Source organism: Protomyctophum bolini, assembly GCF_963924005.1.
Source record: "Protomyctophum bolini genome assembly, chromosome: 11".
In the NCBI taxonomy this organism is placed as follows: Eukaryota; Metazoa; Chordata; class Actinopteri; order Myctophiformes; family Myctophidae; genus Protomyctophum; species Protomyctophum bolini.
The window spans coordinates 16,009,819-16,081,907 of record NC_137872.1 but is presented as its reverse complement, the minus strand read 5'-3'; the positions used below and the strand labels follow the sequence as shown (position 1 = coordinate 16,081,907).

Below are 72,089 nucleotides of genomic sequence, written 5' to 3'. Positions count from 1 at the left end.
ATATCTAGATTATTGTTATAAAACATAGGCTACATAGCAATAAGCCACTAGAGGTCGCAGTTTACCGTGCATTTTATTATGGCTGAGGGGTGTAGGTAGACAGAGCTGAAGCGGAGTGTCTCCCGATAATAACCTTGAGGTCGCGTGCACGCATCCGCCTGGGTGATGGCAGACTGCTGGGCGAGTGCTGGCGCTTTGGCATGGGGGATCAGATCAACATATGGAATGTCAGAACAGGTCAGCTCCATATATGGAGATCTAAGGGTGGCAGCGGGGGCAGTGTCTTGAGTGTACGGGTTTGATGAGGTCTGGCCATATATGGATCGTGTCTTGAGTGTACAGGGTTTGATGAGGTCAGATCAACATAAGGAATGTCAGAACAGGAAGGACAGGTGGGTAGTATCAACATATGGAATGTCAGAACAGGTCAGCTCCATATATGGAGATCTAATGGTTTGAGGTCAGATGTAGAGTTGCTGGCCGGCTCCATATATGCAGATCTGTGATGATCTAGTCTTTCCCATGTATGGTTATCCAGTGTCGGGATCTTCATATATGGAGATGGTGTCATGATGCGTGACCATATGTGGAGGCGTGATGTCATGAGGCGTGACCATATATGGAGGGAGATGCAGGTTTTCATAGTAAATGCTACCTACGGTCAATAATAATAATAATAATTGTGGTATTGCTGCCTAATTAATGTTAGTACTTCTTCCACCCAGCGTCCTCTGCTGGATATACAGGTCATATGTTAATGTGATGCTTGTCACCAATTATCTTCCCCAATATGGCACTGAAATAATGTGCATGACGCTGGAGTTATTCCCTCTGGGACATAGCCTACCAGTAATAGCATATAGTTGGAGCAATGTGCAATGGCATGCATGTACCACACACACTCACACCAGCACACGTGCGCGCGCACGTGCTCACACACTCAGGAACAGTGTAGCCAACTCTCCAAAGTGCCATGTGTTGTTTAGTTACTATATATATATTGCATTACTACACTGCCACCCAGTGGATAAGATGAGCTAATGCTTGATGACGCCAAGATCGAGTCAAAATAATTTCAGTGAACTTGTCTCTATCACTAATTTGGAATCAGTTACACAATTTCCCTACTATTTACATATGCAAATTATAGTTAAATAAAACATGACAAAAGCTACAAAATGAACAGCTCAGTATAGGCTTGACCTATAATTACTATTATGTCTTTGTAGAGAAAGAATACATCATGAATACATGCAGACCTACCCCAAGAAATGGCAGACCACATTCACCGTGAGTCTGGTTTAATTTGCCACACATTTTCTCATCTTTCAAAGCGTATAGCCTAATACCTGAATCACTGTGCAGCTGTCACTACAACCGTAACAACCCGGATGGATCCATCCATCCTCTGGGTCCAGTTCAAAACTATTATTTCCTGCAGGTCCGAATGGATCAGATTTGGATTTCGGTTGTTAAAGATAATATTTGATTAATTAATCTCATATACCTGAAGGTGCACAACAAATTGTGTTGCAAACTTGTAATCCAGCCAGTAGCCTATAGTCTTAAAGATATCTTGGTTTGGGATCAAAGTGGTGGACGGACCTAGCTTTGGGCTGGGATGGGGGGGACCCTGTCTGCCCGCTGTGATGAGGGTTAATGTGCACACCATGATTGACCCTAAGGACCCACGGGTTCCTGCTCAGGACCCCATCGGTTCTGAGACTCCTGACTGGGCTTTAGCTAAAACGTTGAAGAATAACAGATGAGCCAGATGAGCACGCCCATGTGTTTATACTACCCCCTGCTGTTTGCATGCAGCAACAGCCAAGATGAACCACCTGCATGTAAAGTAGGTCATGTCTCTCCCTTTAGGATGTGCTCTCTCTCTCTCTCTCTCTCTCTGTTTAAATATATTTTGAAAATAGCAGAGCTACAAGCTCACAGCGCATCACATTGCCGCACATTGTGAGCTTGTACAGTAGATCGTCTATTTTCAAATGGCTGAATAGGCCTGAAATGGGTAATGCATGTTTTGTTTATAATAATCAAAATGTACAAAGTAAACTAAAGTTTTCAAATGCATGTAGTGGAGTAAAATACCGGTTATTGGAAAATACTCAAGTAAAGTACATTGTTCTTAAGTACAGTACTTAAGTAAATGTACTTTACTTTCTGGAAAAGTCTCTCTCTCTCTCTCTCTCTCTCTCTCTCTCTCTCTCTCTCTCTCTCTCTCTCTCTCTCTCTCTTAATCACTGTGTGTGTGTGTGTGTGTGTGTGTGTGTGTGTGTGTGTGTGTGTGTGTGTGTGTGTGTGTGTGTGTGTGTGTGTGTGTGTGTGTGCGTGTGCGTGTGTCCCCGAGTATGACCTATTGACCCGTGCAGCTGTTTTGTGGGTCGCATTGGAGGGTCAATGGGACGCACGCACGCACGCACACACGCACGCACACACACACACACACACACACACACACACACACACACACACACACTCCAATGCACCGCTCACTTCACATTGCAGGTGAAATTTGATAGTCATTTGAACAGCCAGTATCAGGGTGAATACTAACCACTAAGACCTCTGAGCAGGCCAATGAGCTGTACTGTCCTCTACAGAACATCATTTCTCTGAGGTGTCTGTGAACTAAAGCAGCCTGCCTGGCTATCAGGCAGCTACAGTATAGCAGCAGTGGTAGAAAAAGTACTCGCATGTTTTACTTAAGCAAAAGTATCAATACTGAAATGTAGTACTATATACTCCAAATTCCACATTTACTTGAATAATAGTACAACAGTATTGGTATCAAAAAGTTTAAACATATGAAAATATCAGATCTACAAGAAATGTTAAATGTATACTTGTAGTGTCTCGAATCATATTAATAGTTCATTTTTGCTAAATATAATATAAGTGAACATAATGCATGTTTTGTTTATAATAATAAATAATACAAAAGTTTTCAAACGCATGTAGTGGAGTAAAGTTAAAAGCACCGTACCATACTCAAGTAAAGTACATTGTACTTAAGTACAGTATTTAAGTAAATGTACTTAGTTACTTTCCACCACTGGTAAGATAGGCAGCTAATCAGACAGATTACAGGTTCACCTGCTGCTCAGCTATGCCACTGCTGGCTCCCTGCCTACTACACCTGCAGTCAACCTTTTTATAGCTCTGGAGTCTGGAGTCTGGAACAGCATATTTTTGATCAATTAAACCTCAATGACCACCCCACTCCACCTCCTCACAACGCTATATTTAGTACAGAAGGCACAACACAGTAAGACATGTTTTATTCTTTTGACCCTCCAACTTCTGGCTTTTGCGTCATATGGCAGCTAACAAGTCTAATGTTTGTTTAGAGCACTCTTTAACAAACAGAGTGGCAGCCAAGTCTATGGAATTTTAATGTTTGTTTAGAGCACTTAACAAACATTTAAACAAACATTGACGTCATGTGGCACATTGTGGCAGCCAAGTCATGTGGCATTGTGGCACCCCTCACTCACGAGTGTGATTTATTTTACGAGCTCACACGTGAACTTGTATAATTGCTACAGGATGTGTCATGTTGTGAACTTGTAAGTTGCTATTTTCAGTGTTCAAAATGATTACATTTGATGGACGTTAAAATATAAATGTGTACATCTAACAAAGTATTTAAAGTATCTAATCTTGAAAAATCATCAAGTTCAAGTTAAACAACTTAATGATCAGAAAACCATTAATCTTAATACATAATTTTGTGACACAGCAGTACTTGCTTGTGAGCTTTCTCCTCCTGCCCCATTGCTGCAGGTTCTTCTGGGATATTTGCCTGTCCAAAGGTTCACACAACCTCATCACCACCTAATGCATCCTTGCTAAAGCGGGTGGATCAAATTCACACTTTTGAATGGGACAATACTTGGCAACTGATAATGTATCAAAAGCTCATGAGACAGTACAGACAAGAACAGGTATTGAGAAATGGCCACTGGCTGATGGAAGTTACACCATTGGTCATCTGGCCGAGTGTTTCAAAGTTCCCTATTATGTTATTTGCAATCTGGGAACCCATTTTGTTAAATAATAATAATAATAAAATAAAATACCATTTCCCCCTGGGGGCAGGGGCACCACCTCCATTTTGTGTTCATGTATATAGAAACAGGTATTTGGTGGATATTTTTGTCAAAATTTAAAAAAAATCCACAGACATTCTAAATGAGTAGAGTAATATTACCGCAAACACAAAGAGCTAGCCCTGACTGACCAGGTAACTCTGAGAGTGTAAAATAAACGATGTACACTATCGGAGTTAAGGGGGTCCTTGCAAATAAAACATTCGAGAACCTAATATGCCCTAGTGTCCTAATATGCCCTAGTGTTGTAAATATGTGTCATACATATTCTGAAAATCTGGAGACTTGACATTTAGTAATTGGGTCTTATGTTCAAATTAAGACCACTATAATGCTGTGCAAAAAGGAAAACCAAAGATTTGCCACGGACAAGAACAAATCTTTGCCACTGACTCATTTGTCCATATTGATTGTGACATTGATGACCACAACAACACTAGTTTAGGGCAATGGTGCAGACAGATGAAGTTATTTGGCTTTATATATTTGTCTAACTGCTGCTGTCACAGTGTCACTTCCCCTCTTTTCCTTGCTGGATATTCATTATGTAAATTATGGATATTGTTCATATGCAAGAGAGAAGTGTTGTTGGCGAAGGCCATGTTTCTCAAAGTGTGATCCAATTGGACCCTCAGATCTACTTCAGGTGGATCCAGGGGGTCCCTAGCAAATTAGTGAACAGAGCATCAACATTTGTTTGCTATTTTGAAAAGATCTTGAGAGATTAATTTGTTTCAGAATATTTCTGAAACATTTTAAAAACACACTCTTGTAAATGGGGTTCCTGGCACAAAATACTTTCAGATGGGGGTCCGCGGGCAAATATGTAAATGTAAGGGTCCTTGACATGAAACAGTTTGAGAACCACTGTGCTAAGGGCCAGAAATCAGCAGATTCTTCAAATCTAAAAAGTTATATAACCCTCCCTGTCCGGACCAGCCAGTACGTCACAAATCTGCCTAGCAAAACCCTCTGCAGAGACGGTAGAAATTAAATGCACTGTGGCGGGGTGACTGAGGCCATTGCGCCCCACCTTCCTACCTGTTGCTGTGTCTGGCTTATTAACATGGCTGTCTGGGTCCGAGTGAACTTGATCTTGACATTTGCAGCTGCATGGCTGTCAGCCGCAAGCGAGCAAGGGCGGCATGTGGAGCTTGTCTGGAGCTGGGCCACTTACATACTCAACACTTCATGTCAACAACCCCTTTAATGAAGGTGGCCTTTCCCCCCCGTGGCCCCCTTTTTCATTTGGCGAGATCAAGGGGGTTCACCACCTAGCACTGTCTGTCTGTTGGCCCGAGGAGGCAGAAAGGCTGAGAAAGGAGCAGAAATGGACTTTGGAGTTGAGAGTTAACGTGTAACCCTGTTATAAGTTATATCCCAAATATATAATATATATATATCCCAAAGATAGGCAATCTACAAGCTCACAATGTGTGGCATCATAGCACGTGAGTGAGCTTGCAGATTGGCTATTTTCGGCAAGCGAAGCTGTCGTACGATGAAGTATAAACTAAAGCTTGAGAGGTAAACAAGGTCAGACCTGGCTACAACCTCTCTAAGTAGTTTATCCTATACTGTGTCTATGTATAGTCATTTGGTTCAGCATGTACAGAATAGTGAGTGGTGTTACATCATTATCTGTCACTAAATGTCTCTTCTGTTCAGCCAGCCAGTGAGACTCCACAGGGATCTGTCCTCTGCCAAAAGAAAACACATCTCACCCATTTCTTTACACCCGTAAACCTGCAATGTGACGATAAAGTTAGGATAAAGTCTGATTCTGATTTCATGACTGCATGAAAATATAACCTTTTGTATCCCCAAATCCTGAGGAAAAACTCAATCACTGAATAGCTGTCTTCCTTTTTTTGAATGGGACTACTACAGTACACTCCTTAACCCCATCTTCAGCCCTATGTTGTCAGGCCTACACCCCCCTCCCCTCGGCCCTTACTCCCATGCACGGCACCTCCAACACCAACGGTTCAAAGGAGAGCCGGCTCACTTATCTGCCAAGGGTCAGAGTTTGGCTGGAGAGAGAAAGTATACTGGCATTAGGAGACACTGCCCTGCCAGATGATGTGCGTGCGTGCATGCTTGTCTCTTCCACAAACGTCTGTTAGTCCCTCATTTCCTCCTCGTACCTTCCATGCTTCTCCGTTCTTATTTTCCTCACACTATGCCCCTTTGACGCAGAAATGGCAGAGAGAGAGAGAGAGAGAGAGAGAGAGAGAGAGAGAGTCAGCCAACATGTCTTTCTTGGTCCTCTTTCCCTTCACGCTGGCCTCTTTCTTGCACATGAAAGGATCTGATGGAGGGTGGGTGGAGTGTGTGACTGTGTGCTATGCGAGGGCCCCAGTCAGACCCAGACACAACACAACACATAGACTCTGCAGGCCTCCACAGCTGGGCTGGAATGTGACCTGCTCCACATTTTAATGCCAAACTGCTCTCGCTGCGTGAGGAAGAAGCCTAGAACAGTGGTTCCCAAACTTTTGAGCCTGTGACTCAAAAGAGAAATTTGATGTCTCCCCGCCGGGGACCCGAACTAGTGAAAATAGCATATCTTTAATACAAGCGTTGTGAGCTTGTAGATTGGCTATTGTCACTACTTCTTAAACATTTCTAATTTATGGAATTTCTTCATGAAATTACTGAGAAAATCATTACATTTAATTTTTAATTCAAGATAATTTCTGCTATTTGAAATAATGTATATTTTTAAATGTAGAAAAACAAAGGTCAGTTAAAAATGTGTCCGCAACCCACAAATGGGTCCAGAGTCCGACCCAGTGTTGGGGAACTAGTGGCCTACAAAACCGTATGCTAACATGCTGGCCTGTACACACACTTAAGCCACACGCTGGACAAGACCTACGCTGTAGAGTGTATCGGCGGAAGTAGCGGGATTTTAGCGGAATTACCATTCAAGGAAATGATGTTGGTGCTTTACAAATCTGCTTACGTTCTAATCTAAGTGTTGCGATTGGTCAAAACATATCGTATCCGGGGGAAATACATCTGACGAATGTTCCGGCCCGACACTTCTGCTGATACACTCTCTGCCTTAGGTTGTGGCCAGGCTTTTCTCTTTGCAGATGAGTAAGAGTAAGACTGGGACCGAGGCTACTTAAGCCATATACATATTTTGTTGCACAGCAAATAGTGAAAATAATAGACGATCTACAAGCTCACAGTCACAACACGCCATGAAGCGACACTATTTTTGAACATTGACAATTTGTCTTAACAATTTTGATGAAAGCAATAAGGTACACTCGCACACACTGTGTATTTGCTCGGTACATGTGTATTGTCTTATTTAATGACAATACTTTTCGGTCCCTCCCTATTTTCGGTCCCTCCCTCCGGACCTTCCTGAGGCATGTGCACGTTGCTTCATTAAATAAGACAATATTTTACCGAGCAAATACACAGTGTGCGGGTGTACCTTATTGCTTTCATTGATGTCCACTGGCCTACGCACCTGTGCATATGCCTAATGTCTAGGTGTGCGAAGGTTTTCTCCTACAGTCTTAACAATTTTGAAAATGTGTGAATATTTTTTACCTATAACGATCTTCCCAAATGATGGATGCCATGTTGAAAGTGGTTACATTAGACTGCTTTGATTTCATGTGAAGGTGCATAGGGTATATAAAGCAACACAACATCATGGAGCATTGACAATTGCAAACACAAGAGAGTTTCTTTATACGTCATCTTTATTTACCATCATGTTTCATTAAGTTAGAATGAACACTAATAAGTTATATATGAGATAAGAGTATCTGTACTCTGCTCCTAAGTAAATTAACAGATATATTGACTATATTTGGTCACCACCGTAAAAGTTCAAAAGATCAAAACAATAAATATGAAGTTAAGTAGATAAATCCAGTGGAACCAAATAGCTTATTTGATTCTGGTAGATAAAACGAGGTTTTACATTGCATTATTGTGAGCTCAAGTGCTCAGAACATATATTACAAAATAGTTTGAGAATATACCCACACAGCGTAATGCAAAAGTAGCAATCATATTAAGGCATTCAGCTACATGAATGCCATTAGATTAATTAAAACGTAATGCATAAGGCAATTTCTTGTTTAATTTAAAGCTACAATCCATATGTTTTATGTCCGTTCTCTCCCTCTACAAAGGGGGTGAGGTCGTTGTAACAATGTCCAAACTACAATAAAGATGGCAGTGCATCTAGTGTCCAATCTGGTGTGCCGTCTGCTTCAAATAACTTTGTTGACATTGTCAACCAGTAGGTGGCTGACCCAGGGTCAAACATGTCTCAATGGAAGAGCAGGCAGATGTGCTAGCTAGCCTATATTAAACATACTCTACAATACACATTTGTTAAAAAAAATACAGTTTCCTGGATTATAGCTTTAAAACTGTTACAAAGATTAAATATTCTGTACAGTACAGGTTAAGTGCTTTTCACTATAACTAGGCTATTTCTTCAGTGAATACACCTTGATTGTGATCTATAGTTTGCACTAAATTAAACACATCTCGAGTTAGCCACTGCCACTGTCCACAAATAATGTGCAAAGTAGACTGTAGAATACAACATTAAAAAAGTTAAATGCATTATGAAGGTCACAAATGTATTCCTTGGTACAGTATCTACACAGCAATAAGGAATGAAGGAAAACAGAAACAAATAGGCACCAACAACCTCCAGATAACAGACTAATAGCTTAACAGACTAATAGCTTTATGGTTACTGACAGTCAGTCAGACTGGTGAGGTCAATGGAACTTCAAACCCAGAATTACTTTTGAAAAGAGTCCACCTGTCCTGGTTAGGAAACATTGAAGCCCGTCACTGGATGGTGGAGAAGTCTTTGAGAAAGTCACAAGTCTTCTTGTGGACTACCTCGCGGAGTTTCCTCACCCTCCGTGCGCTGGAGGAGCCTACGAAGCTGTCCGGCTGCAGGACGGCCATGCCATTCTGCACGTCTCCCATGATGATGAGCTGCCCGTCTGGGGCCATGGTGATGTTGGGGCAGGGGCAGGTCCAGTCCATGTTCAGGAGTGTCACCTCCAACGGCTCCTGGCCGAAGAACTTGAGACCCATCTTCTCGTCCTTCAAGATCTCCTCCACCGTCACCAGGGCGTGGCCCGACTCTTGCTCCTCCGTCAGCTCTGTGACGCGCCCCAAGATCACAAAGTCACTCTTGCAGAAGCTGGCCACCATCTTCCCCCGTGGCTTGCACATCTTGCAGTTGTGGTTCTTTGGAAATGGGCACATCTCCTCGCAGGCTTCCTTGGATTCAAAGTTGTTCTCGTTGCCTCCGCAGCCTCCGTAGACAAAAGATTGACACTGTTTGAGGCTGCTGCTGTATGCCCAGCGAGGCTCATAGGCCTTACAGGGGCCCTGAAGGCTGGGTAGGCTGCAGGGGGCCGCTAGTTCTGCACCACATGACAGCATACAGCCTTGGTAGGTGTCAAAGTGGTTGCGGTTTTTATTGCACTGGCTGTATGTGAAGGTGAAGCAATTGTTCCTCTTTGACTCATAGTACCAACTCATGCTCTCCTCGCCACAGTCTCCTGTGTCGGGTGTTTTCAGGCACTCCTCAGCTGGAAATGGCAAGTTAGTACCATTGCCCTCAGCACTCTTACCCCTCGTTTCCCTCCTGATGACAACCAAGGGGAAGTGCGTTGAGATGGTGCCGCCGACATTTTTGGCCGTGCACGTATAAATGCCAGAATCCTGAGGTTGGGTATTGTATATGACCAGCTGGCCGATGTTGGTGACCACGACATTCCCTCGGACGTGATTGGGCCTCATTATGACGTTCTCCCTGCCCTCCAGCTGTTTCTCCCAGGTGATTTCGGGACGTGGCTTCCCGGACACCTCACACAGGAAGCTGGCCGTCTCGCCAGCAAATACCGCTTGTTGTGTGGGGCCACTGAGCATGGTTGGGGGGTGGATGTCGGCAGGTAGGGTGGTCTGGAGTGCAGTGGTGGGTCGTAGCGTGGTCTCCACAGGGATGGGGCTGGTGTTTGGCCACATCAAGTGGAACCTGTGGGTAAGTCAAGTAAGTAGAGACTCAATGTCCTGCTTGATTGAAATACCCATCAAAGAAGCTAGGGGTTATGAGTGTAGTAAAAGACTAGTTACAAGATTAACTGTCACCATAAAATAATTTCTGTAACGTGGTTGTAATTAAACAGAGGAATATATTTTGGAGACAAAACAAACTTTGCTTTGCTTCCTGTTCCCCAACATCCATGATAATATAAAAATGTGAAGGTCAGCAACCCATGTACCAGGAAGGCTGAGACAATTGCCTGATCACATTGCATTCGGTGTAAGGAAACGGCTCATAATAGTCTTTGAACAAAGCCAGATTGAACCATTTGATCAGCCCTTGTATTTGTCGGCTACAGTGAAACCAGATCAATACGTACGACATTCAAACATGCACTGCAAGGGTCACATTAGTTTACTTTCAGATGAGTCCCAGTAGTCCCAGGATGTTTACAGTTTACTCATTCATAGCATGAAATGACTTTACCTCGGCATAGCGGCGAACGGATGATAAAAGATACTTAAAAAGTACTTAACATTTTTACCTGCAGGTGACCACAGAGATGGAGATACCCTTAGAGCACGCCTCTGCATCCATGTAGCACTTGTTATAGTAAGTCATGCCGTCGGAAGCACAGGTGAAGTGGGGCTCTCTCTCGCAGCGGTCGCGGCACTTACACACGGGCTGGCCATCCCAGATGTCACACTCGGAGCCCTGCTGGCTGCACATGAACTTGTCACAGGTGGCGCCCTTCGGCATTCCAATGGGGCCCCTGTTGCCCTTGATGTCCATGTAGCGTGCTGCCACACAGCTCTTGTTGCCACACACGTTGTTGCAGCACTTCTCAAATGTCTCGCAGTCCTGCATGTCGGGAGATTGAAAACATAAAACACCTGTACATTTGATAGCTCAAATAGAGCAATTACATATTCAACATCGACATCAAAATATAATATTTATTTAAGATAATGGGGATCTAATAAATAAAACAATTTTAGTGCAGTCTGATGCATCCATGATCCAGAGACATTATAAGGAAAAGGCTTAAAAGTTCATGTTTCTATGGCAGACAGCTTGTCAAATACTACTGGATTCTAGCACATTTCAGTGCTAGAATTTGACTATTTGCTAAATAAAAAATATTAGAAACATTATTGGCAGCTGTCAGTTGAAGCCCTTGAATATTAAAAGGTAATGGGGAATTCAAACACAGAAATCACAGTATTCTTGTATAGGCCTACCACACAGCCTACCATAATGGATTTGTCAATAGGTGCATGTGTGGTTTACCTGTGATTTGATGTAAATGTATCTGCCTTTGGATCAGTATATTTATAGTAAGTGGGGGAGTCCCTTTGTGCCTTATTGCGTTTGGCTTAACATTTTATAACGTCAATCCTCCCCTGCACATAAGTAGCCTTCCCTATACTATATCCTAATACCTGCACAAAAGTCAAATGAATAGCAAATCACAAAATACTGCAGTGAATGATATAGTAACCATTAAGCAGCTGTGCCTAAAGGTGTAAAATATGACAGGTGATTTAAATTATTAGGCTACATCACAACAGTAGCCTAATATAGGCTACATAATGGTAGGTACAAACATCAATCTGTTTGCACTTTCATAATAGCCTATGTACAGTAAACCAATATTATGGTTACTAGAATATTGTAGCCTACAACATCTTGCTAAATCTTCAACAGGAGTGACCTATATAATTCTTATATGTTGCAATATTCGCAATTATTAGGCTAATGCACCTTTATTATTATAGCCGTCCTCTAATGCCTTATTGCCTTTGCGGCATTGTAGAGATAAGGACCAGAGCTACTTTTTTATAAAATCATATATAGGCTATCCTACAACAATTTGAGAAACAAAACAGCACGTGAGTGCACTGCTCTCCAAATGTCAACGTGGTCCACTCACTGGACTTTATTTCCACTGAGTGTGCGCAGAGATATCGCTGGTTCATATAAAACTCACCTGGTCAGATTCACACTCGCGCATGCAGGTACTCATGGCGTCCACCCACAGGTTGGGGTTCATCTCGTTCGGGCACATGCCCGCGTGGGAGTACACCACCTTTGCCACGGACGACATTGGCATCGGCATGGCCCGCACACGGCAGCTGTTGTCTATGTACAGGAGCAAAATATAACACTGTCCAAGCAGGAACCAAATCCATCGGGGAAACAGCATCCACCACATGTCCTGCGCGTAACGGGACGATGATGATAACCACCGTGGAAGCAAACGATTTGTGTTGTGGTGCGGAAAAGGTCCCTTCAAAAATACCGGTGAACTTATTATAAAACTAAGATCAAACCACAGGACATCAACCAAATATAGCCGAGAGACGCATAGCGTCTGCCATGGAGTGGAGAGCTCCCCAAGTCCGTTGCTCCGCGTTTAATAGTCCTAAGAGATTAGGCTTGCGGTATGCAAACCTTATTACTTAAGATACATGAATTACAGTGGCGCGTCTATCCCACAGCAAATCCCAGCTGAGTTACAGTTATGATGAATTTAATTAAAGAAAAAAAGGAAAGGGTTCTCCAATGGACTGCAAGCTGCGTTATTCGCTCATGGGACTGGCGAGACACCTGTGCGTAAGGACTCAGCCATTTTAACCCTTAGCTTGCAAAGTCGGAGTGAGTGAGAGCAAGCTGTCATTACAAAAATGTGTATGGATAAACATGAAGCCAAAACACAATTATTATAATGTCATAAATGGTTAGTTTTATAATGTTTTGACAATATGTGAATATTCTCCAGGAGAAAAACTTAGCCCAGTCTTTATTGACAATACATACAACTGTAAATAGGCCTAGCCTATATGCCATTTCAACTTGCGACATGGAATACGCACGCTATGTCGAGTTCTTATTAGAACTAATAATTAGCTAGCATAGTAGGCTATTTTCTTTTAGGGACTAGGTCTACTTGTGCCCTGCTGTCAGATGAAACTTCAATTCAGTACGAATATTGTCTCCAGGCCGAAGGCATGGGGAGAGAGAGAGTATATGTTTTGCACTCCGTCCGTGTGTCCGTCCATCCGTCCGTCTGTGAACAGCTAATCTCCGGCACCGATAACTCAGTCAATGCCAAATTTTACACACACAATCCCAACGATGAACCTCTGCCCCAAATTTTCCAGAACGGCTTGTTATAGTGCCACCAGGAGGCAGAATTTTGAAAACATTGGCTTTCAAAGTTTGCAGGATTGGCTCTTTTGAAACAAAAAGCCTCAAACCATGAACGCAGTGTGCAATTTACGTGAAATCTTTCACAGACTTTCCTACTAGGCCGAGGAATATATCCCACCCTTTTTACATTGGCCTGTTATAGCGCCACCAACAGGTGGATGTTTGCAAAACACATTTTTGGAACAAAATGCTTCAAATCATCCAATTGCCATCAATGGTGTAAGAACAAATGGCACCCTTTTCACATTGGCCTATTATAGCGCCACCAGGAGGCCACAATCCGACCTGGCCTGGTCGAGACCTGTGCGAGGGGAACTTTTTCTAGTTTTAGACTGCATTTCTTGCAACTGAAGTGTCATTCTCCAGAAGATGGCACCATACTCAGTGTGTTGATGTTGTATTTTGTATTCTTCATGATAAGGCTGCAATGAATTCTCCCCTGTGATAATAAAGATATCCTTGAACCTTATAAGCACAGCCTGTCACTGTAGCCTTAGCCTCGGAAACCCAGACGTTTTTATTTCCAGGGAGGAAAAAAAAGTCTGGGACCGAGTCCACTTCAATTCGGCTGCATAGATAGCGCAAACGTCGATCACTCTCTGCTGATTTCTGATCCTCTGCACCAATTTGTTAAATTAACGCACACACGTACACACACACACTCCTCGCTCTCTCTGTCGCTCTAATGAATTAGTCTCATGTCGCACAGCTGCGTCTAGATTCTCCCGGCGGATCCTGCCCCTCAAAAAGATAAAAGTTCATCAATCATACATATCATAGCCTATAGTAATTCATTTTCTCATTTGGTTTTATGTAGAAGTAGGTCGATCGGCTTATCTGTCTATCCCTGTTACAATGCGCTATACTCCTGGGAGATGGATTGCTGAGGTGGAGTGCCACACCTACCATCGGCTCCCAGTAGTACTTCCCAAGCTATGCTACTCATCAAGTAGCTCATCATCTGGTGTTATGTAATGTAATGTAATGTTAGTCTTTTCTACTAAAATAGTCCCTGTGTTCCTTGCCTGCCAAAGACAACATATACAGAGCTATAGCTACACTGTGCCACAAGGGGGCATTACACACCTGGACAAAGTACTCAACTCCAGTACTTGAGTCAAATAGGTATTGGTCAAATATTACTCAACTACAAATGAAGGTTGCTCCTTGAAATTTGTACTTGAGTTAAAGTATAGGCTTAGGCTGGTAAACCATCCCATCCCAGTCGCGTGAATTCACATTAGGCATGTGTCTGCAGAAGACGCAAGATATTGTGAATTCACGTGACCAGGATTGTTTCCCAGTCTAGGCTACTGGAGTGTATGCTTTGAAAAGTATTCAAACTAGGGAACACATAAGTACATTTTTTTTCTTTCTTTTTTTCTCATTAGGCTGAAATGGAGAGAGAGAGATGGCGAGTGACACACTGCAATTAAAGGATCGGGACTCGAGCCCACAACGCTACGTCAGGCTACATTGTAGCTTAGGCAGGCAAGTACTGTTTTTAATATCAATGCTCTGCTGTATTGAAATTTAGAAAATTTCCTAAACAACTTTCCAGAAATGATCAAAGAATAATAGATAATAGTGACAAAATACATATAGCCTACTGAAGTAAAGTGCAGATGCTGAAAAAATGTACTTTGATACAGTAGTGTCCACCACTGGTCCAGGATATATAGGACTTGAGTGGTTAAACTTAAAAATGAAGACTTGAACATTAGCAAGACGCCCAACCATCATTAATTGCAGCAACACCAGTGATGCCAATTTCAAACACTGAAATACATGAGACATCAGTGTGTGGTGTGGACTAGAGGTGCACAAAAGTATTGATGGTTGATCATTTAATACAATAATCAATTAATAGGCCTAATCAATCCCTATATTCGGCATGTCATTTTCAAAAACACACTTTTATAGTAAAATAGCACTGTTGTGTGACAAAGTATGAAATAATGAATATATTTCATATAGCATAGAATATATATTTTATATATATTTAAAAATAACGCTTATCGATAAGTGATCAATAGAATAGAAGAATACCTACACAAAATAAATCTATAGTTGCGGCCCTAGTGTGGACATTTTGAACGTTACTCAAAATATGTCCTGACAAAGTGTCAGGCTGTCCGGATACTATAAAGACAAAATGCTGTCACAACTCTCACATGCAAGAGGCCAAGTGTGGTCCGAACAGCTTGATGTCTTGTTGTGAGAAGCTGCTCTAATTCCACAATAAGCCAATTCCAGGAAGTGTGGAAAGGACTCAAAACAGAATAAATGCCATGTGGTTCAATGACACTTTCAATAAAGCAAGTCTTTGCAAAACAAAACACCAGTCAGCAGCACCAGTCTTGTAATGATACAATACACAATACATTACACAACTAATGAAACAATAATGTATAAGAACCTGCTGATTTAGTTTAGCGAACATGAAGTATAAATTACAAGTTGGGTTTTGGATTCTACCTTACAACTGTAAACAGCCAGGGTAAGGTCAAATACTTATATTACTAATAAATGACAGATATACTATAAAGTGTATGTCAAAGAGAAGTCTTATGAAGGCAGAGCGATAGTAGTTGATTGATTGATTGAAAATTGTAGTAACAGTTTGTAGGTACATTTCAAAGATAGTACAGGTCAATACAAAATCTGCTATGAGGATAAAACCAGAAAAAGCACTAAGATTTATTTACATCAGGGTCCTCCATTTTCAATTCATCAACACCCATAATCCTATAATCCATAACCCATCATTCATCACATAACCATAAACTTAAGTAGTCACATAAACAATGAGAAACAAGTTCAACACTTTACATTAACCTCTCAATCCAAAGGGAATTTCCTAGTGCTTTCCATGAGTGCCAACATATCCGTTTGTCTTAATGCTTGTATATACAGTATCTACCACGCTGGCATTGGACCCGGCTGAACGCCTCCGTACTGGGGTTGGTCGCTTCAAATGGCCCATAAAGTAGTGGGGCCTGGCCTGATAATATAACATCCTACTATAAATGCACCACGTCTCAGTACACGTGTACGTCTGTAATCCACGTAACTCGAGAACCGTTTGCTTGCCCCCACCGACTTCAACTTCAACACATGCGTGCCACACCACCACAGGGAGTGCAGTGCCCGGCCTTGAGTCGGTCGGATACGCGGTTGTGCAGAACTACCAGAAAAGGCTCTGGTCAGGCTCTGCCAGTGGACCTAATGAGCCTAAATCCCCTCACCTGTCCAATTTGCAGACTTTGCCTGAGCCAATTGATTGCCATGGCAACCCCAGCCTTATTCCCCACACCTGCCATTTGATTTACTTAGTCAGTCCACTTTTCACACGTAGAGAGAGTGGTGTGGTGTGGTGTGGTGGGGTGTGGGAGAGGAAAGACAAGAGGAATAATAACCAAAATCATTGTGTGTATCCCTGCACTGTTTACAACAAAAATAGCTTACATAGAAATACTATATGAACAGAGCAACTATCTTTAATTACATTTGAATAAATTGCTGCTATTTGTCGCACATGTTTTATACCAAGTGAATGAAAAACATTGGAATACAAATTTCTAAAGTTTATACCAAGTTAACCTCCTACAGTATATGGATGGATGTAACTATTTCTGACAGAAAATGCACAATACTTTTTTTATATAGTTTTATGAGTTTTCCCTCAAAGTTGCAATGTAAATGTAAAGGCTCTGTTTAAACTTGTATTTTATTCCCATTTATATCCAATATTTATTTGTACATACATTGTTGTTTTGATTGTTTTGTTCCATGGCAATGTAAACGTATGTTTTTTCATGGCAACAAAGCCCCTGAATTGAAAATTGAATTGAGAGAGAGAGAGAGAGAGAGAGAGTTTTAAATGTGTTCTTCCACAATCTGTGCTTCCCAAGCTGCTCCCCTGCTGTGCCCAAAGAGGCCCAATACACTCCAGCCCTACCCCCTGCTGCTGCTGTGATGCGCACACGCACATACACACTTGCACGCAAGCACGCACGCACACACGCACACCTACAGCAGAGAAGTGTACATTTCATATATGCACATGCACAGCATACATACTAACTTGACATTCAGTTTGTTTCCTATACAGACTCGAACAGACAAACTGTAGTGTACTACACATTAAAAATAGAAAAAAAGAAGCACTGATGGATACCTGCTAGGTCGAAACCCGTTGGTCATATTTCTTGTTGCCTTAAGCCTTGCTGATGTCTGAGGTGGGTGGGTCTTTCACTACCTTCATGATGCTCAGTGACATCATAGAAGGTATATACGTTTGTTTCCCTGCCCACATCCCTGTTTTTTTCTACAGGCAGGTGTTCCAATGAATTTCACCCGTGTTTAGTGATAGTGAAGATAGAGAAAAATCCCATGCAACCACAATGACTTTTATTTTATTACATTTTTTCTTCACTGGACCATTCTCACTTGTCCCAGGAATGGGTGGACCAAGCTAAATTCCAAGCTCCATTATTGTCATTTTTTTTTAGATTTTTGTCTCCACCAGGCCAAAGGCATGGGGAGAGAGTATGTTTTGCACTCCGTCTGTGTGTGTGTGTGTGTGTGTGTGTGTGTGTGTGTGTGTCCCCTTCCGTCCGTCCGTTATCAGCTAATCTCCGGCACTGTTGGCCCGATCCATGCCAAACTTTGCACGCACACTCCCTGGATGCCCAACTACGAACCTCTGCCCCAAATATTCCTCAACGGCCTGTTATAGTGCCACCATGAGGCCGATTTAGGCAAAGCACATTTCTGTAGATAACTCGTACACATTTTATCCATACATCACACAATTTGGTATACACTATCTCCATAGTCATGTGATCAACACATCAACAAATCACAAACACAGTGTCCAATTTCCATGAAATTATACACGCACATTTCCACTAGGCCGAGGACGACATGCCACTATTTCTTTCCCAAATCAGCCTCACGGTGGTGCTATAACAGGCCATTTTCTGTTTTTACCTATAACTGCATCGATCTGTATACAACTTATGTATGGGCACTCCCTAGAGGCAATGGAAAAACATTTTCCCTGCATTCCTCCACATCTGCCGGTTATAGCGTCACCATGAGGCCGATTTCTGCAAAACACATTATTTATGTTAGTCGCACAGATTTCATCCAAGACGAGCCTGTTGGATTTCTCAGATTCTACACTGATTAGCTAAGATTGCCTTCCAAAGTTTTCAGGAGTAGCCCGTTTTGTACAAAATGCTGCACATGTCCTGCTCATCCAGAATTCTATCCTCAGAGATGTTATGAGTGGTCTGGCTCTTCATTTCCTCAAGAAAAGAAACAAACAAACAAAAAAACATAATATTTTTCCTTTTTTTTTGTGAGAAGTCATAATGCAATATTATCTCAAGTTGCCTGATATATACGACGGCGGTGTCCAAGTGCCAAACATATCTGATCTACAAGCTCACAGTGAGCTAGTAGATGGGCACAGGACACCATCATACGAAGGAATATTATTTGGGCAATAGGCGGCCATCCTGCCTTCCATGCAGACACTGACGCCCGCCAGTGCATGTGAGCTCATGAATGCACGCAAATCAACAAGCGCACTCGTGCTGCAATCTCGACAGTGAGAAGACATTATCTTTTCTTTTTGACTTAAGTTAAAGTACTAATACCACAGTTTATAAATACATACTCTACACTTCAATGTACTGTAGGTACTAATATGTCCTGTATTCAAAATGTCTGTTTTGTATTAAGAATCAGTATCCAGGAAGTAAGTTGCAACTAAGGTTTTTCAAATAATATGGTACAAAGTAATATTTAAGCACCTCTTTAAAGTATTGAAAAACGGATGTACTCAAGTAAAGTAAAAGCACCTCAACAGTACTTGAGTAAATGTACTTTGTTACTTTCCACCAGTGAATCTGGATGTGTCCTGGCCCGCTGCCTCCCTGAAGCCCCCTAACCTTAAAGACCTTGCATTCCCAGCATAGCCGACAGACACTGGAGGGGCTGCAGGGCATGCCACATATTGAATAAAGCCACAAGGACGACCCCCTGCGGTGCCCTTGCATGGCCTATCTGCCTTTAACACATGTATTGTGTCTGCAGACCGACCTTGACTTTGACCTTGCATGGTGCGCCCCTTGGCATCTTTCTGAGTCTGGTCTCAAAACAAGCATGATGTCTCACATATTGTTGTTTGGTTTCCCTTGCGGCGCAGTGTGGTGGTATGCTGCAAAAAAAATTCAATAACACAGTTCAATGTCTCCCAGTATTATTTATTTTGGAACAGGACCGGGCATTCTTACTGTCTACAGTTTGGATCATGAGAAGCACAATAAACAGTTGATTAACAAGTGCAGAACTCTGTCCTATCTTAGACCTCTGTGTCAATTCCAAATGGTTGAAGATGGATAGATGGATGCATGGAGTCTATGACAAATTCCCAAATCAGTGGATGGACAGGCCATCTAGATCAGAGGTTCCCAACCACCAACGTTGGTACTTGAGCCCCCCTCTGGTGGTACATGCAGTGCCCAAAAGAGAAAAAAGTGGAATGAAATATTTATATTACTACAGGTAGTTCTTCTGACCAAGCAATTGGTTGAAATTGGCTATCCATCCGTGCTGAAATGAGCATGACAGCACCCCTAGCCGTTAATAGGAAGATTTGAGAACGGATTAATCACATTAGAAATTTCATCAGTTGTGCTGATTAGTGATTAGACACTTTGTTTTGTCAGAGAAGCAGCATTATTGGTTTAGGAATGGAACAAAAAGGGCAGGTATACGCTCCTGTATTTTAACATCAGTTATTATGGTGGTACTTGGAAAGCCAAATATTTTCGGGTGGTACTTTAGTATAAAAAGGTTGGGAACCAATTATCTAGATTCTAGAATAGTCTGTCTGTCCTTCTGTTTGTCCATGAGTCTATGCTGTCCACAGCTAATCTCAGAAACCACAAGAAATCCCAAAATGTCATCTTGACATTGACACCCACAGCCACAACGACTATGATTTGGTACCACCCAAATTTAGAACAATATAAGACAATATATAAGGAATATAATTAATATGATTGAAGGAACTCTTTGGATAAAGATGAAAAATGTATAGACTTGTCCAGGGGTAGTAGGTTTAGTTGGCTTAGATTTCTTGGGCCTTCCTCTGGCTGGCGACCCCAGAAGAAATGCTTCATGGACTTAGAGAGAGGGCTGGATAGCGCTGACACGAAGGGGCCACAACCTAATCTGTCTCACTGGTCCTAATCAATGTCACAAGGTTTATTTAATGTGCTACACCCAAAACGAACCGTGTTACTTTGCTCATGAACCTAACACCTCCAGAAAGTCTGCCAAGGTGAGCATAGCTCTGCTGCATGGTCATCTCATTCTGTAAGTGGGGTTTCACTTCATATACTGTAGTATCAGAAACAGGCATCACTGATGTTTTCTGGTGATGCCCCATGCAAGGACTCGATGTGACGGTGTTAACGTGCTTCAATTGTGAGAAACAACCATTTATGTGAAGGTAAAAATAGGACTGCTATGTAGGACTAAGTGTTTCCACCATTCCATCATCCTCACAAGGTTTCACAAAGCCAGAGAATCTTGGAATGACATCTTCTCTGACGTCCCTAAAGCTGACAGTCGATTTAGCAAACGCACACGCTGGCAACACCGTAGTCCTGTAGGCAGCTTTTAAAAGAAAACACTCCCCAACGGAGACGTGGATACTTAATGACTTGAGCTAGTGGCTTAAGCTTTATATTATATGTGGTCAGAAAATACCTCAGTCCAAGTACCCCGCAAAAAGATCATCTTCACATGGGCATATCAACAGCAGGGTTTACAGTGACGTACAGTGAGCTGAGTTATAATGGCTTTGTGCGTGATCCCTCAGAGACGTGCACGAATCGTACCGAAGGCCACGGTCTAAGCACATTTGACAGCAGTGCATAGCTGTGAGTAATGTCGCCCTGTGCCTCCATTTCTAAAATGCTCTTAGGCGTCCTTCACCGTGCAGGTTCCGCAGTCTCGCTCACCTCATGTTCCGAGGCTCGAGGGAGCCGGTTCACACAACAATGAAGGTGTTATGACTGTTCATACTAAGCTTATTATGGGCGTCTGACACCATAACAAAGGGGAGAGACGCGTCCAGCCACAGTAGGGCACTAAGCTGATTCCTAGACCCTGGCCAGAAAGAGAGAGGGGCTAGACACATGGCGAGACATGCACCTTTGCATGCACTCACGCACACACACACACACACACACACACACACACACACACACACACTCACAAACACACGTAATACTATACCTGGACATTAACATTTTAGGATGATCATTTTAGAAATTACTTCTTGTTTTGCCATTTTCAACCCTACCCCTAATGCTTGAGTTAAATTGTGTCGCGACTCGCAATGCAACGCACTGTGAGTTTGTAGATCGATGTTTTGGTTGTGTGAAAGTGGCATACAAGTAAGTATAAATGAACTCGATACAAGTCAATTGTTTTAAAGGAGAAAAAGAAAAGAAAATACATTCTGGCCCCCATCTACTCTATTTCTCAAATGATTAATATTACATTGTTTATTTAAATTGGCCCTCAAAAGAATAGTAATACAAACACACACACACACACACACATATAATCACTCCCCTTGGCTGGTATCGTGTAATATTGTTACCTCTTGTGACGTAGCAGAGCTCTTTCAGAACATCTGCTCACCACACACACACTATTGTCTTCACATCACAGAAGAGGCAAAGTGTCGCACACATATGCGTGTCACCACAACTTAACGCTTTGTTTATGTTCTTTAGATCGGAAAGGGAACAAAACTCCTTGTGCGCTCTTGACTTACACATGCCTCAGTGATACATTTCAAAACAGTGCGTACGGGAAACTGGCATGGATGGGGCTGGAGTCACAACAAGCACAGCGGGATGGATCGCTAGTATAAAGCAGTGTTTCTCAACCTTTTTTGGGCCAGTGCCCTCTATCCAATATCCAGGTTCCTTACCGCCCCCACACGCAATTAAAATAAGTAATTATTTATTTTGTTTTGATTGTGTATTGCATTGCTTTACATCATTTAGAAAACATCGATTTCCAAATATCAGACTTTTCATTAAACTGGACAGTATGGGATTATTGTCAGCCTACTTCCCAGTCATTTGATTGTATCAAAGATACTTTGGTTATGGTATACAATAGTAATTAGCATCATTGGGTGCCCCAGCAAAGCGGGGGCCATGGGGCTGTGAACAAGCAAGCATGGTCCTATCTATACATTCATATTTATACACATATAGACCATATGATTATCAGCTAATTCAGTTTAAAAACATTACTGCATAAAATTATGCAGCATTTTATTATTGTTTTAACATTTAACTTACAGTAGCCTACTTCTCATTATTTGGTGCATGCAATTTGCATTTCCATTATAATGTTGCTGTAGTGTAGTATATAAGATTCCACAACCCAATAGTATATTCTGGGACCAGAGTTTGGATCCCGCCCTGCAGTCATAAAATGAGGATATTACAAGTGCCCCCCCCCCCCCCCCCAACTAATTGGGAACACACTAGTTTAATGTTAATATAACATCAATATAAATATATATATATATATATGTCAATGTATTTGACCCCTCTTCAAATACATTCCAATTTGGATAGGTTTTAAAATTCATATCCGGCTACTCTTTTCACATCATACACTTTGTTCTCCAGAATGAGTTCTGACACCCAACTGTTCTTGGCAGTCCGTCATGTTTGTCTGCACTATCACGGGCCTCATATGAACTTGACTAAATCGACATGAAAACAGACATATTCCTCTGACTTTGATATATATAAATTGTATACTGCCAATGGGTGTTAGTAGACTTCTCCCTTGTAACTATCAAGTGAACTAATCCAGTAGTTCTAAACTGTGTTCATTTCCCATACTGTAAAACTCAGTTAGAAACATGTAAGGGTCCATTTGGAACTCCCTCAAGGAACCTCGAGGGTCCCTGGACCCTGATTTGAGAACCACTGAACCGCATCTCTGGCTCAATCTGTCAACATTTGTTTTTCTACTCCCTCTAGTGGCCAGTCTGGCCAAAGCTGAATTCCAATGTACACAGATTTTTGCTCTCCTTAGATGGGTTACACTTACACCTACAGTATATACCAGTTCCTGCAACTCCAGTCTGATATCTGCTGTATGACCCTTCGTAAGACACAAGGCTAATGTTAGGAAGAAACAGGGGATTGATCAAGTTATTCACCATGCTTTATCAAAGAGCAAATACAGGTGTGCAGAACCAAAACCACAGGTTTAACAGTGCCTAAGGCACACAGGACATATAAAAATATCAGACTCTGAATGCATAGGTTAAGTCAAACTGTATTCTTCTCCTGCTAAAACAATTAACAACCCAACAAATGCAGTTAGTCATCTCCTTTCCACACATTCTATAAAACCCCAAATCAAACCGTGGCGTTTCCCAGTAGGCAAGGGCACACAATGACCAGATGCAACATTGTCATTCGTCATCCATACGTCTCTTCCACCTGTGGCACCCCTTCACGCGATAAAGCATTGAATAAGTTTGTGAACAGTGAACATAAACATTCTTGATCGTTCCACTCAGACATGTTTCAAGTTGCTCTCATCACAGCACACTTTCCGTTGACACATTATTTTTCCCCACCAATATTCACAAGCGTCCTTTAACCCTCAAGCCGGATTTATACTTAGTTGACCGCTGGTGTTGCCCACCGAAAATAGCTGCGCTCCCAAGCATTGTGAGCTTGTAGATCTGCCATTTTCTGTGTGCCCACATTACGAATACAACAAAGTATACTCAAGCCCTTCACTGGTATGGTAGGGTTTTTTGTTTTGACACAAACTCAACAGGCCTAGCTTGTTAAAAAAATACAAATGAATAAAAAATATATCAGAAAACATACTAATACAGTAATAGCTTAAGGTATACATCTGAATAGTAAACAATTACCCCTTGGTTAGTAACTATTGATTGTAAGACGTGTAGTGGACACTTACTGAACCACTCAACCCAAACGAGGCAGTGCTGCGAATTAAAAGAACATAATTAAAAAGGTCCTCCTCGTCGGTCAACCGCGTTGACACTTAAGCAGCATAAAAAGCTCTCTGTTCCTTAACACCAGGTACAGTTGTAGTTGTGACCTTAACACCAGGTACAGTTGTAGTTGTGACCTTAACACCAGGTACAGTTGTAGTTGTGACCTTAACACCAGGTACAGTTGTGACCTTAACACCAGGTACAGTTGTAGGTGTGAATCCTTAAGGTTTCATTCTCCGTTTCCAACGTCTGTCACTATTAATGATTCCAGTAAAGCTCCTGCCCCAATTAGCGAATAGAATAAACAGTGAATAAACACTAAGCAAATTAACAAATTACAAGTTGTCCTCAAATAACCATCGCTACTACCGGTAGATTAGAGTTCACAACCAAAATTAAGGATTATATAATATATTAATTTTCTGTTGCTTTGAAGGGAAAATAAAATCTATATAAAGTATTCTCGTCACAATGTAGACTAAATTTAGACAGACATGACATACACCACAGAGCCAACATTTCTGGAACATCCCAAAAATGTAGTTTAGTCCTTTATCCTTTGCTACAGGTTTCAATTCAGATGAAAACAAAGTCTATAACTTCAGAACAAAGTGTAGGCAGCCCCTGGCAGACCCCCCCCCCCCCCCCCTCGAAACCACTGATAGTCTATTCTGAACAATCTATTCTTTGATGACTAGATTAGTATTTGGTTTGAATTCTAATCACAGTTAAATGATAACAGACAATTTTCATATGGAAGGCTAAACTTAAAAAACGCCGGCTTTGTGTGCCAATATGTGCTGAGAATCGAGCCTAGTCACCCCCCAAAGTGCACTGAAGGGTCTTACTGTTAATTAGTACTAAATGTGTAACATTTTCACATAAGAAAAAAAACTATATTCACAGTTGAGAGTCATATCATTGTTATGCAGAAAGATCGCTTGTGCGTGCGGGCTAAGCAGGAACAGTGACACGCTGTATAAAACGTGAGGATTGATCATTGCACATTTTATCTGCACTAGAAAAAGAAATTCTCTTCCACTTTGCCAATTAAACCTTGGCCAAAAAAAAGCGCAAAGAACTATGCCCACAGAGCCATCTTAAATCAATTGTATCAGTAGACACCAAAATATCTATATGAAAGTTGTCCATCTTAACGTGGATACGTATATATACGTGTATGTATATATATATATATATATATATATATAGAAGCGTAAATGTGTTCTCTGCAAACAGGACAAACATCGGTCCCCAGAGTCTTCTTCCTAAACCCCTTTTGTCCTATTGGTTATAATGGACGGATAATGAAGAACCTTTGCAGGAAAGACTTATGCCTACAGCATGTATGCGTATGGGAGACAAAACACCTGATAACGTCCTCAGTCCAAGTCCACTGTGCTGCACTATTGCTCCGGACTCATAATAATGATCTTATCAGGCAGCAGGATAATGCAAAGTCCTCCTGTCGTCACTGTCCATGACCATAGTCCAGGGGTTAGTCCACACAGGGCTACTGCCGAGGCCCATTCAGGTCCACAACTCAAGGAAGACAAGCATCTGCTGTTCCGCTGCAGCCTCGGCACAAAGTGCATCGATAGGAGAGAGAGCGCATGGAGGGAGTGAGAGAGACAGGCCCAAATATTTCCGCACCTAACTGAGGTCACCATGCATGAGTAAGCACTTAGCGCTGGCTGGGTACACAGGAGCAGCGTGATGGCCAGAGAAGGACAATAGCTACACAACCTGGAAAAGCAAGTTCAGATGAACAAATGAACATGAACCAAAACAGAACGCAAAGTGAATTGTGATAACGTTTGACGACAAAGGGGAAGCACTGGTAATGGTGCGAGCTAAGGACTCTGTTTTCATGAGGGAAACTGGTGCTCCATGGTGGCCCTACTAGTAGGTGAGGCGGGAGGCCTTCATGTTGAAGCACGGTCTGTCGGTGAGGCTGCCACCAGCAGAGAAGAGGGACAGGCCTTCGGCCTTCTCCAGCACCACCTCCAGCTCCTGGAAGTCTTGCAGTCGTGCCACGTCCTTGTCCTAGCAAAGGACAAATTCAAATCAACAATGCTCGTATATGCTTTGACATAAAAATGGCATAGGGCAATATTAAAGCTGCAAGACATCATTTCTGCAGGTTCTAATTACAGCAAAGATGGCGGAGCATCTAGTGTTACTCTGTAGCTGGCATCCAGTTATCCAGCACGGTGAAAAGTGTGAAAACAAACCAAGTAACATTAACACAGACACAGATAATGGATTTAGATTTGTGCTTGAGCTGCACCTATACTGTATGGATGTACCACAATTTGCCTATTTACCTTTCTTAGCATGGTATTGGGCAACTTGCGGATCTTTTCCACATGCTCAGCACTAATGTCCAACTCGCGGCAGCAGACCCTGAGCAGGGAGCGGTAAGTCAGCTCCTGGCGTTCCAGTTCTACCTCGATGAAGTCATTCTCCCGCCCATGGGGATTCTGGATGCGCACCTTCAGTACCAGCTCTGGAACACGAGAGAGAGAGAGAGAGAGAGAGAGAGAGCTTTTAATGGTGGCATGAAGGAAATAGACAACAGTGAACAGTCACATATCTACTCTTCATCAGTGAACCTCAGGCATTATCATCTTGTTTCTAAGTAGTAGTTAGTACTGTATGTGCTCTCTAGAGAACATGATTTTGCTAGATATCATCAGGGATTTGGGTTATAATTCTGTTGTATGTGAGGTTAAATTAAAGGTCAACTGATTCTGATTAAAAGTTGTCTTTTCCTGTTCATAAAGTCTGCATTACAGTAAAGTGATTATAAGAAATGTTCTTAAGTTATTAGACTGTTCTAGACGAGTGAAATAAACAATTATCACATTTATCGATATTGAAATATTATACAGTGATATGTGATTTTGCTCGCCCAGCCCTAGCTTGAACCCTTACCTTGCACGTTGACAGGGAAAGTGTTGGTGGTAAAGAAGAAAGGCTGGAAAGCTGGCATGGGACCTCCGGCCTGACAGCTCAGTGGCTGAGGGATAGACTGCTGTCTGCTCATAGCAGCATTAGCACTGGCTTGGGCCTGGCTCCCAGTGCTGCTAGCTGTGCTGGGGCTGGGGGAGGCCAGCGGAGGAGAGCACACGGCTCCGTTGTGGGCCACGGTATGAGGGTAGTCGACATGGTTCACCAGATGGGGCTCTACGGACAGGTCCATGGGAAAGGTGCCGTTGAGGGCAGAGTGGTGGAGGTTGGAGGCTGGACTGGGTGCTACGCCATTCTGCTCAGCCACGGGGATGAAAGTGCCCGCCTGGGTGACAAGGTTAGTGTTAGTGCCTGGGATGGGGTTGTCGGGGACCAGACTCTGGGGCTCGTGAGTCGGGGAGAGGGACGCTGGGTCGCTGTGCTGGTCGTCGGTGTGATCCCCGGAGGAGCCGTTCTGGGTGAGATGCTGCTGCTGGGCCAATAGGATATCTACCTTGTTGTCCATCTTGCTGTACAGGAAGGGTGGGTTGGACAGGTAGTTGGGGATGATTGGCAACTCTGGCTCCTTGACCTCAGGCGTGTCTTCCACCTCAACTGTGACAAATACATAACATAATACGTACATAAAATACATAATATAAAATGCAGTATTTATTTGTAGGGGATTGTTTTTTACCACAACGAAACTGTTAAGTTCTCTTTCCCAGTCAAAATAACATTTCATTCTAGAAATAAGAGTTAATTATAGAAATAACCATGCCTACGCTAGAATTTCTATTTTACAGAGAATTATTATATTATTATTCATCACACTTAACAGTACATGCATCCAATGTGCCATGAATATATATTAGGCCTACATCAACAAGGCATGTACACTGAAGTCTTAATACAAATATTTAAAGAAATATTCATATAGAATATAAATATAGAAATATTCAGTGTACCTCCTAACAGTCGCTTGATCTCTGGTTTAGAGGTGAGCTGTGCAGCCAGCTCATCTTTAGCTGTGAGGATCTCTTTGTCAGCTCCAGAGTTGAGCAGGTACGACACTATGTGCTTATGGTTCCTCTTGCATGCCCAGTGCAAGCATGTCCTACAGTGGTGGGGTTTAGAACAACGAGAAGATTTCAATACAATACTTGTAGTGAATGTTATTTAATGACTCACTTTGGAGAAAATGCAGATTGACTACGATAGGTTGTCACTTTGCTGCATGTCACGCACCAAAACTAGCAAAACAAGCTCACAACATGTCATCCGTGACACCCACACGCAACTAAATATATCTCAGGCCTCTCAGACTGATACAACAGCAACAGTTACTGTGTGTAATTTTCCAGCCATTTCATAACCACACTCACTAGAGCCATTCCACTTTGCTGGGGTATCACCACTGTTGTATTCAGTTAAATTCAAGTCTAAGTTGTGTCTCCAGTGTCCATGTCCAAATCACCTTAAAGGAGAATTTCTTACCTTTCTTTGTAGTCATTACGTCCCAACCAAAGAGGACCAGGTGTTTTTTTGTGCAAAAACTCCTTATTGGCTATTTCCCCTAACATAAGCCCTCAATGAATTGCATTGAATGGGAATTGAATGAGGCTATGGGGTGTTGTGCTAATTCGCTTATTTCCATAGAAATAAGTAGTAAAGTGTGCCGCTTGGGATATTATTTACATTATGAAGAGAGGATATATACAAAAAAATAATACTTTTTGAGCGATGGAAATAAGCGAATTAGAATAACACCCCATAGCCCCATTCAATTCAATGCAATTATTCATTCACATACCCAATACATTGTGGGCCATTCCAAACTCCAAATAAATTCAAATAGCAGTAGATCTACAGTGTAAATCGTGGTAATTGTACTATATAAATAATATACATGTTTGTTTGATTACTGTATTACCAGTTTGTAGAATAAGAACAGGAAATACAAGGTCTGCTAAAAGGATTGAAAGACTCAAAAAGTACTATGGCTTGTTTACATTGGTGTCCTCACTTTCTCTCTGGTTATGTACTTTTATCATTTTATTAAAACGTGCTTTGGCTGTTAGAATGTCCAAGTTGAAAACAAACTCAGTCAAGTCTAAAGTCATAGACTGTGTCCAGTGTCCTGGACAGTGTCCTGTGTCCAATCCACTCAACGGTCCCAAAATCCTCCATAATGAAGGGATGTATGCATTTCTTACAGTGAAGACACAAAAGTCTCTTGTTGTGGCACAGAGCAGACACAAAAGTGGCCGGGTCAAGCTGCTAAACACGTTTGTTGTCGAGTAAAAGGATAGAATAACTGCTTTAAAACCCTGTAGAAACAGTTTGACACGCACATCAAGGACACTTAGCACAGTGACTTCTAGCCCTGGTCGCGCTGGACCAGGTCTAAGTGACTTCAAATCTCAGTAAACGTCACTGGAAAGCTGCAGATTAATCACACGGTTCAGCCATGTGTAATGAATACAATGGTCAGAGTCAGACTGTAGTACTTTACTACTTACCACCCATTGATTTCGTTCTGTGAATTGAGATTTACTCCACTCTCCACCAATGTCCGAACTTCATCGATATCCCCGATGGCAGATGCTTCTCTCAGCCGCTCCTGCAGCTCCTTGTCCAACGATTCCAACGAAGTGGTTGACATTTTAAGTGCAGATAGTTAATTTACACAGAGCATAGGAAATGCCAACGTGTTTCACCTTCAGTGGTTAATCCTAGCTATAGTTCACTGGCGTTTTGTGCCCTGGCGCTGGCACTATATTGCAGTATGCAAAAAAACTAAAACTACTGTTAGCAAGCTGGCTAGTACTGATGCTGTTGACGTGTTGGGTTCGGTTGTTAGCTTGTGTAAGGCAAGCTAATAAGACGCTTCTTCTTCGGCCAGTGCAACTTGTGGATGGTCGGAGGCTTCGGCGTAATGTTGGGAGCCAGTTATTTATTTCTCCATGGCAGTTCCAACATATTGTTAAGTCTAACGTCATGAAATAATCACAACGACAATCATCCACCTACGCAAAGTGGATTAAAACGGAATCAATCGATGGTGTCAGTGCCCTGTCGGTAGACGACCTAAAACACCAGCACCACACATCGGGGGACATCTTTGACTGTAACACAACGTGGGTCACTGCTGGTTGGTTCCCGTCTGAGGTCTGAAAGAATAGAATAACCGATTGGCCTTAATAATACATCATGTGCAAATTATTACTCATTGACCAAGTAACTGTAATTCAAATTCATAACACTTAGTTATCTGTCGCTCGCCATTCAACGCAGAGGTTTGGCAATTTCATCTGAAGTTATGTATCTGTTCAAAGTAAACACAAGGAATCACACCACGCTGTTGTTTAAAATAAATCACACCCGTGTGAAGTGAGGGCGCTCTTATCATCATATGAATGAATTCCCTTGTTTGAGCTGAATCTGGGTTGCACGTGGTTTGTTGAACTCCCTCTGGTGTTGTGATAGATAGATAGATAGATAGATAGATAGATAGATAGATAGATAGATAGATAGATAGATAGGTGATAGATAGATAGATAGATAGATAGATAGATAGATAGATAGATAGATAGATAGATAGATAGATGATATAATGTTATTTATGTATAACATTCAACGAATTAGACCCTTCCTCACCCAGACATTTTGAAATGATATTCAAGTGATATCAAAACTTCACTATTGTAACTCCCTCCTTACTGGACTACCGGCATGCGCACTTAAGCCGTATTTAGACTCCAAATTATCCAAATTTGGCTTGGTCTTCAACCAGCCAAAATTCTCACGTCTGTGGAACGCCCTACCAACAGTCATTAAGACATGCGAATCCCTTGACTCCTTCAAAACTGCTCTCAAAGGGCACCTACGGACGGCTGCAATAGTGCAATTTGAAACTGGCCCCCGTAAAATCAGAATCCCCCACCCCCTCACTGTATATGTTAGAATTATTTTCCCTTTTTACCTCCTATGATGATTTCCTTTTGACTATATAGTAAGTTGTGTATATTCGTACGTCTCTAAATGTTTTGATGAATTGAAAATGGTGGGCCCTATTGTAAACAAGTGTAATGCTTTATGGTGTCGTCCACTCACTGTTAACAGTTTTTGTATTGAGTTGTACTTGAAATGTACTGTAATTCTGCAAACTGTTAATCAATCAATCAATCAATCAATCAATCAAAAAGGTCTCCCCCCTTCTCCGCTCCCTCCATTGGCTTCCGGTTGTGGCAGCACAGAATACAAAACTCTGATGCTGGCCTTCAAAGCAACCTGTTGTGGCAGTCTGACACACACACACACACACACACACACACACACACACACGCACACACACACACACACACACACACACACACACACACACACACACAGGGTACCGCGTCCAAAAATCTGGAAGTACCTTCAGTAAAACTAAAAACCCTGGGACAACGCTCCACACGTCCCAAACTTTTCTCCCTTCTGGCTCCAAAACTATGAAATGCACTTCCCATTGCAATTAGAACTGCAGACTCTCTCCCAATCTTCCGCCGTCGTCTGAAAACCCACCTATTCAAACTCAATTTTAGCCCTAGCCTCAGCAACCGTTCAGGCCTATGCAAAGGCTAAACTTAAGTAACTTAGATACTTGTATCTAGACATAGCACTCTATAGTGTATACGCATAGTTTCATTAGAAGATATTCCACTGTTAGGTTATTAGATTACATATGATTCATGATGAGTGATGACTATTTTGATGTAGCCTATTACCAATTACCATGTTTTTGTTCTTGCTTACTGTAAATCGCTCTGGATTAAGAGCCTCTGCCATATGCCTAAATTGTAAATTGTATAGATAAGAACACCATGACTATAACAAAAAGACTGGTAGAAGAACATCTCTGTAACATGATAACATCACACACCAAACGACCTCAGCCTTCTCAGGAAGAACAGCCTGCATAGAGTGTACCACAGTTGTTAGACCAGTCCAACAGCCAGAAACGTGTAGTTTTCTATAATCTCCACAACCTCCTCATTGATGGTGTTGTCTGACAACATCTGTACGTGTCTTGGAGTTGAAGTGGAAGTCAGATGTACAGTGTAAGTAAGGTGAACAGGAAAGGTACACAGCACTGTGGCATGGGGAGCGCATGCATGTGATGAGTCGGACACCAGCACAGGCGGAGAGAAGAGGAAGAATAATCTAAAATGACAATTTGTGTCAATTCTAGGGGATTTGGGTTGCAGGGAGGATTGAGGAAGAATAATGATTTGAACAATAAATTGTGGGGTGCAGCACTGGCAACAGTCTGGCCAGTGCCACGATACTGTAATACCCATTCTAACCAGTGAGAGGCAGCAATGCGCCATTGTAGTCTTGCCTGCCGGAACTCCAATAGCTGCAGAAGAAGATGCTGTTTTGTGTGAGACCGTCGGAAGGAAGCTGCCATTTTGTCCAGTTACTGTTGCGCGCAATAAATGGTGCGAGTCAAATGAGATAAAAGAGGGCATTTGAATCGTCCGCTCCGTCTGAATTAAACGGGAAAATGCTTTCCGCTGCCCAGTTGCTGGATGAGTTGATGGGCCGAGACAGAAACTTGGCCCCCGACGAGAAACGATGCAACGTCAGATGGGACCACGAGACGGTAAGTTAGCATCCGCTAATTTTAGCTAAGCTAATGGTCTGGCCTGCTTCTGAATCTGTTAATTCCTTCCCAGAACAAAAAAATAAACAAGGTTTCCTTGAGATTCCAACGATAATAACGCAGACATTGACCCAGTCATTGAAATCAGTTCACAAACCCATGTGTTTCTATGACAGTGTGAAAATGGCAATGACTGTGACGTTGGATTGTTAGCAATATGACTAGCTAATGCTGTCTGTGTTAGTGACGATACATGGACGGTAAGGCCAGCGATGCGTTGTGCTGCTGATGTTTTGTCTGCAACAAGTTGGCTCGTTATTCTCGCCACACAACTGCTTTAAATTATGTAGATTATGTCTAACTCACGTAACGTAACCAAAGCCGAACACGGTTCATTTGCTTGCATTTTCACGGTCCATGTTGTTTCAGTACACTCTTCTTGTGTTACAAATGCATGAATTAACGCGGTTTAATTAACAGTACGATCAGAGCCAACCAAATCAGGGTGATTTTCACGTACACTTGGATCCTAAAGTTAACAATGTCAGATAATCCCCTAAATACAGTCACACTATTTAGACTTCACACGTTAATTTAAGCCAACCAGATGGTGCCACTTGCCAAAGTTGGATGGCACTTCCTTTCCAACATGGCATTAGTGCGTGAGTGGTAGGTGGGAGTTCCAGGCCTGCTGTGAAGAACTACCCTTTGACATTGTTGCTTTACAACGCTTAGAAATAGGTAAAAAAATGATCGGTTTTCTGGATGGCAATGCTATGTTAAAGTGAAGGTCACAGATGGAGCTAGTGTGCAAGCATGGTGGCACACAAACGGGATTGATTGAAATATTTAACAGTTTGCAGAATCACAGTACATTTCAAGCACAAACTCACAAAGACTGTTAACTGAGTCGAATTGCCGCCCTTTGAGAGCAGTTTTGAAGGAGGCAAGGGATTCACATGTCTTAATGACTGTTGGTAGGGCGTTCAACATTTTGGTGGCATAGGAGCGAAAATAATTTAGTCCCTTGTTTGTGCCGAATCTGGGTTGTACATGGTTTGTTGCACTCCCTCTGGTACATGGGTATCTTGGTGGTGTATCGAATCTTGTGGACCAGACCCATTGCAAGATGCTGTACTCTGTCGTCGACCCTAAGCCATTCCAGCCTGTCAAATTGGGCAGGGGTGAGGCCAAGTAGGAGCCTGACCAGTTTGTTTTGGGATGTCTGGAGCCTTGAGATGGTTGTGCTGAATGCTCCAGAGTAATGTATTCAAAATCTGACATCTGTAGTGGGTACTCAAAACACATAAAAACACAATGAGATCCTGAGCATTCTGCAGTCATAGACATAATATCCAAGGCTGATTTGTATGAGTTGTGCTAATTATGCATGACCCAGGGCTCAAGATTAATGGCGTCCCGACGTTCCGGGACTGTAAAATATCTATTTGGGACGTAAATGTATCTCATCCGGGACGGTTTCGGGACGAGAGGAGTTTTTACACTGAAAATGCGCATTTCGTGTGCAGCGATGAGCAGCATGAGAATTTGCCGTGCCGTCAACCAATGCTCTGTCGGACCAAATAGTATGCCTCCCGTTGACAACAACAACAACGCACACACTACATTCACCCAACGGAATCATAGGGATTATATTGCTTTTGCCCCGTGGATGAGACATTTAGATTGAAAAACTATCGGTTGGAAGCGTGGATAAGACCATGGAAAATAAAAAGCACTGTTCTCAGGTCGAATATTGATATGCGATTAAAATGTGATTAATTTAGATTAATTAATTACAAAGCCTCTGATTAATTCGATTAACATTTTTAACCAAGCCCTATTTTTCATCTGGGAGCATTTTGACTAAATCAGTGTATCTACAGAAGAAACATGAAGCCAGACAATTAATGTACTGCATGTATTCAATACATGCAGTACATTATTTGTTTGGCTTAATTGTATTTCTATTACAATAGGAATACAGTTATTAATTTCACAATTTGAGTGGTTCTTTTTGTACATTTATTTCCCGGGACGGTATACATTTACTTCGGGACGGTTCAAATTGTATTTTGGGACGGTTCCGGGACGGTGGTGAAAAAAGTTAGTCTGGAGCCCTGGCATGACCCTGCACAAATATTTAATTAATATTGTCTACTCTAAATAGAATGTCTGCTTTATCTGATTTGACAAAGTTGTTTGACCAGAACGTAAACGTGTGATAACTTATGCTCAAACAAACCTTGTACAGAACAATAAGATGTTTGTTTTTCCTCCAATAGGTGTGCCGATACTATTTGTGTGGCTTCTGCCCAGCAGAGCTATTCACAAACACCCGCTCTGACTTGGGTAAGTTCGAGATCCTAGAATATAATGAGTTTTCAAACTACAACTGGATTTCATTTTCATTTTGAAATGAAAATGAAAAATGCTTAATATAAAAACTACAACTGGATGCATGCTCAGTATTTCTGTGTTGATTGAGTTTTGTATATTTTCCACTAGGTCCCTGTGAGAAAATCCATGATGAAAATCTGAGGAAAACGTAAGTACTCACTGTAGCTAAAGAAACACTGTCTGTTTGTTCATTGACTTTTTATTTATTAACCCATTCTGTACAGGAACCCCTTTTGGTGTTTTAAGCCTTATGTTATACTTAAGCTATTGAAAAATAGCAGATCTACAAGCTCAAAGCTACGAGCTTGTAGGTCTGCTGTTTTTCGAAAAATGAATGCGGCACAAATCTTTGAATATATATATTCTTACCGAATACTTTTTTTAAATTTCAACGTCAGGCCTAAATGGGTTAACTTATTTGCACATCCTTCTGTCTAGGTATGAGAAGAGCTCTAGATTTATGAAGGAGGGTTATGAACGGGACTTCCTGCGCTACCTCCAGTCTCTCTTGGCCGAGGTGGAGAGGAGGATCCGTAGAGGGCATGCTCGCCTAGCACTCTCACAAGCTCAGCAAGCGGCAGGGGTAAGTCCACATAATTCCCAGTGTTCTATCCATCTCACAGGGAGATAAAGCCTGGCAAGGAACTACTGCTTAAATTGTCTATTGACCTGTTAAATTGCTTACCTTGACAGCTGCATTGGCCATCGGTGATCGTCCAAGTTTGTCAATAATACGCAATGGCAACTGGTGCTATATCCTCTAGGAATAGTGTATTTTATGTTTAGACTTTAGAACTGTAGTACTGACTGTGACTGATCTGTGTTATTGTATGTTTTTATGATGTTTATACTGTTCATTATAATGTGGGTGATCGCAAATTAATGTTGTCAATCCCTTCTGCAGGGCCCTGGTCCATCAGGGAAGACTGAGGAGAAAGTCCAAGTTTTGACTGAGAAGATTGAGGACCTGGTTCAACAGGTTTGACAAAATACACAGTTTGACTTTGCATTCTTGCCAGTAGTTCATCCAGACATGGTTGTACAGTTTAAAGTAAATTGTCCCTTTTGGTAGCTATCACGCGTCCCCGTATTTCCTACGCTTGCACAGCCTTAAGTTGAATGGAACGGCCCACCCAGGAAGTTTGATCCTCGCATTATTAAGACCTGGAATGCATCTTTGTCTTTAACCACTTTAACCATTAGTTTAAACTTTAGCTATTGAAAAATAGCATATACAAGCAAGAGTGTCACGCTACAAACTTGTAGATCTGCTTTTTTTGAAAACGTGTGCAAATGGTTGAATACATATAGAGCGCCGCAGTCCCTCCCCCTTTCAGAAAAACGAGTGGCCCAGGAAATCAAAACCCAATGCATTCTCCCATAGGCACTTATGCATTTAATTTATTTAAAGACTGTTACGCCGCGGACAAAGCCAACTCTTGGGGTCCTTGACATGAAATAGTTTGAGAACCACTGATATAGAAACTCATCAAAATAGACCGGGAAGTCTGGCGTGGCATTGTGAAATCCATGATCTCGACCGTGGTCGAAAAATGATGATAATGATGATTGTACAGTGATAAAAACCTTTGTGTCCCAGATTGAGGAGCTGGGTTCGGAGGGGCGTGTGGAGGAGGCCCAGGGCATGATGAAGTTGGTGGAGCAGCTAAAAGAGGACAGGGAGCTGCTAAGCTCCACCCCCTCGGTGAGTAAGCCAGCCTTGCATAAGGTCTGATATCTTCAGTTGCCATGGTGATCGTCAACATAACAGTTGCTGCTCAGCTAAAGAATAATTGTCGTTTCCGTTGATGATGCTTTGAGCGTCAACAAAATGTTGCACCTGCTTAAACGGGTAACCAAATGCAAACCTGTGTAAATCGAGCTGCTATCTAAGTTGTGCCAGGTGATGTTGACGCAATCTGCTTATAGAGGGTGACATCAACTGGCAGTGGCAAAAACACCAACCAATCGCAGATTACCTTTTCATTACCCTGGTTCATCGGGTTTCACACTTTTGGTTGGGGTTTAGTTTTTATTTAAGGAATATACTAAATTGTTCAAAACCTGTCTCCATAATGTATTGTTGTATGATTGTGTGTGTGTGTGTGTGAGGGGGGTGGGGGACCCCAACCCCACCAGTTGTCTTTGTGCATTTGTCTCCCCTCCTTATGTTAGTTTCTTCCTAATTATTATACATTTTGGCTATTTGCCTTTTCTAGACCATCGAGAGTTTCGCAGCCCAGGAGAAGCAGATGGAGGTCTGCGAGGTATGCGGGGCCTTCCTCATCGTGGGTGATGCCCAGTCTCGGGTGGATGACCACCTGATGGGCAAGCAGCACATGGGATATGCCAAGATCAAATCCACCGTGGAGGAGCTCAAGGTAATGGGGATCACACCCTGACAGTTACACGGCTGGATGAGGAGTGCAGTATAAAGTGGGGCTTTCAGATAGTACACCGTAACTCCACCCTTTGACTCTGTCTGAAGCCTATTATCTTTGATGGCTTGCACCGTGCAAGAATGGCCTTGTGATGTCCAGAGTAGTCTTGTCGAAAATATCGATATATCGATAAATATCGATTCTGAAAAATTAAAACGGTTCGATATGACTTTTCCATAGTATCAATACTATCGATACTGTCCCGCTCCGTGCTCTCGTTGGTTGAGACCATGCTCCCCAGCGCACACAAAGATTACAGCCCCCTCCAAACTGAGCCTTGAGGGAGGGGAGGGGCCGTCACCGTCAGTCCTGAATCCTCCTCCTCAGTCAGAGCACAGCAGCACTCTCAGACACTACTACACTGTGTTGTTCTCTCTGTGACAAGTTCTGTCTCCACGCTGTGTTAACTTCTTTAACGCTCGTATTTCTTTATGTAAGATAAAGAATCCGATGTACACGGAGAGCTAAAGAGGACGCAGTTGCAAAAGCCTGCATACAATAATCTTACTTGTTGCTGTCATAGCGATAAGCTAACTAGCTAAAGCTATCAACAGTGAACACAATATAGCTACTAGCTAGCAAGCTAACGTTGCAATCGGTTGCTGTGTGTGTGTGTGTGTGTGTGTGTGTGTGGGTGTGTGCGTGCGTGAGTGCGTGTGTGATTCTGGATATTAATAATACTACTAATAAAAATAATAATAGTTTGAGTAGGCTGGCCTTAGACAGGATGCACTGAATAATATCTGAATAGATTATCAAACTTTATTTATTTTGATTTATTTTTTATAATTATAAATGATAAAGATTATAAATAAGTATAGTTATAAATAAGGAATAGAAACCAAGATGATGTGGTTGACTGGTCAGAAAGAAATTAAATGCTGTTCACAACTTTACTTTTATGTGTAGGCCTATACTGGTTTATAATCCATAGTTATTTATAATAATAATAATTATTATTATTATAATAATAGGCCTAATAATACAATTAAAAAAAATGTAAAAAAAATCTGAAAGTGCATAAGACTGCACAACTTTTATTTGTAATAAATGTTAAACCCTCAGAAATCGCCGTGGTTGCGTGGTATCGAAAATGGTATCGAAATATCAATACTTTTCCAAATATCGTATCGAAGTTGAAAATCCAGTATCGTGACAACACTAGTCCAGAGCAAAGGTTTTTATTACATTGCACGTCCTGTCCTATCTGAAAGACCTTAGTTTACTGTCCCACAGTAAGGAATGGAAGCAAAGTCTATGTGGATAAATATCGCAAAACCCTTCCAGTACAGGTGGTGGCTGGGCAATACATATAATTCACCAATATAGAAGAGATATTTATATGAAAAATTCACTTATCAAGATGAATCAAATATTCTTTTCATTGAATCGGTATAGGGCAACATCTGTTGCTGCTTCAGTTAACACTGTGTAGAGGGAAAGTGTTTTTCCTGTGTGTGTGTGTGTGTGTGTGTGTACACACTTTTATCTCCTACATATCAGGTCGAAATTTGGTTGCTGATATCTTGTTAATGTATCGCTCAGCCCTAGCTGCAGGTATAATGAAAATGAGTCCTGTTGGATGCTGTTGCTGTGCTCTTGACACTGCCATGTGTCAGTTGACCTGTGAGGGTCACTGCATTTGAAATGAAATAACCCTGCTATCATCTGTCCGTAGGAGAAACTACGCCGACGCTCTGAAGAACCCGCCGGTGAGAACCCGGTGGTCCGCAAAGACCGAGAAGACAGAGAAAAGGAGCGAGAGGAGAGGGAGAAGAAACGCAAGGAGGAGGAGGAGAAGGAAAAAGAGAAGGAACGTGAGAAGGAGAAAGAGAAGGAGAAGGAGCGGGAGCGTGAAAAGGAGAAGGACCGGGACCGAGAGAAGGAGCGTGAGAAGGAACGAGACAAGAGGTCGCGGAGGAGCCACTCCAACAGCCGCCACTCCAGCCGGCCGTCGGACAGGAAGAGGAGCCGCTCCCGTGAGCGTCGGAGGTCCAGGAGCCGAGACAGAGAAAGGGAACGGGAACGCAAACGCAGCAGGTAGGACCACTGGACCATGACTTGGGTTTCTTTTTTGTCCGAATCTTAATTGTTATGGATATGGAGAAATGTTTCAGCATTTATCCACTAATGGGGTATATGCACAGCAGCCATTTTGGGAATAACTGCTTCCAGGCCTCTTCTGACTTCCTGTGTTACGATGATACTAATTAAGGCGCTGTTCCATTCTGGTCAAACATTGTGCAATGTTCCTTACGCAACAAAATAATTATGTCGTTAAATGTATCTTGCAGCATTTAGTACTTCAATTATAATCATTGGTCCCTGGTTCACTATATTTAAGTATCTGCTTGTGAGATAGTGCCGCTTCATGCAAATTGCAAGAGTGAGACTTTCGTGATGTTTGCCAGATAATATCCTAGAAAGCACAGGCACTCTGAAGTGTAATGTTTTTTTCTTTTAGCAGGAAGTAAGCATGGAACGGCTTGTTGATGTAGAAGAAAAACTTCATTGTATTTTCTTATCTTTCTCAAGGAGTCGGGATCGGGAGAGAGAGAGGAAGCGAAGCCGCGAACGCTCCGACAGGAAGCGTCACTCCCGCAGCCGTGAGAGGAAGCGGTCGCGTAGCTCAGAGCGCAAGTCCCACCGCCACCGCAGTCGCAGCAGGGACAGAGACAGAGACAGAGAGCGGTCTTCTAAAGACAGAGGTGAGGCCAAGAACACAAACTGATTGTTACTTGTTTCCACTGAAGCACTTGTACCCTGTATACTTACACAGGCAATATACTGTATAAAGGGAAACTGATAATTATATATTTTCTTTTTTTTCCCCAATTCCAGTTCTGACAGTTCCCGTTTGTTCAGTTGTAGTATAAAATGTGTGTAAAACCACCCAATTTTTAACATGACAAATAAAATAAATGGAAATTACCACAAATAGACATTAGAACAACAAAGAAAAGAAAATTGAATTATCAGTCGTTTGTTTTGTTCACTGTTTAAAATTGAAGTGGTTGAATGAGCCTATATAGAAGGAGGCCGTGCCTGATCTAATGAATTGTTGATTTAGCGAGGGAGGTTTCTAATATCTCAAGACAGTGTACGCAGTAAAATAAGTTATTTTGACCATATTCAAATTCTGCTCTTAATCCTAGAGTATGAAGTACACAAAATGCACCAGGAATATGGCTGGAGCGACACATTACCAGCCTGCTTTTAATGCATTCTCCTCTCCTCTTTCCCAGACCGTAAGGACACAGACGAGAAGAGGAGCAGCGGCAGCAGCTCCAAGAAAGAAAAGCCGTCTGACAACGGTGACGCGGCCAAGGCCTTGACAGACACGGAGCCCATGGAGGTTGAGGCGGCCGCAGAGCCAGCTGCCTCCTCACTGCCTAACGGCCAGCAAGAGCTCCTCCATTCTGAAGGTGACACTCAGTCCAATTAAAACTGATCTGATAGGACCTCAGATCAGGCTCAGGTAAGTGCGTCCTCCTGCCCCCTTGCAACACCAACCCACCCCCCCCGCCCCCGCCCCCTCCTCCCACAACCCCTACCCTCACACCCCTCCTCTCCTACCCACCATTTATGTTAAGTTCAATGCCTATTGTTTTTTTTGTCTTATCTACTACTGTATGCATATATATATATATATATCTTTATCCTGTTTTCAAATAGTGCATCGTAAGTATGCACTGAAGATGGGGGACTAGGCCTGATGAATGAGAAGAAGGTAGAAAACAATCACACAAAGCCAAGAGGGAAAGACCAGTGTAGCCCTGAGCAAACCTACCCGGAGGTACCCCTCGTTTTGTATCGGTTTTTACAACACGTAGTTGTGTATTTAAAATGCCTTTGTGGACAAAATGGAAGCAAAACTATATGAAAACCAAATTTACTTCAATTATGTTTTTTTTCTTGCATTTACTTGTTTCTATTTTTATAACATGACAATAAGAACATGTAATAATAACTTTGATTTATTGACTTGTTCCTTGATGGAGCCAATTCAAACAGTGTATCTTTGGGATAGTGGGGGCAGGTTTGTTTACATAGTCGTGTACAGACGCAACCATTTTGTAACGCAGCTGCCGTTTCAGGTATTTGTGAGCACGAGAACGACACATTTTTTTTTGTTTTCTTTTTAAAATATTGTCGTAATCGTTGCCAATGGATTTGTTGTCCAGGTCAGTGTGCCTGATGATGCCATGTGTATTTTTTTATTTTATTTTTGAGGCGGGTGGGTGGTTGGTGTCAAGCACCCGGGGCCTATACGTAACTTACTAACTGGACGGTAGGGTTTACCAAATCAATTGCAGCTGACTTCCATACCTCACACAGCGTTGGTGTTGTGAGCAAGACCACATGAGAAAAGGGCAAATTAAAAATCATGGATACTCTGACTCTCAAACTGTGCAGGTACTCACCCCAGGTACTCCTTTCTCTACCCACATCCATTTCTGAATGCTGTTGCCTGTCAAACAAAGTGTTTTTCCAGACCATGAACTTGAAAGCTTGATTTCTTTTGTTTTATTTGTGTATTAATTTAAAACTCATATTCAAATTTATTTTGAAAGATTGTATTCGGGCAGTACAAACTTCCAAGACACTGTGAAATTGTTGAAGCGATGGGACACTTGGTAGAGAGGTTTGAGTTGTGTACTTGCTTGTCATGATGCAGCTTGTCCGATTAGGGAGATGCATTGCGCCGGTGGGCAGTTGATTACAACTTTTATTAATCCAGAAGTAGTGTCTCAATGACTTCCATTGTATGATGAAATGGCTCTCAAATGCACTCTTTTAGCACATAAGCGACTGCAAACGAAGCTAATTCTGACAATACCTCACAAAACCCACTGCAAAGTGTTTTTAAAGAAAATGTTAAACTTTCTGTTGATACTATTTGAAGATAAACTTCTTTCTTTAACACTCAGTTACTGGGTTTTGTGGCGTATAAAACCTAAATGTAAAGGTACACTCTTAGTACTGGCTTGTGTGAGTTATATATCTTTGCTGTCGGGCAGAAACCTTAACTCCATAAGTTTACTATTTAAATCGTAATATTTGTAAATTAAAGCCCTACTTGATCATACTAAAGTTACACTCAAAAGTAGCAGATCCACAAGCTCGAAATGCAGCGCAAATCGACATGTTTTTGAGTTTGTCGATCTACTTTTGCTATTTGAAATTGAATGTTTCCACTAAACAGACATTATTGGAGGAATCAGCTTTGCTCATGTTCGTTTGTGACTTTGAGAGCCGTTTCATTGGATAATGGAAGTCACGACACTAATGTGTTACTAATTTCTTGTCAACTAACGGAGCGATGCGCCCTACCGATTATACTAGTTGGATCATGACAATGTAAGTACACAACCCAAACCTCTACCAAAGTATCATATCACTTTAATATTGCATAACAACATTAGCCTGCTTGATATACCCTTGCCATCTGCTTAAATTGTCACTAATGTAGCACATTTTCCATAGTATAACCTTTTACTAGGAAGTATTCATAGATTTTATTTAAGTTGGCAAACTTTTCTTTGATTATTTAGATGGAAAATTATTTAAACTAACAGTTATTGCCATTTCACGAAACTAACTATGGCCAGGGGAAATATCAAACGGGTTGAGACCAATTATAATATGTGGTGTGTGTGTATATAGTGAAAGGGATTTAAGAGTCATGTGAAACCACACCACATGGTAAAAAGGTCTTGATAATTAAAGGTAGAACATCTAAAAATGCCAGGATTTTCTGGCCCAAATGCATTGCACACTGTCCTTGGTAGCACTAAAAGGCTAGCAGTGTCTCTGTTAATACTCTATACCTTCCTCTGCGACTGATTTGAGGGACCTGTTGAGCTAGGAGGAATACAGCAGTAGTATCAGTAGCAACATTGGCTGCTGTTTGCACTTGTCGAAAGGCCTTTGCTAATATCTTGTCCTGTTAACATTTTTGCTCAACAGGGGAAGCTGGGAAATTGGAGGAAGAATCAGAAGAGTGCACCCCATCCATACCCTGAACCTGACACTTCGCTGCTTAAAAACAAGGTGAACCACAAAAGTAGTGGCTTTAAGGAGAAAACATAGAAAACAAACGTGTACAAGAGGAAAAAAATAAAATGTTCCTATAGATCTGCTGTTTTTCTGGAAGTGTTTGTTTCTTGTTTCAGGATGGGTCTAGTTGTGGTTCATCTGACAATGTATCTCTTAGCTTGTTTTCTTTTTTTGGCCATCATTTTAATTACAGAACTTAGTGCAAGTTCAAGATGAGTTATCTGGCAATCTCTACACGTTCTCCTTGTTTCTTGGCATTTAGAGTAAATTACATTGAAGAAAACAACAAAAGTTGTGGCTTGTTTTGTTTGTCAGGTTCCACTTCACTTCGTGACTTTTAATTTTTAATTTCTGAGAAGTCGGTTAATTAGCATTGCAGTATGTACAATGTTAGTCCAGTTTTCTTCCCCAGAGCTCTCATTGATCGCTCATCCCCTTACTGTAATATAACAAATTCATTTTTGATCAAAAGATTTTGAGGACTGAATGATTATTGTTTTTTGCTTATTTTAATGCTCATGTTTGTCTTGGTGAATAAAAAGTGAAAACGTATATTTTGCCTTTTTTCCATCACTTAACAAAAGAAAACATGCTTTCAAAACTATCCTCAGCCTACAGAAATGGTGCCATCTAAATGAGCATATAGTGGGAACGGAAATAGTTGGCTTAAGTGCTCCCATAAGTATATTTCTCTGAATGACCAGTATAATCTTAAAGGGAGTATAGATTTAGATATGGATAATTTTAGGCACCATCTAGTTCTCTCAGCTGCTCTTGGTCCACCTGTGAGTGAAAATCCACCAGGCTCCTATCCCATTATGGCCGGCCAGTGGACGACACACAGATGTAAAACGGTGATGGTCGTCTTGAGTTGACTGCCGGCCAACTGGCTGAGGACAAGGCCTAGAGATTTGTATTAATCAGCCATGACACACTTGATTCTTATGGCATACCGTAATTGCTGATGCACAGTCTGCTGCTGTACAATCAAGGCAGCTGAGTAGGGGATGTTGGCAAGATTTTAAAAGCCCTAGGCTGATGGTAAATATACAATAGTTTATACACTAGGTTTTTATTGCTAATTAAATATTGAGCACTCTTATTATATATATCTTCCCAAAGGACCAATTAAGGGGCTTGACCATGTTTTGCTGAGGTTGGTGCACTTGTCGGTTCACCTATTGTCTTCGTCTCGACACTCGCTGACTCGCTCGAAGAATAGCCTCCCGTTCTGTCTCAGCTCTGACCTTTGCCAACCACCTCAGAGCTCATCTCTGGCTTCAATCAATTCCACCCGAGCAGCCAGGTCGGTGTACAACTCTGCTTCAAAACGTTCCTCCCTGCAGCTTCACTGAATAGTTCAGCCTGGACTCTGGAGCAGAGCCAAAGAGAAACAACGGGGAGGCAGGGGCGTGTCCCTCTTTTTACTCCTGCTATTCTTGGCCTGGACATTTTGAGTGGTCATTTTGGTCAAGCATGTGTTCTGGGCGTATTAAGGCTACTACAGCAGATCAGAGCTAGTGGAATGATGTCTCTTTTAAGATTGTCAAACTGCAAAGTGGCCAAAAGTTGCCTAGAGAGAGAACTTAAAATACACAGCTATGAAAACAAAGTGGCAATATCAATAATGCAGGGCTGCAGGTTTGAAAAACGGCACACAAACCAGAACAGAATAATCCTCTTCATTACTGATTCAGTATTGTGCAACTTCAAAGCCTCTTTCTTGACAAAATAACTGACAACAGTAGTAAGGAACACATGAGTTGAAAATTCTAAACTGCAACGTTTTTGTTTTCCTAAGCAGCAAAACTTTTGCCTCCTTTTGTTTTTCCTTAATGTCTGGAAATAAGGACAAGGTTTCGGGTCTTCCAACATACCCCTCACTCAGGCGACCCAGGTGATCAAGTCCCCACTTGCGTCCCAGTAGCTACCCTCAATCAGTCTCACTAGGGCAAAACCAGGGCCACACAATCCGTTGGAACTACTCTGCCAGGGCTGGGAGGTACACTTATGGTGCATGGAAGGACTAGGTTCTGTGGGTTGTCTCCTGTCCCTCCTATGTCTCACCAGGTCCACTCCTGCTCTCACCAGGCCCAGGACCTGTGTGTTGCACCAGACAGTTCATTCAGGAGTGGTGGGCAATGGTCCTGCAGGGAAATGGTGCTGCGGCTCCGCTTGCTGCTTGCATGGCCCTCCTAAAGGCCTCACAGAGGGTTGTTGGGCTTCCTACTCACGGAGGACACAGGCTGCGGCGCTAACCCATATTGCTCACCCGGGTGCCGTCTACATTCCGGCTGTCACCGTCTCTCCGGTGGTCACCAGACTACCTGGTTGTCACATAGTCTGTTCCTATGAGTCAGAAATGTTGGAGATTTATTATACTTATTTCATCTCGCTTTCCTCTATTCTGGGCCATTTTTTGCTCTTCAACATAGTGTGGGTTTATGTGGTAAAACATACTTAATTGAAGAGCCTCACAAAACCATATGTATCCGTAGCTCTGGTCCATAGCTCTAATGCGTGCATTAGAACTATGTTACTATCAACTTCCGCCGCTCGCATGAATGCAGACCAGCCTCTACTCTTTAGTGTAAATAAAAAGAACCGTTTTTGCTACTCACCAAAACAAAGGCGGGTTGTGTCAATAGAAAGACTACTTTCCTTAGTGGAAGCACTCGGAGCCCCCCACCACACGTATAAACTGTACTTTTTGGCCAAAAAGGGCTCGGAGATATGGAACACCGAGCTCTGGTGTGAAACCCTTGGATTCAGGGCCACTGCACACTTTGGTGAGAAAGATTGGCACCGGACACGAGTGGAGAGATTCGAGCACCATGAACAACTCATTGAGGGATTTGTGAGTTGTTTTGTTTAACCAATTTCAACCTGGCATTACTGTTTTGGGTATTGTGAAGATTGAAACAAGAATCATCATTATGTGACATTGTGACACATTGCTGTTTTAGGTATTTTGTTGTACAATGATTCAGTTATGTAAATAGGTTTTCAATGTAATGAGTCCCGGGATGCAGAGATGGTCCCAGGGACATTTTAGTCCCACTCCAATGCGTGCTTGTTGCAACACTGAACAGGAGGAGGCAGTGCATGCCTATTTTTGGGAGACGTGATTTAAGCTGAGGACTGAGTATACAAATGATTTAAGCTGAGGACTGAGTATACAAATGATTTAAGCTGAGGACTGAGTATACAAATGAGGCAACGCCACCAAATTGGACATTTTCTGCAGTTGGAAAGTACATTGTTTAGGAATTTGTCATTCCAATACCTTTGTAAATGAACCCCAACCAATGGTTATTTGATATTTGCCATACTTTAATTGTTCTTCTTTATTGATTGCTGGCTGCTATATTTACTTCATAATACTACAGGTTGTTTTCCCTCTATATACACTTTGAGAACTTAGTGTGTGTGGTTTACAAAAGATCCAGTAGGTGGCACAGTTGGCCCATCTATTTGCTGTGTATTCGCCCACGTATAGTATAATTGTGGGAATCTCGCGGGAGTTCTAAAAATCCAAGCTGGCGTTAGCAGTCCAAACAGCTAGACGTTTGTCACAAATAAATATGCTTTATTTCCCTTTTTAACACCCCTTGGAAGGCAGAATGAGGTCTGTATAAGAACATTTCATAGTGCCAAGAGTTGTGTGTTTGTTTAGTTAAAAGAAGAGCGGTTCTTTTCCAATGTAAACACTATTGTCATGTGACTGCAACACATGGCTATACCTGAAAGACTTTTTCGTTTTCAAAGGCTGATTTTAATTTGTCTATGCTGTTTAGTGTTTGGTCCTCACATAGCTAAGCTTACTTGCATAAGTATATCTTTGCTTATTGTCAAGTTGTTTTGCTTATATTGGCTTATTATTTTATGTTGATGGTGATGCATATTCTTTGTGTTTTATGCTTTTTCTAGTTTTCATGGTGCCACACCAAAAATAAAGAGCATCTGTAATGAAACTCTACTGTCTCACTATCAAATCCATACCAAGCCCAGGGGGCAGTTACAACCTTTACCCTTGCACCATGCATCCAAATATTGTACTTTTACTCCACTACCTTTATTTGAAAACTAGTTACTTTGTAGATTTAGATTGCAAAACATACATTTAGGCCATTTGAAAGAGGCCAATCTACAAGCTCATGCATTGTGAGCTTGTAGATTGGCTATTTATATATTCTTTTTACATTTGAAAACTTGTGAAATGGGGTTTTCTGCATAATGAGTACTTTTGTACTTACATTTGATACTGCTATTTTTGTACTTTTACTAAGTACATTTTTAATTCTGAAAGTTTACCTGTAACAAACGGTATTTCTACATTGCCGTATTGATACATTTACTTAAAGTAAAACATTTGAGTAGGACATCCCACTGTCCCTGCCTCAAAACACAAACGGCAATCTTTCTATATCTTATTAAGAGAGCACTATTTCCCTCAGGGCAGGAGGGGAAATACAATGATGTGAAGAGAAGGAAGGATGATGGAAGGAGGTGAAAGGAATGGGTGAGTGAAACAAAGAGGCAAGTGTGACACGGAGAGAGATGGATAGAGTATGCCGGACAGGAGACCAAATAACTTGAGTTTAATAAAAAAAAGGGCTAATGGAGACAGATTGTCCTCTCTCAGCCCAACTTCCCATCCCACCCTCACACACACATGCACTGAAGTGAAGGTCGAGATAGAGTTGCACGTAGATTATGTATTAAGCAAGGCCATTCGTCAGTGTCACGGTACAGTAATGCCCTGTCACTGAGCTGTATGACTAATGGCTGACGCTCCACAATGCACAGTGTGTGTGTGTGTGTGTGTGTGTGTGTGTGTGTGTGTGTGCGCGTGCGCACACATAGTATACACACAACGTATGTCACCTGTCAATCAGCTTCCTGAGCGAATGCTATTCCTCATTCATCATTTACGCCGGCGTACACAAAAAACAACCCTAACAGGCCATCCCATAGGGTGTTTGTGCTGTAATTAAAGGCATAACAACAAGGCAGCTTCTTGGCATCATCAAAGCACACAGTTCACAGTTGACGAACAATCCCTGAGCTCCTTAAGGCTTTTACGGAAACACGAGCTATAAAAAGATCACAACTTTCTTCCCTGTACTCATTGTATCGATAAAAATAACGAACGCTTGACAGATTGTTAACTCGCTCCTTGGTTACCGATGATTAACCTCAAACACTTCTAGGCCTAAAGGGGTGCCTCGCAGGTTCATAAATCAATGTTAGAAGCATAACGTCTGTCAAACCAATCAGATTGCTTGGCGGGAAGTAGTCGATGGAAGTATACGACCCCAATTATGCCTGCCATTCCTGCTTTAGCCTTTTAAGATGGAGTCCTAGTGGCCTGATAGCAAATGAGCTGGAACTGCTGCATGGTGGAAAAAGCCTGCGTTACGCTTCGGCGCCCTGAGAGGTTGCGTGAGAAAAAATGCAGTGTGCAGAATGGAATGGGTAACACATTTGATTCCATTCTGTAGTGTGTATGCCATCCTTTCTCTTCCCATCCCTCCAGTGTGTGTGTGTGTGTGTGTGTTTGTGTCTTTCTCTCGCTGTCCTCAGCAGATGGCTCCACCACGGGAACAGGGCTCCACACCAACTCTGAGCGACAACCCAGCAGTTCTTCTCTTTTTGTCTCTCCTCTTTCTCCCTTTGTCTTCCATTTCATGTTTTTGCCCCTTTAGCGCTCTGCTCCCCCCCCCCATCTCATTTTTATGTGGCGTTCGTTTGCAGTGTTTGGAGGCCCTTGCTGATCCCGCCGACAGCCAAGAAGAGCGGTGTGTCGGCCAGAGTGAGCTTTGTTCTGCCCTTTCAGTTTCCGGCGTCGATGCGCTGTTGTGGACAGGGGACAGACGGGGTCACTGGCACTGCCAACACTCTACCATCATCAGAAACACAAAGGTGCGCAGATCGCTGTTTTATTTGGTTGGAAAGTGAGAATATAAAGATAAAATAAAATTAGGATTTGATCCCTTCCATCAGGAAGAATTGAAATGGGGAGTGGCAAGACGGGGATGTCGTGTTCTTGTAAAACTCGTGGAAAGCAGAATGGGCGGGTGATGATAATATAAAGGGCACGAGACAGGAAGATACAACATATTGTATACTGAGAGTGAGAAAGCAAACAAATCGATGGAAACGCCACAGAAAAGTGAAATGTTGCAGTATAAATTAGGCTGTTGCAGGTATGGACAATTGCTTTGAACAGTTTTTATTGTCTGGCAGGGATGCTGTGTTCCATTGGTAAATATCTATGCCTTTTGCAGGTGAAATCTATTTCACCTCATCTCCACATACAACACAGACACACTGTAAACCGAGAAGAGCTGCCGAATTACCCCACCCCAGTGCAACCCTGTTTCCATAGCAACTCCTCAAACTGACCTTATACCTAATATGTGCCAACAACAAATAAAAACAAGGGAGAAACATTCACAAGCTAAAATCTAAATGCTAGTGTTAAACCCGACGGAAAACAACGAACCAATATCACAGCTAGCTGGCTGAGTAATGCAAAGGGGATGAAAAGAGAATCACTTGAGAAGACGGTCGAACAAAGATTTATTTCCACAGACCATTGGAAAGCTACTTCTCCTGTCCTTTCTTTTTTTAACGTGGCTAAGCTAAAGTTTATGATCAAAACAAATGTCACACAATGAATCCCCATCATTTGGTGCAGTTCATCTGGACTGCATGCAGAATCAACATCAGGTGACATTTTGGACCGACGAGACTGATAATTGGGTAATATCTGATACTTCCGTGACCACGGAGAGCAAAGGTCTGTTTCTCAGACAATTTATCGATGAAGGTTAAAAAAACAAATGCCCCTCTCAAAAATGCATGCAAAATTCTGTGTTAAGACAATAAGGCAAAATTGTCTAAATTAAAGTACCATGTGATGTGTCAAACTAGGTGTTTTCATGATTCTGAATCCATTCCAAGCATTAGTTTTACACAAACACTCCTTGTGCTAAATTTGGCCCAAGGAGTGTTTTTTTGGGCAAAACTAATGCTTGGAATGGATATGTGGAAAGTTTGACACGTCACATGCTACTTAAAGTAGGCCTATAATGAAATTTAGAAAATGTTGCCTTATTGTGTCGTAACAGGTTAATAGTGCCCATATGGTTTTGGGGCTCACACATTTTTGCGAGGAGCATCTGGGCCTAATTAGTTTTTTTACCTCCATAGATGATAGATCCACTGAGAAATGGACCTTTGCTCTCCGTGGTCACGGAAATATCAGATAATTTCCAACTATGATGTGGTCACCTCGAACATCAGAATGTAGCTGTTTAGCTAGATCAGCTTTTTTCTGAATTTGGTGTAGAGGGGGAAAAAGAGAGTCCAAGTACCGTGCCAACTCAGGTCCGTTTGACTATCGGTATAGAGGGTTTTAATGACTGCTATGTTGAATTGGTCTCAAACCCAGAGGCTGCTCATTATAGAAAGATACCAGAATGTTCTATTGTGTCCCTGACTGTCAATCATGAGTGATCATTATTACCCAGAGTCATCGATAGGGACAGACTTGTTGTCTGTAGGCTACAAGCTGTCCATTGATAACGGATCACTTTTGTGGGATACTGATCTCTGAGCCTATACCATTACCATTTGAGAAGCAAGTCCACTATTGTTAACGTATTTCTTCCCGGGGCCGTTTCCTTGCTGGGCTGTAGCGCCATGTTGGTCAATACATCGAGTAGAGCGCTACTTGAGCCCACACTGTTTCTTCAGGAACAGTATTTTTCCTATTTTGTATAAAAAGTAGATGACCACAATGGAAACTAGAAAAAGTGGCACAGGTCTCCACCAGGGCAGGTGAGGTTGTGGCCTCCTGGTGGCGCTATAATAGGCCAATGTGTAAAGGGTGCCATTTCTTCCTTGCCAACCTTGCCTTGGATGGCAATTGGATGATTTGAGGCATTTTGTTCCATTTCCATTCCATTTATTCCTCAGCCTAGTAGGAAAGTCTGTGAAAGATTTCACGTAAATTGCACGCGTGTTAGTGTGTTCGTGATTTGAGGATTTTTGTTCAAAACGGGCCAATCAGGATGGAATATGAAATATCGGACAGATCTGTCTTGAGCACATGACTATAGAGATAGTGTGTAGCGATTTGCGTGAGTAATATCAAAAAATGTGTTTTACAAAAGTCTGTCTCCTGGTGGTGCTATAACAGGCTCTTCTGGAAAAGTTGGGGCAGAGGTTTATCGTTGGCATCCAGGGAGTGTCTGCGCAACATTTGGTATCGACCGGGTAAACAGTGCCGGAGATTAGCTGGTAACAGACGGATGGACACACACACACGGACAGAGTTCAAAACATACCTTCGGCCTGGTGGAGACAATAAGACGGGGCATTATTTTGTGTTTTTATCCTCTGATATTGTGTGTTTTGTTGTTGTGACAGTGCTGATGTGCCATTTGGTTCGTATCACCAAATAAATTCAGTGAATCAATCAAAACAATTTTGGTTAAAGTTCATGCAGTGCCTGTTATATGAGCATATAAATCATCTATTTTTGGTGCATGATACTGGCACATAACTAAGTCAAAGCTAAATGACTGTCACTGCGGCATATTCACATACAAACACATATGCACCACCACCCACACAAATCGCAGCACTTTCTCCTGTCCAAGAAAAATGCCTACGATGCATTCTTTTTCTTCTCCTTCATCGTTCTCATCTGCTTTTTCACCGCTCCCCTGCTGTTCCATGGCACACTTTTCCCACACATGAATTATGTATGTGATAAATTAGGCCCATCGTCATCTACAATATACAGTCAAATGGACCCCACCCCCCTCCCCCTCTTTCCAGTTCAAACAAAAATATGAACCCCCTCTTGTTCCTGTCTTTGCCTCTCCAAAGACGTCACGTGATATATGGATGAGAGAGAGGGCCTTATCTGTGTATCCCTTGGGAAGTTGCACAGCATTGTGGCAGCCATGTAATATAACAAAACAATGAAACGATCGAGGTACACGTAAGAGAAAGTGTTTAGGTTATCAAAGCTTTAAAATCACACCTGTGTGAAGTGAGTGGTGCAACTCTGTGTGGGGGTCCCCGGATATATCATAACAATCATAATGTTTAACATTGTCAAATCGTTATGATGATTTTAAATGTGGAGCGACCTCCTACTTAAATAGACGTACCGTACATGGGATGATGGGATGTTGGCGACGTTAGGACAACCCTGGGGTTGTCCTTTGTGTTGTTGTCTGTTGTGGCTTGTGTTGTCGATGTGTTTGGAGGCAGGGCGAGGTCATCAGAGGAGATGTGGCACACCTGTAGTCTGGCCAAAGACAAACAATAGGAAATTAAGACTAGCCATCTGTATTTGTGTCTCTTAATCCAACAGAGAAGTGGGGCAACCGCGCAGACTATAGGAGACCATTTTGTTTACCATGTTCTAATCTACTTGGTGGCGAGGTGTGTGATTGTGTATCTTGGTATGTTACATTGGTGTGGTCCATCCACCAAGGTTAATAAGATGGCTGCTGGGACGTTCTCAGTCATTTTCATATGTATTTGATAGTTACTTTCATGCACATTGCATGCTACATTCATCCAGTGCTGCATTTGTAAACTATAACCCTAACAACAAACAAAATAACAAAACTAAGGGTTTAAAGTTCAACCAATCTCTAGCCGACTTTATTCAGAATCAGAGTGGAATGTCTATTGTGCATGCTGCTGCTTGCTTCAGAACTGTTTTTGGGACATAATCAAAATTCATCTTGTGACATTCAGTAATTGTGCATTCCTGTCAGTGTCACCCAGCAGCGCGTCCATTCTCTCCACATTTAGGTGTTGGTAGGCCTATCCTTATAGACACTTCATCAGGGTCAATTATTCACAGTGTCTCTCAGGGAAAACCCAGACATTCTTTTTTCTTCTGTTGACAGTATAACTGATTGGCCTTTACAGTTCTCTACTTGCTTAACGCCATAATTATACTTCATTGCATGTCAAATTGAGTAAATAGCAGATCTACAAGCTCAGAGCACGTTGCACTGCGTTGGGTTTTGACTGTGAGCTTGTGCCTAGTTTGCTGAATGTTTGCCTATTTTAGCCAAATGTTTGCCTATTTTTATGACATAAAAGTTAAAAGCAAGATCAACTACAAATATAAAATGTCCCACTACTCTGTGTCCTGTACTAACTTAACTGTGTGTGTATTATAGCATTTACTATGAAAACCTGCATGTCCCATCCGTCAGTTAGTTAGTCACGCCTCCTTACATCACACCTCCATATATGGTCATGCCTTGTGACATCACACCTCCATATATGGTCGCACCTCGTGACATCATGCCTCGTGACACGTCATGCCACCATATCATCTAACTCTGGAAAACCAATGACCATACATGGAGAAGACTGGATCATCATCTAGATCTGCATATAAGCCGGCCATGGAATGTCACAACAGGTCAGCTCCATATATGGAGATGACCTGTTGTGACATTCCATATGTTGATCTGACCTCATCAAACCCTGCACACTCAAGACACGCTTCATATGGCCAGTACAGAATTCACCCCCCACCCATGCCAAAGCGCCAGCGCTCGCCCAGCAGTCCGTCTGCCATCACCCAGGCGGATTCGTGCTCGCCCTGAGGGTGTCTTAAATTTGAAATTACATTTTTGACAATGACATTTCGGTCTTACTTAGAATGATTCTTTAAAGGACTGTTATCTTATTTATAATAATATCCAGGCAGAGAGTGAGATTCTGTTCACTCTACTGATAAAGCAGTCGGCAGGCTGCCAATCAATAAAATAAATCGCTGCATAATGCAACACTTTTTTTGCTCTATTTAAGTTTGTTCCCGGGGGTCAGGACAAAAAATAATAATAAAAATGTATTTATTGTGAAAAATATACCAAATTTAAAAAAGTTACACAGTATGACTTTAACACACTTGTTGGAGTTGTTGACTTGTGGAAGTAAACATCCCAGGAGTCTGCCAGCGGGGGGTGTGGGGGGGGGGCAGTGGGATTGATGTGAGCCTCGATGTTGATAGACGGAGCCTCTAGTGGGAAGAGGTGGGGAGTGAGATGAATGATCTTTCCTTCATGTCTCTGTCCTGGAGCATGGTGCAGGACCTGGACAGACAGGCTTGTTGCAACCAAGCTGATGCTGCAAGGCAGTATTGTGATGTCACATCACAAGTTTTACCGGTGTAAAATCACAATGTTATTTTTGCACTATTTTCAGAAAGCAAGACACGAATACAACCAAACCCTCCCTAACATTTTAGTCTATAGTTTTTATTTGTTGACAACATATTTAGTCTGAGGTGTCATTATTATTGACCCCAGGAAGCTGGATGAATGACTCAACAGACTTTGAATGTTTTCAACCATATTAGCTGAATAAACCTTTACTGGAGTTGTATTACCATCTTTTATGATTTCTGAATCTCCAGACAAACCCTTATTCCCCAGAGCATATTCAAAGCCCCAAGGAGCTTTATTGCACAATAATAATCCTGCCAAGCAGTTATTGATCCACACTGTGTGAGGCTGTGCCTGTAGGGTGTAGGCCTTTGTGAAGCTGAAGAAAACATTCACACGAGACGAGACACATGCATAGTAACTCAAAAACACATGCTATTCAGATGCACTTGTGATAGACTATAATGCAAATCGTTCTCTCTCTGTCACTGACACGCACGGACGCGCACACACACACACACACACACACACACAGTCACACACACACATACACACACACACACACACACACACACACTCTGGGCTTTTAATGCACCATTCCCACACCAAGAGGCATGAGGCTATTGGGCGTCTGCACAGTGACTCCTCTGGCCCGCCATCGATCCCAGCCTTCAATAGCACTCCATTGATCCGTCCTTTTACGGAGATCAGTCATGCACCTGTCCACAGCCGCTCCACAGCCGCAAGCACTGCCTTTAATGCCGGCTTCACAACACAATGATAATATTGGCTAATCGGTGGCATGGCAATTAAGAGGCTGGACTGAAGTGCTATAATCTCATGACACACCTGACGTCATATCGCTTCTGACATATCTGACGATCTAAGAGTGTCTAGAAGCGGCACAAGCTCTCAAATCGTAGAGGCAGCAGCGCGCCACTCTGAGGCGGATGGCATTCATCTGTTTTATCTGCATGTATTCCCATGCGTGTGTACAGCTGTGTGAGCGTGCATGCGCGTTATTCACTCATCCCTGCTGTTATGACGTGTTGGTTTGCGGATTGTAATGAAGCTGCATGGCTGTCTGCTGACAGAGGGTAATCATGCAAATCAACAGAGGAGATTACAGGTGAGGCTGGACACCTCCCTCTGCTTAGCTAACTAAGTATTTTTATACATATGAAAACTTAAAATTGGGACATTCTGCATAGTGAGTAGGCCTACTTTCTACTTTTGGTACTTTAACCCATTCAGGACGGGAACCCCTTTTGGTGTTTAAAACATTGTTATACTTTAGCTATTAAAAAATAGCAGATCTACAAGCTCATAGCTACGTGCTTGTAGATCTGCTCTTTTTGATAAATCAGTTTAGTTTTTATTTGTCTCAGTTTTACTCCTCATAGCTTAGTTTTAATTTAGTTCTGTCAGTGAAAAAAGGTAGTCACCGAAATCAACACTATACTACAGTATGTTTGTGCTGGGTGCATGTGTTTGGTCCAACGGACTAACAGTCCGACAGGCTTTTGGGTTTTGGACCCTATCCAAAACACAAATCCTAAACCTAACCTCACAGGAATGGGTAGTTTTAACCTGCCATGGTTTAGTTTTAGCCTGCCACGCATGTCGGGAGCCACGGGTGAGTTTTAACTGACCACGCATGTCGGGAGCGACGGTGTTGTCGGCCTAATGCCTGTAAGACTGTTAGTACGTCGAACAAACGTATGCGCCGCCGCCCTGTTTGTGCCTTGCATGCATGCTTACCTCTGCTATCAGCGAGTGAATGAGTGACACACATTACAAAGCACTTTGGATAAAGGCGCTTTAGAAATGCAGACCATTTGCCATCAATCTTTGTGCTTTTTTTGTGAATTAGATTCAGAATCGCCCATTTCCCTCAATATATATCGAACAACACCAATCTACATTAGCCTGCTGGCAGGTCTGCTCCCTGGGCACACCGTCCAGTCCAATCACATTATGAAATACTCACTGGATGGACTCCAATCACTGTGTAGCTCACTGTCACGTGGCCGGAACACATGGGCACATCATATTAGTCAGAAGAGGGAAATCACAATGTAGGTGGTATCCAGACAGTGGAGAAATAATGATCTTGTCATGGAGTGAATTAAGCCCTCACACCTCATTTTCGAGGTGCGCTAGTCCCTCCTATTTGTGCACAGAATGTGATGATTTGATTGGCTGATGTATGATGATAAGAGCGTGATGATGATTTGAACGGGTAACACACCACACGTCAGCGCGGTGGTCACAAGAAACGTTTTCTGATGATAATATTGTGATTTTTAATCTTTTTTTAGGAAAGCAATTTTGTGAATCCATTGTTAACCTTTTCTGCCATTTTTAACCCTAACCTGGGTGTTGCCGGCACCATGATTAGAAAACCTTTTCTTTGGACAAAATAGTTGTTATAGTCGATGCGGTATTGTTTTAAGCACTGAAAGTTATTATTCATAGAAGTGTATATTGTTATGTCTTTAAATGTTTTGATGAACTGAAAATGGAGGTTTTATACCTGTGTATGTTGTTTGCATGCCTGGCCTCGTGGGGAAAGATGGTGGGTGGGTGGGGAGGATTGGGAAAGGAGTTGTGGGAGAAAATGTAAAAGAACAAAGAGTTGTATTTTCTTTCTGTGAAACTTGCATATGTCATACTCTTTGAATAGAATGTATTTAAAAAAAGAAAAATAAAATAAAATGGAGGACCCTTATGTAAACAAGTGTCAGCGCTTTTTGGACAGTAGCCATTCTGCAAACTGTTAACATTTCCAATCAATTAATCAATCAATCCAAAAAACTTCAGCAAGGGAATGCGGCTGTTCATTCAGTCATGGTGATGCTTATTGAGTGCTACTGGAGTTGGTGTGCATTCAAGTATGCATTGCATTTGTACCTGTGAATGTCTGTCTGACTACAGGTGTGTATGCTGGGAGTTGAAGTAATCGCTCTTGTGTAACAAGAATAAATACTGACATCTGCAGTGATGTGCACTGAGATGGATGATCACCTGACTCTCACTTCTGAAGTGGGCAAGGACATGCGCGCACACACACAGAGATTGGATTTGCAAACTTTTGGGAACATTCTGATTTCAATCATTCCATAGCTCCACCTCTCAACACTTACCCTAATTGGGGACACCAATATTGGCTCCAAATGTGGCATATATCAGGAACAAGCGAGCGCACACGTCGCGCACACGTCACACACACACACACACACACACACACACACACACACACACACACACACACACACTGTGCAGACTGAAATCGATAGACTTCCCTGTGTTTTTCCTATGCTTATTGTAAGCGTGAAAACCAGGTAACATTGATGTGGACAAAGGGACGTGTTCTTTGTGTTTTATGTGTCATGTTTACTAAGCTGTCCTCAACCAAAGTTTAGTTACTTCCCAGCCACTGTCTCTGGACTCTTTTCTACTTTAAAGTTTGAATATTTTATTTATTTACTTGTTTATGTTTCTGTCTGTATATGACTCAAGGAAGAGGATGATTTGGAGTTTAACTCTGCATTGTATTCCCTGTATTGGGCATGTCATAGCATAGGTAAACATTTCTCTCTATTCATAGCCAATGTACAAGCTCACAACCCTTTGCATGCAGTGGTCCCCAAACATTTTCACGTTATGGACCCCCAAATTGACAGTAATTACTCCTCAGACCCCCATTTGAAAAAATGTGCCAGGGACCCCCATAAGATATTTTTTTTACGGCTCTAGCAGTGATTCTCAACCCTCAGTTTGATATGCAATAGGCTACAGACCCCCATTTAATGGCATTTCTATCTCTGAGACCCCACTTTGTATTGTTAAATCAATGTAAATTGTACTCTGAGAGTGTACAAACTAAATGGACCCGCCATAATGGATTGTGAGCTGGTCGATTGCCTGTTTGTTATTCGTCATACAACACACTATAAGACAAGTGGTTATTATGTAGGATATTAAGGGGGAGCTAATCATTTGCTACAGGCAGCAACAGGACAAATAAATGTTTGCTTGGTTTAATGTGTGTGGCGCTGGATGGGAGCGGTGCAGCCAAAGGAACATCACTAGGTCGGCTCGATTTGATCTCCAAGGATGAACCTTTACTATTAATGGAAAACAGAAAGCCGGGATCAGAGGCAATCTCTTCTTTTATATATGGAAATGAAATGAGATGGCAGTCAGGCAGAGTGCACCGTGAAGACTCACGGTACAGCAAAGAGCCTGATTTATCTAATCAGAATGATTAGATAAGGGGAGTGAGTATGCACAGAGGCAGATTAACGATGAGTGAAAATGGCCTGGAATGAAATGAAAACAAAAAGAGTTGCATGCCACTGCCACATTTATCAGCATTTCTTTTTGAAAGAATACCGGGCCAAAGCTGCAATGATGCGTGCACAACTGCACAGTGAATGTTAATCAAGAGAGGACACATTCTAATTTGCATTTGAATTGTTTTAGATTGCATAGATCAATGCTGCCCTTGTAAATTTGTTTGTAATAGTTTGATGAATGAGCCCTGGAAAGTGTTTACTTTTCCACACTGCACCTGTAACCACGCACGCATGCGGCACGCACCCACACACCGTGATCACAGGAGCTCCATCAACGCAACAACCACTGTTTAAAAGACAGCTGGATCGATAATAGTGTTGATGTCAGTGTTTATTTTCTTTCGGTGTTAATGAGAAACATCAGCAAGAACCACAGGATTCATATTAGTTGTTATAGCTGAATCTATCTGCCCCCTGTTATTATAATGTGGCAAACATTGTACATTTAAAACCTTTCAGAAAATGGAAAAAATAATCTCCCACCTGCAACCATAATATTGTAATAATATTGTAATCATCTGTCCACATGATCCAGACATTGGTCTTCACTCTGAAACTTTACTTTGAAGAAAGAAGAAGATAAAAATGTCCTGGATGTTTGCACTGCAGCAAACCTCATACCACCACCGCGTTTAAGTTAAATAACTCGGAAAATACAAAACATTTCAAAATAAAATGTTCCAGCATGTGTCTCCACAGTAAGCTGAATTATAAAAAGTGTGAATGGGGTTTCTAGGTGAAAGTGATTTTTTGACGTGCCAAAATCTGCGATTGACTATTTCCACCCCAAAAAGTAGAGCTGCTCTAATGCAGTTTGTCCTCTTCTTACACCTTCCCACAGAAGAGAAGAGATGATCGAGGGCTTTGCCACGTTGTCAGGACCGGGATTCAAACGCAGGACCTTCGGCTTGTCAGTCAGTCTCTGTACCCATTCATTGTACTTATCAGCACAATGATCCTCAAACATCGTCATGTCAAGGACATCCAAAGTAATAGGTATTTGGCAACAGACCCCCAATCAATAATTAAGATAGAATCTTGTCTGGATTGGAACCCACAACCTGAGGATCATAGACACAGTGTCTTAATAGAGACACTGTGCTCTCTGTAACCTATCACAGTTTTAGGGTGTTCTTCTGGACGTCACTCATGGCTCACATAGACATCATGCTCTTCGAGAACCTCCTGGCTTATTAGTCTGGGACATACAAAAGCAGGCATGGCCGATTTTATGGCCAGGGAGTCATGTTTACTGAAAACGAATGATTGGAACGGATTCAGCACCCCAGAAAAACCCTATTTACACATGCTCACATTTACACAAGCTCATATTGGCCAATATTTTTCATTTCTTGCTTTTAGCTAAGGTTAATTAAATAAGGTTAGGAAGCGAAGACCGTATGGTGGACTCCATGTTGCTCCCTGAAAGGAAAGAAACATGCGCAATTGAGACCAAGGAAGCTGAACGCGGGTAGCCTAGGCCCTCCGCGTAGTCCAACTTTTACTGGCTCCCACAAAGTTTATTTTTATTCATGTTTTTGACAATATACTAACTATAGTTTGTTGTTTTTCATGGTTTTCATAATTTTGTATCGTTGAAAACCATTTTCATCTTTTCTTATCATCGACAACCTTGAAAAACGACATACTATAGGCTATAGTGTTGTTCTTCTGATTTTCATAATGTTTTTATCGTTAGAAATCATGTCATTTTTCAATATTTGGAACTGAGATGTAGAGGAAAGAAGTAAACATATTGGATATTACTTTATTCATAATTAATATGAATGGACTGGATATCCACAGCATCTGCAGCTATAACTACAATTCGCACATATCTAGCGCCTGCGCAAATTGGTGTTGTTAAGCATACATGGCAACAGTTTGTGTTGTGTCTGGACAGGCTACATAAAGTGTTTAGAAGTCATTAGAATTTAAACTTGACCCTCTTTCTGTACTGGAGTAAAGTAATGATGAATTTTCCCAGAAGCCTTGTGAATTGGTGGAGCAAGATGAGCCCTTACTATGCCAAGGCATACCAAGAGATGTGGCCGGGTCTTGGCATAATGGCATTTCTGTACTACAAATTGTCACATGGGGTAAAGAAAGCTGTGAAGGACAGCAAGCCTTAGGACAGCCATGCAAGCCACTGAAGCACCAAATGCTCTGAGAGTTAATGTTTCTTGAGGACAAAAATGGAAATTCATGGAGTTGAGTTTAACTGACCACTCCACCATAATGACGATCACACCTCTTCCCACTGTGACTGAAATACCTCCAACTGCTAAATTCCACCTTCATGTGCAAATATCTATTTATATGGAACACATTAAAGAAAACCAAAAAATAAATGACAAACAATAATGAAAATATTTTGATTAACAAGACAGCAACTGTACATTCTGACTCTGAGCCATGCAGTGCCATGAGTGTGGACGGCAATCAACCAACCCAGGAATCAAGATGAAACACGTCAAGAGCAGACTCTTCGGCAGAGCTTGGGAAAGAGCTTTTTGGTTCTCCACTCTATTTCAACTGTGCCCCAGGGCTGTCACAATTATTATATGATTGTCAAATTGCAATTATTATAGATAATCACAATTATTTTGTCATAATTGTTTCCATGTTGAATCTTTGTAACACATTGTAAGCTTGTAGATCAGCTATTTCCGCAATGTTTTATCTTTTTTTTAAGTAGGCCTATATATAGAAACCAGTAAGATGCGCAAACGCGGGAAGCGAACGCAGCTGAGACCCTGCAGATTCTGTCTGTCTGTCTGTGTGTCTGTCCCGCTGTTACTGTATATGTGGACCTGGCCCCTTTTGTGCCCATATATGGAGCTGAGTGATTGCTGATGCAACACACTCCATATTTAGACGTATAGCGGGACAGACACACACACAGACAGACATGATCTGCTAGGTCTCATAGTAAGTGCTCACTGCGTTCGCAATCACTGCGTTCGCAATAATGAAAATGTCAGTAATTTCAGGCAAACAGAAATGTATTCTGTATTCATATGTTCCAAAGTTCAATGCCAAAAACACGGTTAAATCGTTAATCGCAATTATTTTCACGACAATTAATTGTCAACTTGAATTTAGTAATCGTGACAGCCCTACCAGTACCACCTTCCCCACACAGCAGCCTCAGAATGCGAGCTCAGCAAGCCAGCGCAGCTGGCAAGCACGCAGTCAGGCAAAACCAGTTTCAGACAGGCAGGCCAGGGCAGACAGAACAGGGCAGACAGATAGGAAGACCGAGGCAGGCAAGGCCAGGAAGGCAACAAAGTGCAGGCAGGGGGACTATCCGACCTAAGGCTGCGCTGCAAGTGTTGGAGCCTGGCTTAATTGCTGCCCTGTTGAGGTGCTTGACAGGCTAGTGCCTAGCGAGTAGCGACACATGGCTGCTCAGATTGTGCACAATATTGCAGTTCCTCCCACAGTGTGTAACATGTTGCATTGTATTAACCAACATGGGCTCAGGGCCAGGTCTGTTTAGCCCAGCTGGACCTGTGTGGTCTCCTCAAAATGTTAAATGTTAAAATGTTTGTATTTTTTTTCTCCATTACCACCCCCCCTCCCTTTTTAATAGCAGATCTATAGGCTCACAACGCGTCACATTGTGATGCTTTATGAGTGTGTATAGATCGCCTATTTTCAAATAGTCCTTAAAGGGATTGTGACATTAAAAAAAAGGTTTTGGAATTGTTCTTATTTTTTTTAGGTTTTCTAATCTCAATTGCACCCAAAAAACATGAACTTTTAACATTCAGTAGATTTTCTGTGATCTGGGGTTTTCTGGCTCAAACAGGCCTCTGATTTGCCGGCAGTTTGTGATGTAAGATCCTGCAAATCCCATATATGTCAATGGGATTTGCCAGCAGATGTCACTGTTTTCACTGTTTTGCCTGTTTTCATTGTAGCTCAAAAGGCTTCCAAACCCCAAAGTAAACTTCAGACCACAGAAAATCCACTGAATGTTCAAAGTTCAGGTTTTTTAGGTGTAATTGAGGTCATAAAACCTAAAAGAAAAAAGAAAAAGAAAAATAAATGAAAATGAATGTCATAAAACCTTTAATAGGATAAACACATTTTTGGTGGGGGAGGAGGGGTGGTGTCACTCACTTTAAGGCAAATTATATTGTTTTAAGATATATTTAGATGCTTTCTCCATTCCATCATACCAAATGTAAAGTCTGATTTAGTTGTACAACGGTGTCCTGTACTGAACGGGGTTCAACTCCCTGCAGTGCCCTGCTCAATGTGTTGTATTTACCGGAAAGGATGGGAAACATTAGCAAATTGCGGAGTGTTTAAAAAAAAACGATGGGTTATAGCCCATGTTTTTTGATTTTTTTGAAAAATTGCTGAAATTGCGGAATTTAGAATTTAGAATTTTTTTAAAAAATTGCGAAATTGCGGAAAAATGCGGAAAAAACAATTTTTTATAACAAATCTTTTTTAGCGCAATTTTCCGCTATTTCGCAATTTTTCAAAAAAACCATGGGACCATGGGCTATAGCCCATATCGTACGGCATACTATAGCGCGCCGTTTTTCATCATTTTTGATGATTTGACAAAAATGAAAAAATGAAAAAAACGATGGGTTATAGCCCATGTTTTTTGAAATTTTGGAAGAAAAAGTTAGCCTCGTTTCTCATCATTTTGGACCATGGGCTATAGCCCATATCGTACGGCATACTATAGCGCGCCGTTTTTCATCATTTTTGAGGATTTGAAAAAAATGACGAAATGACAAAAACGATGGGTTATAGCCCATGTTTTTTGAAATTTTGAAAAAAAAAGTTAGCCTCGTTTCTCATCATTTTGGACCATGGGCTATAGCCCATATCGTACGGCATACTATAGCGCGCCGTTTTTCATCATTTTTGAGGATTTGAAAAAAATGAAAAAATGAAAAAAGAAATCCGCAATTTCCTCAATTTCCTCAATTTCCATTTCCGCAATTTCCGCAATTACCATTTCCGCAATTTTCGCAATTTCCACAATTCCGCAATTTGACAAAAACGATGGGTTATAGCCCATGTTTTTTGAAATTTTGAAAAAAATAGTTAGCCTCGTTTCTCATCATTTTGGACCATGGGCTATAGCCCATATCGTACGGCATACTATAGCGCGCCGTTTTTCATCATTTTTGATGATTTGAAAAAAATGACGAAATGACAAAAACGATGGGTTATAGCCCATGTTTTTTGAAATTTTGAAAAAAAAAGTTAGCCTCGTTTCTCATCATTTTGGACCATGGGCTATAGGCCATATCGTACGGCATACTATAGCGCGCCGTTTTTCATCATTTTTGAGGATTTGAAAAAAATGACGAAATGACAAAAACGATGGGTTATAGCCCATGTTTTTTGAAATTTTGAAAAAAAAAGTTAGCCTCGTTTCTCATCATTTTGGACCATGGGCTATAGCCCATATCGTACGGCATACTATAGCGCGCCGTTTTTCATCATTTTTGAGGATTTGAAAAAAATGAAAAAATGAAAAAAAAAATCCGCAATTTCCTCAATTTCCTCAATTTCCATTTCCGCAATTTCCGCAATTACCATTTCCGCAATTTCCGCAATTTCCGCAATTCCGCAATTTGACAAAAACGATGGGTTATAGCCCATGTTTTTTGAAATTTTGAAAAAAAAAGTTAGCCTCGTTTCTCATCATTTTGGACCATGGGCTATAGCCCATATCGTACGGCATACTATAGCGCGCCGTTTTTCATCATTTTTGATGATTTGAAAAAAATGACGAAATGACAAAAACGATGGGTTATAGCCCATGTTTTTTGAAATTTTGAAAAAAAAAGTTAGCCTCGTTTCTCATCATTTTGGACCATGGGCTATAGCCCATATCGTACGGCATACTATAGCGCGCCGTTTTTCATCATTTTTGAGGATTTGAAAAAAATGACGAAATGACAAAAACGATGGGTTATAGCCCATGTTTTTTGAAATTTTGAAAAAAAAAGTTAGCCTCGTTTCTCATCATTTTGGACCATGGGCTATAGCCCATATCGTACGGCATACTATAGCGCGCCGTTTTTCATCATTTTTGATGATTTGAAAAAAATGACGAAATGACAAAAACGATGGGTTATAGCCCATGTTTTTTGAAATTTTGAAAAAAAAAGTTAGCCTCGTTTCTCATCATTTTGGACCATGGGCTATAGCCCATATCGTACGGCATACTATAGCGCGCCGTTTTTCATCATTTTTGAGGATTTGAAAAAAATGACGAAATGACAAAAACGATGGGTTATAGCCCATGTTTTTTGAAATTTTGAAAAAAAAGTTAGCCTCGTTTCTCATCATTTTGGACCATGGGCTATAGCCCATATCGTACGGCAGTGATACTCAACCTCAGGCCCGCGGGCCACATCAGGCCCGCGGGACCATTATGACTGGCCCACCAATGAAAATCTAAAAAAAAGAAGAAAATAAAATCTGGAAAATGAAATAAAAATAAATAAATCTGAATGAAGTTATCTTTAATTACATTATTATAAGTAATACTATTAGAGTTGTACTATTACTCGAACGAAAATAAAAGCTTGGGGGGGGGGGGGGGGGGAGATGCAATGCAAATGAAAGACATATACTGTGTATCCCTATTCCCTGACATAATTTTATAGCTAAATGGACAGATTTCTATTTTATTTGAATGATGAAACCCAGCTGCCATTAATAGATGGAAATTGCGGAAATGGAAATTGCGGAAATTGCGGAAATGTGCAAATGGAAATTGCGGAAATGTGAAAATGGAAATTGCGGAAATTGTGGAAATTGTGGAAATTGTGGAAATGGAAATTGCGGAAATTGCGGAAATGGAAATTGCGGAAATGGAAATTTCGGAAATTGCGGAAATGGAAATTGCGGAAATGGTAATTGCGGAAATTGCTCTTCACTTATAGCTATCTATTTTCAGGTAGATTGTTTTATTTTACTCAGTCAGCCATATCACTACTCATTTTTTTTCATGAAAAAGGTCATAGCTGGGTAATCTATTTTCAGGCAAATTGTGTTTATTGTATTTTATTTTACTCAGCCATAACAATTTATTTTCTGTTAACCAACTTGCTGGCTGGCAGGCAGGCAGACAGCTACTCATAGACAGGCAGACAGACAGACAGCTACTCATGGAGAATTGGACAGGCAGGCAATCAGACAGCTACTCATAGACAGGCAGACAGACAGCTACTCATGGGCTGCGTCCGAAATCATTCCCTATGCCCCATATAGTGCACTACTTTGAGGTTCCGCCATTTTGTTATAGTGTCCGAATATGTAGTGAGCATTTTTGCACCCTAACGTAGTGGACTGAAGTATCCCATAATGCACCGGGAATTGTAGGGAGCATCCGATGGTCACTACAAAAACACAGCGAAGCAAATCTGCCCCATAATGCATTGTGCAAGCTCGCTCTTGAGCGCACATGCACGCGTTTGCGCACGTGCGCTGCTTCTGCATGCGCTCATTGCGCTCCAACTCAGAAGAGGCAGAAGTTGAACCAGCGAAAGAAATCAACACAAATGTACTTTTTAAACTTTCGTTTTCCCCTCTTTTCTTCCCTGGCGGATCTCGAAGCTACAGATCTCGAGACAAATGATCTGTGCATTTATTTGAAATTTTATTTTATTTATAATAAATCTACTCATTTGCAATAGTATTACTAATCTGATTCATTGTATCACCCAGGCCCAGCGCATGACGTTAGGAGAGGAATCAGTTGCTTGCTGTAGAATATATTTGTGAGATTCTTTATCACAAATGATAAATGCATTAAAACTTCAATGTGTAGGCAGTCATTTATTGGACTGCTGTTTCTGTTAACACCAAACGTCCGTATTGTGAGCAGAGCTTGTAGATCGGCTACTTTTGGTAATTCTTTACCAAAAGTACCCAAGTAAAAGTATACAAGCTCACAACACGGACGTCGCGTGTTGCTTATAGATCGGCTATTTTTGGTAGGCCTATCCCCCCCGCCCCAGGATTAGCGGGGGTTCATGTGGTTAATCAATCATGCTGGTGATATTTTCATATATTGTCAAGGTTGTGCACTGTTTTCATATTGCTGGATAATGGATATAGCCTAATATTAATTTATTGATAATAATCATAGGCCCATTGTTATGGGCCTATGATTTTAAAATAACCTTTTTATCATAGATATATAGGCCTAAATGCCTGCAAACATATTTTCATTAACCTATTTTTTCTTTATTCATTCATGAATTTAAAAATAACTTTACAAATTGTCCTTGCAGGGAGGTGACAGCCTGCAGTCACTTATTTGATACAGTCTGTTCCTAGCAGAAATTCAGCAGCAGCGTTTTGATTGGTTTCTTGTAGTCAGTTGATTCTTCATATCCAAATGAGTGAAACGGCCGGGATGATTTGTTTATTTTTCAAACAGTTCTTTATGAGGCGATCTGAAAAAACCTAATGGGGATTTCATGCAAATAAAAAGTACATGAACCCGCGGAACTACAGCGCCCTCTATCGATATTGACGTCAGAGTCGGTGCTCCCCATACAGGGAGTATTGTCCGAAATCATCACTATAGAGTCCACTAGAGTCTGGATCCCCGTATGGGGGATAGGGAGTAGGGAACAACCCTAGCAATTCGGACGCAGCCATGGAGAATTGGACAGGCAGGCAGACAGCTACTCATGGACAATTGGACAGGCAGGAAGGCAGACAGCTACTCATAGACAGACAAACAGCTACTCATGGACAATTGGACAGGCAGGAAGGCAGACAGCTACTCATAGACAGACAGACAGCTACTCATAGACAATTGGGCAGGCAGGCAGACAGCTACTCATAGACAGACAGACAGCTACTCATGGACAATTGGACAGGCAGGAAGGCAGACAGCTGCTAGATGGCTGCTGGTGCTCATTTGCCTGATTGAACACCTGTTAAAGGCTGATGGTGGTGACACTCAAACAAATATCAAACAAGATGGCGGAATAAACAAACCTATAAAGGCTGATACAGACAGCCACAGACACACACGTCCTTGTGTTTATTAATATAAGCCTTTATAACCAACCAAAGGGTGAAATAATGCACGTGCGTGCGTGCGTGAGTGCATGAGTGCGTGTGTGTGTGTGTGTGTGTGTGTGTGTGGTGCACACAGCAGTTACATCAACAGTGGATGATCCAAATCACTCTGACTAACGGACCAATGACGGACGGACTAGTTGAACAGGTGACCGGATCCAGTGGGCGGGGCTTTGGATTTAAATAGGAGCGGCCATGTTTTTTCCCAGCATGCTGTTTGGTTTGGGATCCACTTCATGCTGTCTGTGAGCAGAGCGGTTTGTTCCAAGGTAAGAAGCGTTTGTTTGAGAAACACGGTTTTATCCTTGAGCACTGTTGTTGTTTAGACATTAAGATGATTTATAGGACTGTTTATTGTTTAAACAGAGTATTTATAAGACTGTTGTTTATTGTGACACTAAATGGACAACAATGTCAGCAATGTTTGTCCTTTTATAGGACTCGTTCTTTGGCCTTGGGCCTCGATCACACAAAAAAAACATTTGTCTTAAGAGTCTGTTTAATGGCCGCCCCAATGCATTTCCAATGGGAGGCACATGCTTTGACCAAACATTTGTGTTTGATTTTGGGGGGCAATCAAACACAGGCAGAGCCCAGAACATATGCTTATGTGTGACTGAGGCCTTGGGCCTTGATCGCACCATGGCAACAAAGCATTGTCTTGTCTGTGAAAATGGCTGATCTACAAGCTCACAATGCATTGTGAATGTGATGTGACACATTGTGAGCTTTTAGATCTACTATTTTCAAAAGGTTTTTTTCTGTTCAAAATGACCAAGTATGCAGATTGTCCCATTTGAAATGTTTAAGTACATTTTGATGCCAAAACCTTTTAACTTTGACTCAAGTTATATAATGTAGATTTTGAAGTTTAGATTTTTTTTTACCAATATCTTAAAGGGACAATTCACTTTAAAAAACTAACTTTTTGTCATTGTATTATCTACTCGGGTTTATGTGAACACTACAGACAGTTTTTAAGTTAAAATGCTAAAAAGCTAAAATGAATATTTAAATACTGAATCAAGCAACTTAAAAGCTGTCTGCAGTGTTCACATAAGCCTGAGTAGACGATAAAGTGAAATATCCTTTTAATATTATATGAATTTGACAATGTATGAAATCTGGATAAAGAGTAATGTTGTTTTTATTTATGTCTTGCAGGTTAATCATGTGACCTTGGTGTCATGTGTGACCTTGGATGGGGTCATCAGGAGATGGCTGGTATTGATAATAGAGTGTCTACTCGGCTGAGCTGAAACGTATAACGGTGTCAACGAACGCTCCCTGAGATTACGAGGCGTACGGTGCTCGGGACGTATTTTGCCATACAACCTACGCGGCTCTATTGATACCGGCTATCTTCAACTGAGCGACGGAAGCCCCCCCATGGTATGTACCTGGATTACATGTGGCTGTAGTAGAAACAAGGGCAGTGTCACCATTACATGTCAAGTTGACCATTCATTGTCATACATATGATTTTACATATGTTTGGGTGAAAAACCTTACTGAGGTTTTTATGTGTTTTTAGTATTTCAATGTGTCCATGATTTCATGGACACTTCCTACCCAGACTACAATTCCCATAATGCTTTGGTGCACTGCTCCTTGTGCATAGGGGAGGGCTGTCTTACTGAGACAACATGTAGTCTAGGCAAGGACTGTATAAAGAGGACAGGAAGCGAAGACCGTAAGGGCGCCGCCATGTTGATCACATGGTGCTCCATGGAAGGAAAGAAACATGCGCAGTTGAGACCAGGAAGTTGGACATGCATATGGCACAAATGGCCCAGCAGATGGCGTGAGGTGATTAAAGACCTTGCTGAAAGTAGGGACGCTTGTATCTCACTCTTCTGCCAGCCTATATGCTGAAGCCAGCTTGGCTCAGTGCTCACCATGAACGGACTGACTGAGACAGCCGTGTCATGATCAGTGCAAGTTGTGCAACTATAATATATCTATATAATTTGTATGTAATACAGTGGTTTTCAACTTTTGCCTGTTGATCAGTCCGTTCATGGTGAGCACTGAGCCAAGCTGGCTTCAGCATATAGGCTGGCAGAAGAGTGAGATACAAGCGTCCCTACTTTCAGCAAGGTCTTTAATCACCTCACGCCATCTGCTGGGCCATTTGTGCCATATGCATGTCCAACTTCCTGGTCTCAACTGCGCATGTTTCTTTCCTTCCATGGAGCACCATGTGATCAACATGGCGGCGCCCTTACGGTCTTCGCTTCCTGTCCTCTTTATACAGTCCTTGAGTCTAGGGAGGAAGTGAGCCCATTGTCCATGACATCATGGAGCCCATGGACACTTTTGAAATACTACATATATAAAAACGACGATTACCCACATAAAAAACCCAGGAAAGTGTTTCTTGTCTCCCAAACATCATTAAAATAAGCTCTGGTTGCAAAAGGGGTGAAGTCGCCTTTAATGGGTTGAATCATTAAAGCTGCTATAAGCAATATGTCAAATGTAATTACTTTAAAAAAAATTGGTATTCAGACTGCCAGCAATGGGTAAAACAATATTGTCTCTGACACATCTTGGGGCCACAATCTGCATTCAAAGATGTTCCTAGCTTTGTCATTGGTCGATTTGCCTGTCTACTTCCTGATTGGTCAGTCATTTTGACCGGGTTCTTTTTTTTTCTCTGACCAATGACAAAGCTTCTAGGAATATCTTTGACTGCAGATTGTGGCCCCTAGATGTATCGCAGAGACTAAATCATGTGTGTTTTACTCATTGCTGAATGAAATAAAAATCATTAAAATTGACATTATTGCATATAGGAGCTTTAATCACAATTTGTGACAATGATAAAGTAAGATATTGGTGACACAGCTTTCAGTGACTGTTATGACTTACAAAATGTCATCCTGTAGGCCGACAACTAAATAGATATATTTTTTTCTTCATTTCAGAACGTGAAGCTGACAAGGCGACGTCGGTATTGAAGGTACAGTGCTGTTGCCACTCCTGGGTGCTGTTGGCAGTGAAGGTTAGTAATGAACATTTTGATTCCTGATGCTTGTGTAAGTGGGCTACATGCTACATGCTACCATACCATAGGTTGTCATTCGCACCGTGTATCGTTTCACGTAATCTGTGTATAATGCCACTCTACATCACATGCCGCAATGTGATTTATGTATTGTTTAACATAATTTACGGGTAAAGCTGTCGCGTCACGTCACATCACATTATGTATGTTCTGTTGTAGTCTTTCTGTGCTGTTTTCTGTGTCGAGTTATTAGAATTTCTATTTCCTTTCTCTTTTAATAAAAAAAAGTATTTTTTTTATTTCTCCTTGCCCATTGCCCTAGTTCTTCACTAGTGGACTGTGTGTACAAAATGTGATTTGGCGTCATGCGACTTATTTCCGGTATCATTATGGTAGCATGTAGCCTGCTTAAC

The 72,089-nt window shown here is 41.7% G+C and overlaps 3 protein-coding genes across 3 annotated transcripts; 1 reads left to right on the top strand and 2 right to left on the bottom strand.

Annotated features, from left to right (window-relative positions):
- Nucleotides 1–8,966: 8,966 nt before the first annotated feature.
- wfikkn2a (info WAP, follistatin/kazal, immunoglobulin, kunitz and netrin domain containing 2a) lies at nt 8,967–12,394 on the bottom strand (the record flags this gene model as incomplete). The annotated part of the gene is made up of 3 exons (XM_080775672.1): nt 8,967–10,170; nt 10,724–11,040; nt 12,170–12,394. The coding sequence occupies 3 exons, from the start codon at nt 12,392–12,394 to the stop codon at nt 8,967–8,969; spliced, it is 1,746 nt and encodes a 581-aa protein (XP_080631798.1).
- A 12,764-nt stretch (nt 12,395–25,158) lies between these two features.
- ankrd40 (ankyrin repeat domain 40) lies at nt 25,159–30,568 on the bottom strand. The gene is made up of 5 exons (XM_080775289.1): nt 29,971–30,568; nt 28,417–28,565; nt 27,434–28,063; nt 26,824–27,005; nt 25,159–26,542 (listed from the first exon to the last, which is right to left on the bottom strand). Exons 1-5 carry the CDS (start codon nt 30,111–30,113, stop codon nt 26,399–26,401), a joined length of 1,248 nt encoding a protein of 415 aa, XP_080631415.1. The 5' UTR covers nt 30,114–30,568; the 3' UTR covers nt 25,159–26,398.
- Nucleotides 30,569–32,890: 2,322 nt separating this feature from the next.
- luc7l3 (LUC7-like 3 pre-mRNA splicing factor) lies at nt 32,891–44,551 on the top strand. Its single transcript, XM_080777105.1, has 11 exons — nt 32,891–33,098; nt 35,384–35,450; nt 35,607–35,646; nt 35,937–36,081; nt 36,403–36,477; nt 37,099–37,203; nt 37,718–37,879; nt 39,618–39,979; nt 40,475–40,647; nt 41,185–41,417; nt 43,910–44,551. The coding sequence occupies exons 1-10, from the start codon at nt 33,000–33,002 to the stop codon at nt 41,382–41,384; spliced, it is 1,428 nt and encodes a 475-aa protein (XP_080633231.1). The 5' UTR covers nt 32,891–32,999; the 3' UTR covers nt 41,385–41,417; nt 43,910–44,551.
- Nucleotides 44,552–72,089: the final 27,538 nt, after the last annotated feature.

Bases quoted from the DNA above. Each gene is read 5' to 3' on its own strand.
- ankrd40 (XM_080775289.1), bottom strand. From the start codon at position 30,113: ATGTCAACCACTTCGTTGGAATCGTTGGACAAGGAGCTGCAGGAGCGG. The intron at 28,566-29,970 runs GTAAGTAGTAAA...CCACCACTGTAG, and splicing joins CAGAACGAAATCAATGGGTG to GACATGCTTGCACTGGGCAT. The intron at 27,006-27,433 runs GTAAGGGTTCAA...CTCGTGTTCCAG, and splicing joins TTTCCCTGTCAACGTGCAAG to AGCTGGTACTGAAGGTGCGC.
- luc7l3 (XM_080777105.1), top strand. From the start codon at position 33,000: ATGCTTTCCGCTGCCCAGTTGCTGGATGAGTTGATGGGCCGAGACAGA. The intron at 35,451-35,606 runs GTAAGTTCGAGA...ATTTTCCACTAG, and splicing joins AAACACCCGCTCTGACTTGG to GTCCCTGTGAGAAAATCCAT. The intron at 36,478-37,098 runs GTTTGACAAAAT...TTTGTGTCCCAG, and splicing joins TTGAGGACCTGGTTCAACAG to ATTGAGGAGCTGGGTTCGGA.